This window comes from Talpa europaea, assembly GCF_964194135.1.
Source record: "Talpa europaea genome assembly, chromosome: 9".
In the NCBI taxonomy this organism is placed as follows: domain Eukaryota; kingdom Metazoa; phylum Chordata; class Mammalia; order Eulipotyphla; family Talpidae; genus Talpa; species Talpa europaea.
Genome location: NC_140076.1, coordinates 68,698,038 through 68,768,011, shown reverse-complemented (window position 1 = coordinate 68,768,011; position 69,974 = coordinate 68,698,038). Strand labels below are relative to the sequence as shown.

Below are 69,974 nucleotides of genomic sequence, written 5' to 3'. Positions count from 1 at the left end.
TGAGAGGCACAGAACAGTCAAAGCATAGGATAATCAAGACAAAGACACAAAATAGTTGAGGTACTTAATAATAGAAGTTCCCACACCACACCTCTGGCCACACCCCAGTTCTTGTATGCATAAATAAATAAAAAATAAATCTTAAATTACAAAAAAATTTATAGCCATTCCAGTGGGTAAAAGTGACATCTTTTTGTGGTGTGTGTTTCAATTTTCATTTTCCTATGAGCATCTTTTCATATGATTGCTAATAACTGGTATATCTTCTTTAGAGAAATATGCATTCAGGGCCTTCGCTCATTTAAAAAATTGGATTGCTTGCCTTGGTTTTGAGTTATAGAGTTTAATTTATTTTTCAATGCCAGACTCTTACCAGATTTGGAAATATTTGCTCCTATTCTTTAGTCTGTCTTTTTACTTTCTTGGCAGTATCCACTGATACACAAATGTTTTTATTTAATCTATTTTTGTTAATTAATTAAATTAATTAATCTATTTTAAATTTAATTTAATTAATCTATTTTTTGTTTGTTGCTTGTATTTTGGTGTCACCTTTAAGAATCTATTGCCAAATCCAAGATCATAAATACTTATATAAGTATAGTTTAAGAGTTTTCTAGGTTGGGGTGTTACATTAAATTTTTGAACCATTTTGAGTAATTTTTGTATATGGTATGAAGCAAGTGTCCAACTTTATTTATTTATTTATTTATTTTTAAAGATTTGTTTGTTTATTTATTTATTTATACAAGCACTGGGTACAGTCAGAAGCGCGGGAGGGTGAGAGAATTCACCAGAGCCAGAGTGGGGAGCAGAGCAGGCAGAAGGACCGAAGTACACTGCTGAGGGGAGCAGCGGGCAGCAGGAGAGGTCTGCGCGCCATGTGGGACCCTCCTCCGGTGGCCGGGGAGCAGCCGGGGATGGAACCGGCGCTGCAGAGGCTGCGGGCAGCTTTGCAACCCAGCGCTCAACCGCTGCGCCACAGGGGAGGCCCCCAACTTTATTTTTGTACAGATTCATATCTGTTGTCTAAGCACCATTTGTTGAAGAGGCTTTCCTCTTTGAATGGTTTTGGCCCATAAGTATACAGGTTCATTCCTGGACTCTTGGTTGATTCTCCATTGATCTCAGTCCATCTTTATGCCAATATTACACTCTCTTGATTACTATAACTTTGTATAAGTTTGAAATTGGGGGTATGAGTCCTTCAACTTTGTTGTCCTTATTCAAGGTTATTTTGGTTATTTGGGATTTATGGAGAGTCCATATGAATTTTAGGATCAACTTTTCCATTTTTGAATAAAGAATCATAGGTATTGGGCCTTCCCTGGTGGCACAGGTGGTTGAGCACCTCGCTGTGAAGCTGTCCGCAGCCTCTGCAGTACTGGTTCAATCCCAGCCGGCTTGCAAGGGTCCCACATGGTGCTGCAGACCTCTCCTGACTCACCCGCTGCTCCCCTCAGCAGTGTATTTCAGTCAGTCTGCCTGTTCTGTTCCCCACTCTGTCTCTGGTGAATCCTCTCACCCTCCACACATCTGGCCTGTACACTGGTTCTTGTATAAATAAATAAATAAATCTTTAAAAATAAAAAGAATCATAGGGATTATGATAGAGGTTGCATTTGAATCTATAGATTGCTTTGGGTTGTACTGGCATCTTAGCAATATTATATCTTTCACATCAAAAATACTGGATGTCTTTTCATTTATGCAGATCTCCTTTAATTTCCTTCAGCAGTATTTTGTAGTTTTAAGTGTACAAATCTTACACTTCTTTTGTTAAACTTATTCCCAAGTATTTTTCTCTTTTTGATGATATTATAAATAACACTGATTTATTAATTTTGTTTTATACTGATTTTTGTGTGTTGATCTTATATTGTGCAACTTTGCTAAATTTGTTTATTAATTCCAATAGTTAGTGTGTGTTCCTGAGGATTTTCTATACATATAACATTTTTAGGGCCTCCCCGGTGGCACATGGGGTTAACTCTCAGTGCTATGAAGCTATCTACAGCCGCTGCAGCACAAGTTCTAGCCACCCCCAGGAGCTGACCCACATGGGTGCAGGCCAGGTAGCTAACCCACATGGGGCAGCAGACCTCGGCTGTCTGGCCTTCTGCTCCCCTCAGCAGTATATTTCCATAGATCTGCCTGTTCTGCTCCCCACTTTGTCTCTGGTGAATCCCCTCACCACCATCACCCTGCCCCGCATCTCTGGCTTACACCCCAGTTCTTGTATGTATAAATAAATAAAATAAATCTTTTTAAAAAAGATTATTTAATCATTGAGTAGAGATAATTTTTCTCTTTTCTTTTTCAATTTGGATGCCCGTTTTACATGCCTAATTGCTCTGATTAGCACTTTCAAAAGAATGACGTTGACCCAACTCTTTATACCAAAATTAATTCAAAATGAATCCATAGGGCCTCCCCGGTGGCGCAGTGGTTGAGCGCTGGGTTGCGAAGCTGCCCGCAGCCTCTGCAGCACTGGTTCCATCCCCGGCTGCTCCCCAGCCACCGGAGGAGGGTCCCACATGGCGCGCAGACCTCTCCTGCCGCCCGCTGCTCCCCTCAGCAGTGTACTTCGGTCCTTCTGCCTGCTCTGCTCCCTGCTCTGGCTCTGGTGAATTCTCTCACCCTCCCGCGCTTCTGACTGTACCCAGTGCTTGTATCAATAAATAAAATAAATAAATAAAAACAATTAAAAAAATGTAAAAAAAAAAAAATGAATCCATAACCTAAATATAAGGCCTAAACCAACAAAACCTCAGGGGAAGATATAGACTAAAATTTCTACAATATTGGATTTGGCAATGATTTCTTGGCTATGTTACCCCAGGCACAGGTAACAAAATAAAGGACAAATTGAACTTTATAAAATATCTGTAAACTTTATATACCAAAAAACAAAAAAACAAAAAACAGTATCCACAGAGTAAAATGGCAATTCACTGGATGAAAGAAAATATTTCTTTTTAAAAAAGATGTATTTATTTATGCATACAAGAACTGGGGTACAGGCCAGAGGTGCAGGTAGGTGGGTGAGAGGATTCACCAGAGACAGAGTGGGGAGCAGAACAGGCAGATCTACCGAAATACACTGCTGAGTGGAGCAGCGGGCGAGACAGGGGAGGTCTGCTGCTCCATGTGAGTAGCTCCCTGGCCGGCCAGGGATTGAACTCTTGCTGAGGAGGTTGCTGATAGTGTGGATGAAAGAAAATATTGCTATATCATATATGATAAGGAATTAATGTCCAGAATATATAAAGAATTCCTAAAATTCAAGAATAAGAACAAATAGGCCAATTCAAAAATGGGCAAAGGGATCTTCTTTTTTCCAAATAAGATATATAAATCATTAATAAGCACATGGATATATGCTCAACATCACTAACCATTACGGAAATGCAAAGTCAAAGCCATAATGAGATACCACTTCACACCCATCAAAGTGGCTACTATTAAAATAAAACAAAAAATCCTTTCACCCCCACATCTTTGGCCTGTAACCCAGCTCTTGTATGCATAAATAAATAAATCTTTAAAAAAAAAACAAGTATTGTCAAAGATGTGGAGATATTGGAATATTATGTACTATTACTGGGAACGTTAAATGTATAGTTGCTATGGAAACAGTATGGTAGTTCCTTAAAAAATTAGAAGTTGAATTCTATATGATACAACAATTCCATTTCTGGGTATGTACTCAAAAGAATTGAAAGTATCTTGAAGAAATATTTGCACACTCATGTTCATAGCAGCATTATTTACAATAGTTAAAACTTAGAAGTAACCCAGTGTCCATCAACATATGAGTAGATAAGAAAAAAACATGATATACATGCAAAAGACTATGACCCAGCTTTAAAGTGGAATGAAATTCTGACATACACTGCACCATAAATGAAACGAGCTCATTATACTAAGAAAAATAAGCCAGTCATAAAAAGGTAAGTACTTTATGACTCCACTTATATGAAGTACTTAAAGTAGTCACAATCATAGAGAAAGACAGTAGGATGATGGTTGCTAAGACTTGAGGCGAGAACAGAAAATGGAGAGCTATTGTTTAACAGAGTCTCAGTGCTGCAAGGTAAAAAAGGTTCCGGAGGTGGATAGTGGTGCTCCTTGCAGAACAATATGAATGTACTTAATGCCCTGAATTTTGCACTTAAAAATGGTGATGATAGTAAATTTTGCTGTGTAGTTGATATAATAAAAGAGTAAAGATAATCAGCTGTTCAGTGCAAAAATGCCAGTAATATATTCTATAGTTAAATTAGATGTAGAAATAGCAATTGCACAAAACAATGAGCAGGGAAGAAATGGAAATATATTATTGAAAAGTCTTTAAACATGAAGTGGTATTACATTATTACTCTGATAAGTTGAAGATATATGTCATAAAGCCTAGAACAACTATAAACTGAGCAAACAACAAACGCAAACAAATAGAGGAATAGCTAATAAGCCAATAGTGGAGGTAAAATTGATTCTGAAGAATATTCAGGCAATAAAAAAAGAAAAACAGAACAAAGAGCAGATGGGAGGAGAGAAAATCAATAGCAAGTGAGTACATTCAAACCTAGTCAATGTGATAATTACATTAAATATAAACATCATTATGCTCCAATAAAAGGCAGAAAATAGCAAACAGAAGAAAAAAAGACTCACTTATAATGCCTTTTAGGGGACACTCTTTTGAAATGTAAAGAAAGAGATAGATTAACAGGAAAGAATGGGAAAGATATCACGCAAATATTAACCATAAGAAAATTGGAATGCCGGGCTTCCCTCGTGGCGCAGTGGTTGACCGCTGGGCTGCAAAGCTGCCCGCAGCCTCTGCAGCGCCGGTTTGATCCCTGGAGGGCGGGCGAGGGTTCCACATGGCGCGCAGACCTCTCCTGCCATGCCTGCTGCTCCCCTCAGCAGTGTGTTTCCTCAGTCTGCCTGTTCTGCTCCCCGCTCTGGCTCTGGTGAAATCGCTCACCCTCCCGTGCTTCTGACTATACCCAGTGCTTGTATAAATAAATAAATAAATCTTTTTTAAAAAAACAAAACTGGACTGCCTCCATTAATATCAGATAATACAGATTTCAGAATAGGTGTTATCACCAAGGATAAAAAGGACTACCTCATTATAATAAAGGCTTAAATTCATCAGGAGATCTTACAATCCCAGATGTGTATGAGTTTTCAAATACTGAGAAGCAAAAATTAGTAGAACTGTAAAGAGGCAAAAAAACAAATCCACAACATAGTTGAAGACTTGAATACTCCCCAAGAAAAAAGATACAAATTACCAATGTTAGGAATTAAAGAGAAGACTTAAATCAGAAACTATAAATATGAAAGGCATAATGAGAGAGTAACATGAACAACATTATTCCAATAAATTTAACAACCTGGTTGAAATGACCAATTCTTTAAAAGGCCCAAATTTCTATATTGACTCATGCATAAATTTAAAAAATGCAGTATCTCTCAATCAATTTTTACAAATTTAATTCATAAATAAAAAATCTTCCCTTAAAGAAAACTCCAGCTCCAGATAATTTTGCTGGTGATTTCTTTCAATCATCTAAAAGGAAAAATATCAATCTTACACAAACTCTTTTAGAAAACAGTAGACGAGGAAACGTTTCAATTTTATGAGGCTACCATTTACTTGATACTAAAACCAGAAGAACAGTTTACAAGCAGACAAAACAATAGACCAAAATGCATCATGAACATACATGCAAAAATCCCTAACGCTATATTAGAAAATTGAATCCAGCAATATATAATAATAATACTGCATCATGACCAAGTGAGATTTATTCTAGGAATTCAAGCTTGAGTTAACATTGAAAAAAAAAATTTTAAAAAATTCTTTAAAGGACAGGTTTATTAGGAAAAGGGGAAAAGAAAAAAGGCAAGGCACCTGAGTAGACACAGGTAGGCAGTCTAGGGAGGAGAGCTGCTGTTGCAGCTTTGCAAAGGGAAAATTTTTGTGAAAAGAAATGCCTACAGGGCCTCCCACTGGTGGCACAGCAGTTGAGCGCTGGGCTGAGAGGCTGCGAGGGTCCCACAAAAAAAAAAAAAAAAAAGAAGAAAAGAAAAGAAATGCCTACATAGTGAGTCACAGGCAGGCAGGAGAGCTGTCAAAAAAAAAAAAAAAAAAATCAACCTTTGGGGCCTTCCTGGTGGCTCAAGGGGTTAAGTTGCAGCACTGTAAAGCTATCCGCAGCCTCTGCAGCATGAGTTCCATCCCCAGTCAGGGAGCTGACCCACGTGGCGCAGCAGACCTCACCTGACTCCCTGCTCTCCTCAGCAGTGTATTTCAGTAGATCTACCTATTCTGCATCTCACTCTGTCTCTGGTGAATCCTCTCACCCCCTGCACCTCTGGCCTGCTCCCCAGCTCTTGTATGCATAAACAAATAAATCTTTTTTAAAAAAATCAATATTTTAAGCTAACTTCTCAATAGTGGCAGAAGGGACATTTACCAAATTCAGCATCCTTTCATGATAAAATCTCCATATAGCAACAATTGAAGGGAACTTCATCTTGATGAAGGCCATATATGAAAAACTGACAGCTAACATCATACTGATGGTGAAAGACTCAAGACTTTTCCCCTAAAATTGGATCCAAGAGAAGGATGCCTACTCCAACCACTTCTGTTTAGCTTTGTACTGGAAATCTTGGCCTGTATAATGATGCCAAAAATAACACTCCCAAAACGCTTCTAGGATAAGAAAGTTTAGTAAAATCTTAAGGAACGAGGTCAATATAAAAATTAATTATTGACATAAGGAAAAAAAGTTTGTAACTATGTGAGGTGATACATATTAATTAAATTTATTGTGGTGGACCTCCCTGGTGGTGCAAGGGGTTGGGACACAACCTATGAAGCCACTGCAGCACAAGTTCCATCCCCAGCCAGGGAGCAACCCACATGGCATGGCAGACTCTCCTGACTTGCCAGCTGCTCCCCTCAGCAGTGTATTTTGGCCAGTCCTCCTGTTCTGTTCCCCATTCTGTCCTTGGTGAATCCTCTCACCCCCTGTATTTTTGGTCTGTACCCCAATTCTTGTATGTATAAAATAAATAAGTCTTAAAAAATAAATTCATTATAGTAATAATTTTGTAGTATATATTTATCAAAATAATTACTTTTTATACTGTAAACATATAGTATTTTATGTCCATTATATCTCAGCACAACTTGGAAAAATCTACTGAATTTCTATATACCAGCAATGAATGATCAAAAAGCAGAATTTTTAAAGGTATCATTACAGTGGCACCAAGAAACTTTGTAAGATACAAAATACTGTTTACAGAAATTGAAGACCTATATAAAAGAAGAGATATACCATGTTTACTTATCTGAAGACTCAATATTGTCATGGTGACGATCCTCTAGAAGTTGGTCTACCCGTTCAGTTCCTTCCCAATCAAAATCACAACAGATGGGAGTTAAGGGTAGAAATGGATACATTTATTCTAAAATTTATATGGAAATAAAGAGTCAAGAAGAGCCAAAGCAATTCTGAAAAAGAAAAATATAGATGGAAGACATACATTACCTGACTACAAAGCTTATTTATAAGCTAACCCACATGGCACAGCAGATCTCTCCTGTCTCCCTGCTGCTCCCTCAGCTGTGTATTTCAGGCAATCCACCTGTTCTGCTCCCCATTCTGTCTCTGGTGAATCTTCTCACACACACTCCCCTCTGCACCTCTGGCCTACACCTGAATTCTTGTATGTATGTATGTATGTATGTATAAATAAATAAATAAATTTTTAAAGAAAAATATATATAGATAAATAAATAAATAAATCTTTAAAGAAAAAAAAAGATATAGATAAAGATCATAGAGCCAAGCATAAAAGTGAAAATTTTATTACTTCTAGAAGAAAAACTTTGTAACCTTGATTGTAGGCAAATAATTTTCTAGATAGTGCCACAAAAAGCATAAATATAAAAGATAAAGTTGATAAATTGGACTTCATAAAAATTTTAAAATTCTGGTCTCTAAAAGAGAGTTACTAACATGAAAAAACAAAGGATGGGGAAAAAAAGATATCTAACACACTTAGCTGTTGAAGGACTTGAAAGTGCAATATACAAGTAACTCTTATAACTCGAAAATACGAAAACCACCCAACAATAAAATGGATAAAAAATTGAATAGATGCTTTATAAGAGAAGATATATGTCACTAATAAGTCCATAAAAAATGATCAACATGAGTATCAGGCACACACAAAATAAAACCATGATGAGATGCCACCACACACCTAGAAAGGATGAAATTGAAAGACAAAGTGTTGGCGGAGATATTGACAGCAGGAATTCTCACATCTTACTGGTGGGAATGTAAAATTTTCCATCCACTTTGGATAATAGCTTGACTATTCCTTATAAAGTTAAATTTTTCTGTACAACCCAGCAATTCCTAGATGTTTACCCAAGAAAAATGAAAATACATCCACGAAGAATGTACATGAACTTTCATAATAGTTCTATGCCTCATAACGATAATTTGGAAACAATTTTAATGTCCATCAACTGGTGAAAATATACACAATTTATGTTATATTCATACTACATAATTTTACAAAATGGTAAGATGCTTATACCTGTGACAACATGAGTGAATTAATAAAGAGTCATCTCTGGTAACAGAAAACAGTTGTTATCTGGGACTTGAGGGTTGCATGAGGTAGTGGGAGTTGACAGAGAAGAGGCACAGAGAACTTTTTAGGGAAATGGATATGTTTCTTTTCTTGAATGTGCTGGTAGTTACACAGGAATACACATTTGTCAAAACTCAAATTTTTACCCTTAAAATGCGTGCACTTTATTGATTATAAATTTTGCCTCACAAAGTTAATTTTCCAGAAAAACTTACACATAAATAAATACAACATGGAGGCATTGTTAAGATTCTAAGAAGTCAATTGCAAAAAAAAAAAAAAAAAACCCAAAAAACAGCAACCCACCACATTTATATATGTGGCTGGTTCCAACATGGCAGTTGGGGTGGTCTGGTCAGGGGTTGAGGGGTAGCGGCTTTGAGGAATAGGAGTTCAAGGGTGCACCATATATGGAACTGCAGGAGCCCATACTTAGCAACATCATGGAGCAGCACAACCTTAAATGGATCTTCATCAGGGGTAAGGGTGGTGCTGATAAGACCACCTGCAGCAGCAGCCTAGAGGTCCAGCTATCCAAGAGGCAGGTGTTAGATGCTTTTCCCCAGAACTTCTCTGAGGTGCTGTCCAAGGTTAAAGGCTATGACAACCTCTTCATCATGGAGATTGATCCCAGCCTCAGCATGGCTGAGCTGCCCAATGAGTTCTTTGAGTAGGACGACATGCTGAGCACAGATAAGAAGGTGATATAGGAACTGATGAGCACCTTTACATCTTCCCTGCCTTGACTAGGCCATAAGCTATACAGAGATCATGACACTGATGAAGGCATGACTTCTCAGTCATGGTGTTTGACATGGCACCTGTGGACCACACCCTGTGACTACTCAATATCCCCACCATCACTGAGCTGGGCCTCCACTGTCTGATGCAGATCAAGAATCAGATCAGGGCCTCCCTGGTGGCACAAGGGGCTAAGACACAGCACTGTGAAGTTATCTGCAGCCACCATCTGCAGCACGAGTTTTATTCCCAGCCAGGGAAATGATCCACCCGGCGCAGCAGACCTCTCCTGACTAGCCTGTTGCTCCCCTCAGCAGTGTAGTTCAGTCAATCCTCCTGTTCTGTTCCCCACTCTGTCTCTGGGTCCTCTCTCCCCCCACACCTCTGGCCTGTACCCCAGCTCTTGTATGCATAAATAAATACATCTTTAAAAAAAAAAGAATCAGATCAACACCTTCATCTCACAGATGTGCTACACACTAGGCCTAGGGGATGTGAGAACAGATCAGTTGGCCTTTAAGGCGGAGGAGTCGCTTCCCTGTCACCTGCTTGCTTGTCAGCAAGCAGTTCAAGGACCCTGAGCAGGTGACCTTTAGCTGCATGTTCACTGCTGAGTCCCTATCCCTTTATGAGACAGAATGATTAATCTGGGAGCTGGCCAAGTACAAGATCAACATATACAATATCATTGTCAACCAGTTTTTCTTCCTTGACTAGGTGAAACCCTGCCAGGTCTGCCACAAGTACTAATTCAGTTTCCAAAGGGTCTTTGTCTGGCTCTCATCAATTAATCCACTACACATTTTGAAAAAAAAAAAAAAGTTTCAAGGCAGGAACATTTATTGTGGATCACACAATAGGAAAAGGGTGGCAACAATAATGAGCTTGTTACCATGGTGGGGTAGTGGGGAGCAGCATCACAGTGTGTTTTAGCCTGGGCTACACTGGGACACTCATCCACAGGTTACATGCTTCTTCACATGTTGCATGTCTCATTGACATCTGAAGTCTCCACTAGGGATGTGCATATTAACATGCTAATGAGTCTGAGGTCATTTCTAGGTCAGGTTCTTGTCCCATCTCCTATACCATCATATTTGAACTGGTTATAGAAGACAGGAAACTTCTGCAGGGTGGAGGGTCTGTTTCTCACTGGTGATTGGCTGAATTTCTATTAGCCTGGGGACTCAGCAGGAAGGTTAGGAAAACAAGGTCTACATCTGAGAGGTTCTGTAGCAGTACCAGGCCAAGCTCCTGGACCAGAGGGAGGACCTGTATGAAGACTTCTATAGTGTGAGGTTGTGGCTGCTGTCCTACAGGGTGCAAGAGGTGGAAAGGTCAATACCTTCTCTGTCCTTTCTTGGAGTTCGACAAGACGCTAATGGCCAGCCACAGCCTCCACTCCATCCCAGCACAGACTGCACAAACTCCCCCCACAGCCATTTGAGGGGTAGGAAGAGAAGAGGGGTCTTTTTCCCCTAGTGGGGCTGGGGGTGGGAAACTATAGCTGCCTTCACCCTCTCCCTGCCTCTTGCTTGTCAATAAAATGGACTTAAAGTGCACAAAAACTTTTCAAGACAATCATGAAAATTTGAATACTGACTGAATACTTACTGATATTGTTAAAAATGTTTTATGTGTGATAATTATATTGTGGGTATAATAAAAGGGGAAGAGAAGTTCTTGGACTTGATGATCTAGATATGATGAAATAAGATAGCTATGGGGTAGATATGATATAGATATGATTGATATTGATATTTTATCAATTCACATGGATGAGTTGATACAACATGTGGAACTTGTTGTAAAAGATTTAGAGCATGTGGCAGTGTGGTGGTATAGATGAAACAAGTATGGTCAAATGTTGGGCCTCCCTGGTGGCCTTGGGGTTAATTCTCAGTGCTAGCACTGTGGGGGCCTGAGTTCAATCCCCAGCCAGGGAGCTACCCACATGGTGCAGCAGACCTCTCTTGTCTCGACTGCTGCTCCCCTCAGCAGTGTATTTCAGTAGATCTGCCTGTTCTGCTCCCCACTCTGTCTCAGGTGAATCCTCTCACCCCCCACCCCACACCTCTTGCCTGTACCCCAGGTCTTCTATGCAAAAAATAAATAAATATAATCTTTAATAAAAGAAAGCATAACCTGGGCCTCCCCGGTGGTGCAGTGGTTGAGCGCTGGGTTGCGAAGCTGCCCGCAGCCTCTGCAGTGCCGGTTCCATCCCCGGCAGCTCCCCGGCCACGGGAGGAGGGTCCCACATGGCACGCAGACCTCTCCTGCCGCCCGCTGCTCCCCTCAGCAGTGTACCTCGGTCCTTCTGCCTGCTCTGCTCCCCACTCTGGCTCTGGTGAATTCTCTCACCCTCCCGCACTTCTGACTGTACCCAGTGCTTGTATAAATAAATAAATTAATAAACTTAAATAAATAAATAAACTTAAATAAATAAACTTAAATAAATAAAAGAAAGCATAACCCAATACTGGTAACTGTAGAAGTTGTTGATATGTACATATGTGTATGTGCAAACTATTATTTTATTGTTTTTATTATATTAATATTGTTCTTAAAATTAATTTTATTATATCAATTTTGTGTTGTTTGAAATTGCCCATAATAATAAAAGAAACTAGCCATCCTATCAAAGCTGACCTAAGAAAGCAAACCCACCATAAGAAGATATATATGGAACAATTAGGGGAATTTTTTTGGGGGGGTTCAGGTTTATTTGTACAAATAGCACAGGAAGACACCTGTGCCCTACAGACGGCAGCCTAAGGGTGACATTAGTCCCTCTGTTCTCACATGGGCAGATAGGGTCCTTTATTCTTGAGCCTTTGTGGGGGCCTGGGTACTTTGGCAGCCTGTGTACCTTTAGGAACCTGTGCTGCAGCCTCATCCTTAGCCTGGGTTTGAGCCTTGGTCTTTGGCCAGGACAGCCTGAGACTCTTGGTGATATAGGCAAGGGCATGTTTCCCAAGCTTGGGGTGAGAGTTGTAGGCAAGTTGAATGAGCTTGCGGCCCCAGCCCTTTGGAATGTTGGCCTTGACATCCTTGGGCTTCACAAAGGCCTTGACAGCCTTAGCTCGTGCATGCATGGACTTGGCATTGTTGGCCTACATCTTCTTCAGGCCTTTCTTGTTCTGACCGACCCACCCTCTTAAGAGATTCATATCTTTGTGATCGGAGTTTCTTGATGCCATTTCTATGCTATTTTCAGGATTGGTTGTGCATGGTGTGATTCATAGACTTGGCCATGGCTGTGCCAAAGTCTATGGTTCTCCAGGCACCTTGAGCCGGCAGAGCCAACTGGGGAAATCTGAATACTAATTATAAGATGGGTGACATTGAAGAATTAGGAGGAAAACTTTTTTGATATTTAATAGTTCTGTGGTTATGCGTGGGTTCCCATGAGTTGGCTACTAGCTGGCCATGCATAGGCAACTGTGACCTATTTGTTATATATAAACCACAGCAGACAATTCCTTGACTATCTACAGAGTATAGCTCCTATCACGAGGCAGGCATGGGGTCGCCTAGGCTGCTGTTGACCTGATTATGTGACTGTCTCCACGGTGGTCTAAGGATAACTTTGCCTGTGATAACATCATACTTTGCCAATGCAAATGTCTCTTGACGTATGAACACAATGTCCCCTTCCCTGTCCTTGTAAAACTTTGTCCCCCATTCCAATCCCACCCTCCAGACTTTATTCCTCTTGCCATTGTTGCATGATCAGCTTTTGCTAGCCTGTATGCTTTCAATAAATGACACGAGAAATTCTGGCTCAAGTAGCAGAGTATTGCCTTGCAAATCTGCTCCACAACTGTTGTGTCCTTCATCATGTTCTCACCACCCAAAGCAACAAAGTTCCTGCCGCGGCCTCCCTGGTGGCGCAAGGGGTTAAGACACAACCTATGGGGCCTCCCCTGGTGGCCCAGCGGTTGAGCACTGGGTTGCGAAGCTGCCTGCAGCCTCTGCAAAGCCAGTTCGATCACCGGCCACCTGCGAGGGTCCCACATGGCGCGCAGACCTATCCTGCTGCCCGCTGCTCCCCTCAGCAGTGTGTTTCGTCAGTCTGCCTGTTCTGTTCCCCACTCTGGCTCTGGTGAATCCTCTCACCCTCCCGAACATCTGGTCTGTACCCCGGTTCTTGTATAAATAAATAAATAAATCTTAAAAAAAAAAAAAAGACACAACCTATGAAGCTACATGTAGCCACTGCAGCACAAGTTCAATCCCTGGCCAGGAAGCTACCCACATGGCATGGCAGACCTCTCCTGACTTGCCCGCTGCACAACTCAGAAGTATGTTTCTGTCAATCTGCCTGTTCTGTTCCCTTGTCTCTGGTGAATCCTCTCACCCCCCACACTTGTGGCCTGTACCCCAGTTCTTGTATGCATAAATAAATCTTTAAAAAAAAAGTTCCTGCTGCACAGTGATGCAAAAAAAAAAAAAAGATGAAGATAAAGAGGATGTAGAAAGAGGAGGAAAAGGAAAAGATACTACAGCCATAGTAATGTTTACACCAGGGATATAGACCTGAGTTTCTCCATTTTCCAGGCAAAAGCACCAGGGGCCCTCATAAAATGGTTTCTTCTTAAGTTTTCTTGTGGCACAAAGAAAGCCTTCAAAGATGGAGCAGCTGTTTAAAAAACATAGGAGCCAGCCTGAATGGCTTCCCATTGACAAGGGGAAACCACCTTTGATATCTACAAAGATATTTAGGGAGATGTGAAGAAACTGAGGCTCTTCAGCACTTAGAGGTGTTACGTGGTCCAAAATGTAACTTTAATGATAATTTAATATTACTGTAGAAGAGTAAGAGTAATACACAAAAGCAAGCTGAACAATCTAGACTAGTGACTTGTATTAATTAACTGTGGAGCTCAATTTTGCCGATGGTTAAATTAGGAAGGAGGGAAGTAATTGATGCGACAAGCAGGTATATTTGTGTGCACACTCCCCTGGATACACAATAGGTATGCAGCATAGTCATTAGTTCTTCTGTCTCTACAAAACCTGGAGTTGACATTTATGACTGATTTGTTAAATTAGCAAACTTTCTAGGTCTTTTCAAGGTCTGAGCTGAGGTTGGAGGAAGGAAGAAGAGATGTGAGATGATGGGGTGAGAGCGTGGTTAGAGCAGATTATGCAGGGTTTTACATTTCTTCCATTTTTTACACTACTAATAAATGGCTATATTCTCATCTGAAGATTGGAGCCTAATTGAAGTGCTACTGAGGAAAGACCCCTTCACCTCAAGTCTAATCTCACTCCCAACTCCCTAAGTGAACCACTGCCCACAGCATCCTCATATCTTTCCTTTCTCCCTTTCACTGCATAGTTGACCTTTGTGAACATACTCTAAAATGTTTTGGGAAATGATCTCTCCCTGCTCTGGTAGTTGGGGGAGCAAGGTCATCTACAAATAAAACGGGGCAAAGGTGGGACTTGGTTGATGGGTCCTCATGATTATGCTTCAACATGCAGGACACAATCCAAAAGCAGACACATGGAAAGAAACAGTGTTTTTGGGGGGCCTCCCTGGTGGTGCAGGAGTTAAAAAGACAGTGCTATCAAGCTACTGCCAGCCACTACAGCACAAGTTCCATCCCTGGCCCACAAGAGAGCAACCCACGTGGCGCAGCAGACCTCTCCTGTCTTGCCCGCTGCTTCCCCCAGCAGTGTACTTTGGTCAATCTGCCTGTTCTGCTCCCCACTCTTTCTGGTGAATCCTCTTACCCTCTCCACACCTCTGGATTTCATCCCAGTTCTTGTAAGCATAAATAAATAAATCTTTTTAAAAAAAGAAACAGTGTTTATTTATAAGGGAGTAAAGAAAAGGGACAATGAGGACAGAGCACAGGATAGAAAGTGTATTGGCTGGCATGTGGCTAGGTGCCATTTATCCTACCCAGGGAACATCCACTCATCTAAGTCCAGAGTTCAGGCAGGAGCCACAGGCTGGGTCCCAGCTGAGAAAGTCCATTAAGTGGCAAGTGAGAGGCAGCTGAAATTCAAAGCCTTCAAAGAGGCAGGTGGGACATCAGGTGAGAGTCCCAGCCACAGGCAGACCTGCTAGGTGAAAAAGCCCCAAGTTGAGAGCTGAGAGCTAAGAGCTGCAGGCAGGGCGACAGCCTTGAAAGCCCCAATTCTGCTCCCCTGTCTGTCTTTTAAAGCCCACCAGCTGGCCTTGCTCCTGACTCACTCAGGAAGTCAGGGGGTGGAGCTTTGAGACTCACTGCTCTCTTACACTAGACTTGAATTCTGGGAAAGTCAGTCTTTTCACTGAAGACCAAGGAGCTGGATAAAGAACATTTAAGAGCTGGTAAGCCAGCCTTTGCATCTCTATAGTGCATTCTTTGGAAAAGATGAAATCCTGCGTAAGTTTCCTCTGTGCTTACCCAGCATCAATGTATCTTTAGGATGGGATATTTAGAGCTAGAAGTTTTTCCCCCACTCTCCAAAATAATTACATTTTTAATATCAAGGACTCCCTGTTCCTATCTATACAAACTAAATTCAAACTTGTGTTTGTTCGAACAATTTTCACAAATTAAAATCTGTAGGACCTCTTTCTGGATTTGAATCCTTGCTTTGATTGTCTAATAAACTCTGTCTATCATTGAGACTTAATTTCCAGTTAACACCTTCAAGTCTTAAATGAGAAACAGAAAACCCCAAAACCCAAATCTGATGGGGTTTTCTGGGTATTAAACCTCAGCACACAGTGCTGTGACTGGCCCTCTTGTTGGTCCCAGAGACTGTGATCTCCCCACGGCCCAAACTGGATTTTACTAAATGTGGCTGCCCTGGTGCTTGCAAAACAGTGGTAGGGAAAGTCATTCAGAGACTGTTGACAATGGGTAGCTGGGTGGAGTAGTGGCAGGCTGCCTGGATAAATTAGGCTGAGTCACACTTAAGGGACATTTGAGGGGCACAACTATAAGTAGAAGCCAGCCAGATTGCACAAACTTTGGCAGTCTGAGCTTGTTATTGATTCCAATCCTCAAAGTTTGGGTTCAGGGTCCCTCTAGGAGAAATAACTCACCTGAGAGTATTGAGAACCAGGTAAGATTTATTAAAGTCTGGTGTACAAGGGAGCCCGCAATGGAAGTCGAAAATTTCAGCCTGGCTTCCTGAGGGAGATGCCAAAAGGGTTTCAAGGGATTAGCATACCAGGGTGGGGTAGAGAGGGGCAATGTCATAACATGTTGTGGGCCAGGCCAAACCAGGACATGTTGAAGAGAGTGACATGCTTCTTCATATGGCTCATGTCTCTTGACACCCAGCGGGGGGCATGCTAGCATGCCCATGAGACTCTGGTTATGCTTGGTCTGGATTTTTACGAACTGTGCATGCAGGACCCTCGACTTCCTTCCTCCAGGAAATTGCGAAACATCATTGGTTGGGATATGGCACCTTATGTCCAGGCATGGAGCCTTCCTGAGTCTGGTGGGCACAGTTGTTTAAACAAGTTGTTTAAACAAGATGTTAGATAGGACCAGCCAGTCAGCCACTGGGCATTGGGCAACTCATTTTACCAGTCCCAATTTCGATCACCTAGGCTATCTCCAACTGAAGCCTCTCCAAATGAAGAGAAATGCATAAGAAATGCACTAACTCAAGAGCCCTCCAGGAGAGGGCCTGGATTTCCGGGAAAGAGGCAATTGAAATTGTGGGATTTAGTGTCATCTCTCCCGAGTTTCATTTACTTCTCTTACAGAGGTAGCGGCTCCTCACAGCGAGATTCATACTATCCGCCCAGCTTAGATGACAAAACTTTTGCAGAGTGAATCAGGAGCCAGGTCCGTGCAGCGAGCCCCTGGCCCTGCCCGGAGCCCCGGGCTGCCCGTCCGGGAGGTCCCGCGCACACTCCGGCCGCTTTGTCGCGTCCTCTTTGCTTCCAGACGCGGCCGGAGTGTGCCTGGCCGGGTGTCCGGAGTGAGCGCGGCTGGTGGGCGCGGGGCCCCCGGCCGGCCTCGGACCCCCGGGCTGCGCGGCCGTCCTGTGCCGCCCTCCTGCGGCCGCCGCGAGGCGACCTCCGGCCGTCCTGCGGCCCCCCCCGGCCGGTGACATCACCGCATTCCCGCCCGGCTCCTCCCGCCTGCAGCCGCAGTGACAGGCGAGCCGGGCCGGGTGGCGGAGAGGAAGTGCCGGGCCGCCGCGCCGCGCCTGTCCCCGCCGAGGCCGGCTCCCCCCGGCGGCTCGGGTGACAGCGTCGCGGCCGCCGGGCGCAACGCCGGGCACGCGCGGGCCGGAGCCGAGCGCCAGGCGGACGCTTCAGCAGAGACGCGGGGAAAATGGCTGATGACTTTGGCTTCTTCTCGTCGTCGGAGAGCGGGGCCCCCGAGGCGGCCGAGGAGGACCCGGCGGCTGCCTTCCTGGCCCAGCAGGAGAGTGAGATCGCCGGCATAGAGAATGACGAGGGCTTCGGGGCACCTGCCGGCAGCCAGGCGGCCCTGGCGCAGCCGGGACCCGGGAGTGGGGGTGAGTCAGCGCTGCGGACTGGGAACTGGGGGGCTGGGGGCCCGCGCCCGGGTTCCCGGGCTGGCATGGTAGAGTGGAGAGGGCCCGCTGTGGCCAGCCGGGGACAGCTCTGGGGCTGTGTGTGCATGTGAGGGGCACCTGGGGGAATGTCTGAGGCCTTGCCTGGGTCTGCTGGTTCGCGAGACAGGAATCCGCCCTGACATTTCGTCCCCAGGCCAGTTCCACCACTGCTTGGCTCCGCCAGTCCCGCCTCAACCTCCCAGCTGTCCCAGGCTCCTGGCTAAGTCCTGTAGGTGTGGGCAGAACCCCAGATCTCAGAACCCCTCAGGGTTAGCTCTCTCTTACAGCTGGAAAATCAGGGGGCTCTGGGTGCTCCAAGAACTCACAAACCTACTCAGGGGACCACCGGCCATCCTGCAGTGCCGGGGCTAGACCCATTATTTATGTTTAATCATTTCAAATACGTTATTAAACCATTACAGAGATGGCAAATCCAAGGCTCAAAAGGTACACCACTGACAAAACTAGTAAGTAGCAGAGTGAGGCTTTATTTAAGCCGGTTTCCGTCAGAATCTATGCCTGGCTCTGAGTGAGACATGGAGTGGGGACAGGGGCACAAAGGACTCCAGTCAGATGTGGTCCTGCCCTCCCCTGCTCCAGGTCTTCTTAATGGTTTTCCAGAGGTGGTCCAGGCCTATTGTGGTTAGTTTCAGACTTGGGGTTCAGAGCCTGATCCCTGCTACAGCATACTTATACTACGTTATTGTTCTGGTTCTGGCTTACAAGAACAAATTTCCTAAAATATTTAGTAAAAAAGTAGCTATCACCTTCATGGATAGATCCAAAATAGCCCTTGTTTCCTGTTAATGTTTTCACTTTGATGGAGGTTTATGAGCCCATTGGAATAAATGGTAGCTTCATTTAAAAAAAAGATATTTAGGGCCTCCCAGGTGGCACAGTGGTTGAGCGCTGGGTTGCGAAGCTGCCCGCGGCCTCTGCGGCGCCGGTTCGATCCCCGGCTGCTCCCCGGCAACCGGAGGAGGGTCCCACATGGCGCGCAGACCTCTCCTGCCGCCCGCTGCTCCCCTCAGCAGTGTACTTCGGTCCTTCTGCCTGTTGTGCTCCCTGCTCTGGCTCTGGTGAATTCTCTCACCCTCCCGGCTTCTGGCTGTACCCAGTGCATGTATGAACCAAACAAACAAACAAACAAATAGATAAATAAATAAGACATGCCTCTAGAAAATTAAAAAAATAAATAAATTAAAAAAAAGATATTTATAAATAAGGCACTCAGAGTCTTGTTTATATTCATTCGATATTTACTGAGCCCCTACTGTCTGCCAGGCCCACTGGGACAGAAATGACTAAGACTGTTCCCGTGGTTTGAGGAATATAGGAAGCATCTCTATTGTGATATGAAATATATGAGGAATATAGGAAGCATCTCTCTTGTGATATGAAATGTATCACAAGGCTTTTGTAACATGTAAGACCAGGAGTCCAGAGAGACTGAATATCTTCCCCCAAAGCACACAACTGTGTATGACAGACCTGGGACTTTATCTCAAGCCTCCAGATTCTGAGCTGTATGCACTTTCAAATGCTGTGGCAGTCACCCTGGGAGGGCATGGTATGTAGGGATGAGGAGGGGAGACTTTTGCTATTCAACCTAAGCCAGCAGTGGAGATCCCTTGAAGTAGCAGCTCTTAATGCCTCAACACTGACCCTTACACATCCCGAGGAATTCCTAAGACATCCCTGCCCACCATCATACACCAGTTCTCATTTGTCCACATTTCTTCCTTGAAACCAGCAGCTTTCCAATCAGGATTGGCTTGGGGGTGGCCCTGCTAAGAGCCCATGTTAGAAACCCCCTGAGAGAGGACAGGTAGAACTCATGCTGAGGACAGCTGGAGTTGTCTGGGAGTTGAGCAGGTGTGTTGGCTCCCAGGACAGTGAGTGCCAGGGACTTACAGCTTGGATGGGATGGTGCCTCTCTGGCAGGGGTGGGGCACAGATCTGCCCCAGACCTGAAGTGTCTGGGAAAGGAGGAGGGACACGGGTCTCTCCTATTGAAGTTGCAAATGCTCAGCTGTCCTCCTAAATGGGGCACTGAGAGCAGGAAGGTATTGGGGTAGCACTCCATAGTGGCCAGATAGGATGAAACTGATCTGACCCTCCTAGACATACCTGGAGCTGAGCAAGTAATCCTTCCCTGATCAGGTAATGAGTCCAGAAGCCTGGATGGGGTGGAGAAAATGTGCCTTGGCTTGCTGGAAACTGGGGGGGAAGCTGAGTGTCCTGCAGCAGATACCAGGCAATACCACTGAGTCTTGTTTCTTAGTTGCTGGGCCTGCTGAATGCCCTTTGTTGGGCTCCCAGTTACCCCCTGGGAAAGAGGCGTCTGGTGCAGGCCTGAGCCTGAGCCATTTTCAGTCTCTCCTCTGGGGCTGGAGCTGAAACTGCTTGGGCAATAGATACTTTGTTTCCATTCTTCAGACTGGGGTAGGGCAGGGAGGTTTACATTTTCACACCCAGATTTCTGAGCGCCAGGTCTAGCTCTGCCCATGACTTGTCCAGTCATTTCCTGACAAGCCCATTTCCCCTTCTGGGCCTCATTAAGCTCCCAGGAATGTTCTGGACCCTGTCTGCCCCTGTTGCAGCGGGGGTCAGGGATCTGAGGGAAGCAACACCCTCAGGGTTACCCCGGGACTCATATCTACTCTGCTCCTGTTCTACAGGCCTCTGTGGACACATGATGATAAACATGCTGTAGGCTAATCAGAAAGCATTGTGGGAACAGACATTTGTAATTCTGTGTGGGGGTGTGTGTGGATTTCCAAAAAGACTGAAACTTTATCTCCAGAGGAATGCTTATGGGACTGGGAGACCAGGGCAGACAGGCTTTCTGAAGGCCAAGGTGGGTACTGCAGTTGAGGTCTGAGACTGCCATGGTGGGTGCTGCTACTCCCACTCCAGGGGTCAAGCATACAGACTGGCATCATTGTGAATGAGCCCTGGTAACATAACCTAGTAGAGGAGATAGTCCCAAAAAGGAAGCCCCTTTGCAGAAGGTACTGCCACTGTTACCCCATCAACCCTGCCCTAATTTAAAGACCAGGCCACCCAGGCAGGAGAAACCCCACCTGGAATGAGTAGGGATGACAGAGGACAAGCTGACATAGTTGGTCAGAATCAATCACTAACTGAAAACAAAGCTGATTATACTTAGAGCAACTGGGAAATATTTCCATGGGATTAAGTACCCAGGCTGGAAGTCTGGCTGCTGTTGGCAACTCCATTGGCCCGATAAAAGGGTGCTTATTGCTATGTGGTAATCTTGCGTGGCCTGTGACTCTTAGACAGGCCTTGCAGACAACAGTGGGCCCCAGAAGAGCAGTTCAACTTCCATTCAAGCACCACTTACTGCTCTCCCTTTCTTTGCAGAAGTTCTTAGGCTATGGAACTTGATAAGGGAGGGTATGACTTCTGGAAGTCACAAGGAATTGCCTAAGAGGGTGGGGATTGCTGTGCAATATTCTGGGGTCTCCAGAGATGAGATGAGCACCTGGGGAAGTAAGGGATGAAGGGAGGGCTCCCCCGGGGAGGTGACATGTGAACTGGGCCTTCAAGAATGACTGGATCCTAAAGATTGTTATTCAAAGAGGAAAGCAGGAAGAAAGGAATGGGGTGTGGAGTGTGGTGTTTGGGGAAGGAGGAAATAAAAATTTAGGGTTTGTGGGAGAGCCTGGTGGGAAGTGAGGCAGGAAACATTCATAGGACCAGACTGTGAAGCTCCCACAGGTGCTATGTTCTGAAATTTGATGTACTCATTTGACAAATATTTATAGAGCCCCTATCATGCACCGGGCATTGTTCTAGGTACTAGAGACCAGCAGTGGGCAAAACAAGCCTGAACACTCACAGAAGCGCCATTGAAGTGGGGAAGACAGATCATAAACATCCCCTCACTCCCCCTTTCCCTACACACTCACAAGCACACAGGCCTCTTGGTTGTGGCCAGTGCCATTGAGAAGATAATGCCAGAGCAGGAGGGAAGTGGAGAAAGTGGTGTCCAAGGGCTGAATGTCAGGGGTGGTCAGGAAGGGCCTCTACTCGGCTCAGGTTCACCTTCTAGCGGAGGCCAAGGGGAGCGAAGGAACAGCTGTGTGGAAATGTATAGAAGAGCCTTCCAGGCAGTGGGAACAGCACCTACCATGTCTCCAAGGCATGAGTAGGCCCTCCAGTCCATGGATTCCTTTTTGTTTCCATCATATATTTTGAAATCAGAGAAGTGACATAGGTAAGTGTATGCTTTACAAAATAGCATTGGCAGTTGGTTTGAGAGTAACTGAAGTCAGGGAGAAACTGGAATGAACAAAAGTCATCCACCCATTCATTTAAAAAAATATATGTATATATACATTTATCCATCTGTTTATGCAACAGTCACTCTCTGAGCTCTTACTGGTTGCAGGCACCAGCATGGCTCTGGGGAAGATGGTGGCAAAGAGAAAGGACACCGGTCTGCCTCCAGGTGCTTGCCACTAGTAGTGCAGATAGACCAAGGTAGCTATATGTGCCTGGGGTGAGGAGAGGGCAGAGAGTGGAGGGTGATTTTGAAGGTCACTGTTGCAGCCGAAGCCACATAAATTTGGGACTTATCAGATGTCAGGGAAAGGAACCTGGAGGAGTCATCATGGACGGCAAAATAAAATTCCTTTGGGAGGGGCAGAGGGAAGAGATGTAGGCCAGGCGTTGCCTCCCAGGGGCTGTGGTTCCTGCTCTCCCAGGTGGAGCAGTCAAGGCCCTGCAGGGACTAGCAGAGTGGGCAGTTCCCTCTTCCTATCCCTGGAAGACCCGCCCTGACTCTGCAGCATCTGTCTGCCTGCTCACCAGGCACAGGCTTCACAAACAACTGTGGAGACAACCATTCCCAGTCATGGTCAAGGGCACATTAATTTCAGGTAGGTGAGCTACTGCTGGCGGGTGACCTGGGGCAATTAGTTAACCTCTTTGAGTCTCAGTTTGAAATTGTGTAAAATGGATCAATAACTTAATCACAAAATTGTTGCAAATCAAATGTGATAGTGGCTATGAGAAGAACAGTCAAGGGTTGAACCCAAGCTATTTATGTCTACCTGTGCGTGAGTCGGAACACACATGGGCATATATAGGCATGTGTTACTTCACGCTATTTTTCCGGCAGTGACAGACCATGTATACAACGGTGGTTGCAACAGGCTGTACCATACAGCCTAGGTGAGTCAGAAGGCTAGCTTAGGTGTATGCAATTATACTCTGTGACATTTGCACACCAATGAAATCACTTAGTGATGCATGTCTCAGAATATTTCCCCATTGTCAAGCAAGGCAGAACTATATAGGGGTTGGCTGGGTGTGCTAATATAAGACCATGTGTGTTTACTCTCAAATAATGCTATCTCCTTGTTCTTTCTAGCTAGTTCTGAGGACCTGGGAACCACAGTCAATGGAGATGTGTTTCAGGTAAGCGTGACTCTCTTAGCAGTGGAAGGAGCCAACAACTCGGATCTTGTAATTTGCCCCTATCGGTGGTAAGGGCTCTAAGTTCTTTTGCTCTTTATGTCCAATGCATTAGGATGGGAACATAGAGAAAAGTGTTGACTTTTTAATTAATTTATTTTTGCCATGTAGGAGAAGGGGGTAAAGAATACAAGTCACTAGAGATGGGGGCTGGTGGGGTATGGCCTCATGTTGCCCATGTCCAGTTTCCAGATGGAGAGATAAAGTAACCTGTCCATTTAGGTGGATAAAGTCCACCTAAATGGCCTGGGCTGAAGGACACACAGGGCCCTGCATGAGTGTGTGCCATTGGGGGAGCCTGACCAGAGTGACAATATCTGGCACATAAGAGCTTTGAACTGGGCAGACTCCAGAGATTCCAGAGATTCCACTTAGAATTTTCCCCAAGGGGATCACTGAACAAAGAAACCAGATTATTTACAGGATTATTTATAATGCAAACACACTGGAAACAGCCTACGTGTCCAGCATCAGGGGCCTGAGTAGGTAAATTGCAAAAGTGTCATTGTTAAAAAGAACAATCAGAGCTTCTGTAATGACATAAAAAGATGCCCACAATATATTACGTGGGAAAAGCAGCTTGCAGAATAATATACACAATATGGTACTGTTTTTTATTTTAGAAAGATGCTCGCACAAAATTCTGAAAGGATGTGACCAACTGTTAACAGGGTTAGCCCTGGGGTAGAGGGTGGGGGAGGATCAGTAAGGGGCTTTCACTTTCACTGGATTGTTTTGAAATTCTTAATAGTGCTCCTGTACCGTTCCACCCCCCCCACCCCCCCACCCCCAAGCCACACCACACACAGGTTCAAATGCCCATGACCACACATACATACACGTGAACCAAAATAACACCCAATAAGGCTATTTTGAGTTAAAGACTGCTTCTCTTTACATCCACCTAACCCTCTCCCCTCTTATTCAAACAAATTGGTGTAAGATTCCTTATACCGAAAGAACTCAGGCCGTGAATAGCATGGCCAGGATCTCACAGATGCAGCAGTTCTCAGCCCCACCCCCAGATGCTTAGAGGAAGCCCTCATGGATGAGCCTTAATTCCCACCCGGACTTGACCTCTGGGGCTGCAGTTGTAGGATCTTAGCTGGGCCCCACCCTGTCTAGGAGCTGGCTCCTGAATCCTTGGGGTGGAATAAACAATACTTTCTTATGTAAGAGGGATGGGCTGGTACCTTACATGGGGAAGCTGGCCAAATGTCCTTTCTGGAAAATTACTCAACTATCAGCAAATTAGTTATGTCAGCAGTCTCTAGGATTGTAACTTTGTGTCTCCTTAGGCCTGAGAGCACCAAATAAGCAGCCTTTACTCTTGTATTGTTTGGTAGGCCTTTGAGACTCAAACTGTTACCAGGACTTACTTTGATCTGTAGGAGGGACAAACTTTTTTCCCCTCTCTTTCTAGTTTCTTGACTGAGGTACCCATTATAATGAAAGACAGATTAACAGGAGAAAAAAAACAAACAATAAGTCTCAGAGCCCCCTAAACACATGAGGCTGCCTGACAGTTGAGGGGAGGCAGTTGGGGTTTATATACCATCCTGAGCTAGGGAGAAGGGGGTAGGGATCTGGGACTGCAAAGGGGAAGAAGAAAATTTACTGGAAGATGAGAAAGCAAATGTTTGGTAAACAAATGTTTGCCTTTCCCCACAGAAAGGACTTTGAACAAAAAGCCTGGCTATCTTCTCTTTCTCCCTGCCCCCCTCCACCTAGCCTAGTCTACCACACCTTGCTTAATATTCTTTGTAGAAAATCTTTGATGATAACTGTTTTCTGGGAACAGCCTTCAATCTAAATTATTTTAGCCAGTTAAGGGAGAGGTAAAGAAAAACTTTCTATGTCTGTTGTTTCTCCATTGTTTCTTAAAAATAATCAGCCTAAAATAATCTTTATGCCATTTGGGGGAGAGAAGGTTTGTTCCCCTCCCACCCAAACTGGACCTGGTACTGGAGATATAGATGTGTTAAAACAAAAACAAAACAAAAATAAAAAACAAACAGCTAACGATCTCTTTGGTTTTAATGCCAGATTCTTGGAAGCAGGCAGCAGCCCATGTAGCACACAGCACTACGAGGGGTGTATATATGGAAGGAAATTGCAGTCAGAACACAGTGGAACAAAGTTATTTGTAAAAGATAATTATATCAGGCAAAGCCACCTTCTCTTAGGGGAAGGCAAGGTGCGGGGAGAGGCTGAAATTGCAATTAGGCTAGGTATTAAATCTGGGTGGGACTTGGGGCCTGTTGTTTTTATAATACTTAAAACACTGACGTATGGGCAGGACCATGTTCCTTTCTACAGGTTAGGATCTGGGGTCCTCTTCCTTTCTACCTGTTAGCTCAACTTTGTATTTGGATCTGAAGAACCCTGGGCTTCTTCCCCAGTCTCATGGAACTTTTATACTCACTGCTACTGATAACTCATAACTCTGGATATGTTTATTTATAAATTATGTCATATCCCTACCCATCCTAGGATCCCGATGGCCGTGGGGAGGGTCTCAGATGAGACCCTCCTACATCACCTACATCACCTACATCACCTATGCATGGCCTGGTGCCTTTTGTTGCCGGAACTGGCCAGGCGTGAGCATGTAGTGTGGTGTGGTTGGTGCATGCCCAACACTTATAAGGGTCCTGGGCACAACTTTCTTGCTACTCTTTTTTTCTCTTTCTGGCAGCTTGGGGACCACCAAGGGCTCCCAGTACAATCCCCAAGAAGGCTTAAGAGTAAGCCTGCTCAATTCCAGTTCCATCTGACACTGCCATGTGTAAGGAGAGAAGGTTCTGGTAGATTCCCTCCCCTGCACAAAAGCTCTACCTTCCTGCACATGCTGCCATCAGCCTCTTTGAGCTACTTAGAGAAACCAACAGCTCAGCTTAGCTTTAGCTAAAATCCCAAAGATGGATATGCCTCCTCTCCTGGCTATCCCTGGAGTCACAACATATGCCCCTGCAGCGGGCCCCACAGGAGATGGCCTGAGATAAGCCTGGCCCTGACTGCACCCCCCTGCCTTTTCCTGACCCCTCCCCTTTCTAGAGCTTGGAGGCGCTCAGAGCATTGCTGCTGCAGCCACCACTGAGCCTCCCTGGCAGCTGCTGACTCGATTTCTCCACTGGGACCCTTGAGTGGTCAAAGGTCTTGGTCCTGGAGCACACACACTATAACCCGCTGCTCACTCCCTGGGGCAGAGGCTGGAAAATAAATCCAGTGGCTGGAGGAGCTGAGCCAGCCTGCCGGCAAGACCACTGTGCTCTTGGGTGGAAGGCACCAGGCCTGCCAAGAGCAACACAGCCACACCAGCCTGGCTGCCCCTCACGTGTGTGCATGTGCTACAGGCTTCAGGGGACCCTGTGTGGGCACCCGCAGTGGAAAGTTGAATGTTATTCCCATTTAACAGGTGATGGAGCCCCAGGAGCCCAGGAAAAGGACTTCTGCAGTGTCACACTTCCAGCTAGTGGCAGGAGGGGACTATAAGTACAGTCCCTCTGACGCCATGTCCCAGGCTGTTCCTGCACCCTCCGCGTTGCTTGGCCCGTGGCCACTCCTTCCCCTATTAGCTCGACATTCTCGGAGGGCCATGTGCTGTGCTTGGGGCAGTGGATGTAGAAGCAAATCTAGTGCATGTTTGTGCTTGAAGAGCTCACTTCTCACAGAGGATAGACCTGGAAAGAAGTGAGGGTGTACACGGTGGTACTAGGATATGGGATCTGGAGGCAGTAGAAGAGTTAAGAGTTTGAGTTCTTACCATGTGTCAGGTACCCCCAAGAGTCTTACACACATTAGCTCATTTCATCCTCCCAATACCCTGCAACATGGATTCTCTCTCCATCCCTGCTCTACAGACCAGAGGGAGGGTGCACAGAGAGGTTTCAAAGCTCTCTCTGGTCACACAGTTGGGAAGAGCTGGGACTGAACTCAGAACACCACAAGGAAGGGATGCTGGAAGTGGGGTTCTAGGCTGTCCACGGGGATGTGGGTAGTCTTGGCAAGGGAAAGACACTGAGATTGGGGTTCATTGGGGGCTGGAGCCCTCTGCAGAGTGGAGCTGTCCAGTGTGGCCAGCTGTGCACCCTGGGCCCGAGGTGCAGACATCTCTGGACATGATGAGGTGTTTGTAACACAAAACTGGTTCCTCTGGATGTGCTGTGTGTGTGCTCCAGGGCCCAAGACCAGTGGGTCTGAGCCTTCCCTCCAGGCTGCTCTCACACCCAACTGGGGTGCTGTGGCAGGCTGCAATGGATATGTTTGGAATCAGAAGACCTGGGCTTCATTTCTGGCTTTTCCCAGCTAGATGACCTTGGATTACTATTTACTTAAGTGCTCTGAGCTGGAGTCCCTATTTGTAAAATGGGGATTGGAGGCTCTACCCTGCTGCCCTGCAGGGTTGTTGAGAAAAGCACTCTGCAGTCTGGGGAACGTGTTATAAATTTCTGACCTAGGGCCTCCCCGGTGGCGCAGCGGCTGAGCACTGGGCTGCGAAGCTGCCTGCAGCCTCTGCAGCGCTGGTTCTATCCCCGGCCGCTGGCGAGTGTCCCACATGGCACGCAGACCTCTCCTGCCATGCCCACTGCTCCCCTCAGCAGTGTATTTCCAGTCTGCTGTTCTGTTCCCTGCTTTAGCTCTGGTGAATTCTCTCACAGTCACCGCGTCTGACTGTACCCAGTGCTTGTATAAATAAATAAATAAATAAATAAATAAATAAATAAATAAATAAATAAATAAATCTTTAAAAAAAAATAAATTTCTGACCTAGCTAGGAAGTGAGCATAGAAGGGGCACGTGTGCGGGTGTGAGAGAGAGATGAAGGGTGAGATGAGGGGAGGAGGACACACTCTTTAATCTTGGGGAGGAAGATTTATCAGGGAGACAAAAAGATGCACAGATCATGCTATTCAGAAGTGACTTTGGTTGCTATTGGCTACTATGTGGCCTGTATGTTCACACCCAGGGATTAAGTTTGAAGCCCAGCTCTGCCATTTCCTGGGTGACCTTACAACTTTGGAGCTAGACTTTCCCTACCTGTAAAACAAAGATAATAAAACCTGTTCCAGTGTAGGTTTGTAAAGATCAAAGAGAACCGTTTAATTGCAAGTTTTCTGCAAGTTTTAAAACACTATAAAATATGAGAGCCTTAATTTGGGAACAGGCTTTATGGGGGTGGATGCTGAGGGACACTGCTGGGAGGAGACTCCTGCCCAGAGGGCCCTTCTCCAGCCCACCTCTCCTACCCCATCTCCTCCCAGACCTGCTGACATCTCTGCACTGAGTTTCCCAGAGGCCCTGGCCCCACGTGGTCCTTATGCTGCCATCTCTTGTTCTGAAATGTCCTTTCAAATATCTTCCCACCCAACTCCCACACTAGAACTCATGCTCTCCCATGTCTCCCCTCTTTCCATGACCTGTATTAAACTGTGCACCCCAGTAATAATCCTTCTTTGTGGAGGGATTCCCCCACCCAAGCTGCAGGATGATGGGCTGTCTTGTTCATCCCTGTCCCCAAGTCTGAGCATGTATTAACTTACATGCATGTTCTAGAAATCCTCTGGTGGCCAGGCCCTCCCTGTTCTAGATACTCTAGAGACAGACAATCTTTTCTCAGGGAGCTTACTTAATTAGGGTAAGGGAGATAGATAGTATATATGTAAACAAATAAGACATTTCAGATAGCAGTAGGTGCTATGAAAAAAATATATAGCACCGGAACACACTCATGTACACAAAGTAACTGTGCAGTGGCTGAAGATGGAACCTTCTTAATCATAACAGGGTTTTCCCCAAAAGGGCTGGGGTGGAGCTTACCCAAGATCCATGATTAACTTGTGTTCTCCAGTTTAGGGCCCTGGAGAGACTCTTCATTGATGTGTAATTCTGTGCAGGAAAGAGGAATTAAGGGCAGCGCCCCAGTTGCCCCACCCAAGGGTGGGCCTGATCTGAGGTGCAAGGCTGTACTACCCTGGGCCTGCCCTTTTTTCTTTCCCCAGACAGCTGGAGACCAGCCCTGATGTTCTTCTGCCTGCTCCTTCTCCCTGGCTGCTCACATTTCCTGGGCATCTCCTCTGGACTGGCACATGCTGGCTCCAGGGATGTCCATTATGCTGCTACCAAGCTCTGGCTATATGCCAAGGACAATAGGGTGCCGTTGGACAGTAGACATGCCACACACTGTCCCATGGGGAGAAAATACTAAGCACTGGTATTCATGATAGTTCTGATGAGTGCTTGAAAGAGGAGTCCAAGGAACCATGCAAGGACAGGATAGGGCAGGGACCCAGAGATCACAGATTAGATCTGCTCTGTCCCCAGGAGCTCGTGGTCCAGCAGGGAGACTTACACGATTGAAGGTGAAGATTGTGCCAGACAGCACAGAGAGGAAGGGGCACAGATCTGTCTGGGGGCTGGGAAATAGCCCAGAGTGGGTGACTTAGTTGACTTGTGGGATGGAATAAAATTTCATCAGCTGGAGAAGGGAGGGGAGTGGAGGGTGGGGCAGCCAGGGTGTGTGGGATGGGGATGTGTGCAGACAGGAATGTGTAGGGGGTGGAGAGCCAGAGTGGGAGTGGCACCGGCTGGGGCTGGATTGGGTTTTTCAATCCCAGAGAGAGTCACATCCTTTTTGGGCTAAGCTCTCCACCAAAATGCTCTAAGTTTCAACCCTGGTAGAGAGCATGGAGAAGTAGGCAGAGCTCCTTCCCCCTTCCTCGCACCCCCCCCCCCCCCCCCGCCCTGCTCCAGACTCCACCCCACACCTCCCAGTGTCAGTGGCCTGGACTCTGGACTTTGGCCCTGGTTTGATCACTGTGTTATCGCATCTCTCTGACCTCAGTCTCCTATGCTGTAAAAAAGGAATAACAAGTAATAATATTAATGATGATGAGAATTCCACCTGCTACTCATTGAGCCACAACTCCGTGCCAGGCACATATTACTGCATCACATCCTTACAACATCTCTTAGAGGTATTTTTGTTATTCCCATTTTCAGATGAGGAGGCTAAAGCCTGGCAAAAGTTAAGCAGTGTGCCCCCAGCCACACTTTTACATGGCAGCGGTGGGATTTGAACAGAGGCTGTCGAGGCCAAGTTCTCCATCTCTGCACAGTCTTAGCCGTGGCCATCCTGTCTATTTCAGGATGTTTGCTCAGCAGATAGTTACTGAGTATCTGCCAGGTGCAGTTGCTGAGCTGGGCCCAAGGGGACACATCAGTGAACAAGACAGACAAGGTCTTGGCTGTCACAAATATGACATTCTAATGGAGGCAACAATGGATAAGGAAACACATTATAGAGTGAGGTCATTGCAGACTAAATAAGTGAGACTCGGCAAATAAAACCATAGTAGAGAGGGGCTTCATCTCTTTTTTCTTAGAGAATGACTTTAATACCAGTAATGTATTAAAGCCTGTGCTTGGAGACATTCAAAGTTGTTTACATTTTAGGGCCTCCCCGGCGGCACAGCAGTTGAGCACTGGGCTACAAAGCTGCCCACAGCCTCTGCAGCACCGGTTCTATTCCCAGCCACTGGCGAGGGTCCCACATGGCCCGCAGACCTCTCCTGCCATGCCCACTGTCCCCCTCAGCAGTGTACTTCAGTCCTTCTGCCTGTTCTGCTCCCTGCTCTGGCTCTGGTGAATTCTCTTACCCTCCCGCGCTTCTTACTGTAACCAGTGCTTGTATAAAAAAAAAAACAAAACAGGGCCTCCCCGGTGGCGCAGCGGTTGAGCGCTGGGTTGCGAAGCTGCCCGCAGCCTCTGCAGCGCCGGTTCAATCCCCGCCCACCGAGCGAGGGTCCCACATGGTGCGCAAACCTCTCCTGCTGCCCGCTGCTCCCCTCAGTAGTGTACTTCGTCGGTCTGCCTGTTCTGTTCTCCGCTCTGGCTCTGGTGAATTCTCTCACCCTCCCACATTTCTGACTATACCCAGTGCTTGTATAAATAAATAAATAAATCTAAAAAAAAAAAAAAAACAAAAACAAAAAAACAGATACCATTTAAAAAAAAAATAAAGTTGTTTACATTTTAAAACTCAGTTCATCTTTATATCGACTCCATGGGGTGGGTACAATTTTTAGTACAGAGAGGCTGAGTAACTTGTCCAGGGTGACATGGGGGACAGCTGCTGGCAGAAGGCCCAGCAAGTACAAAGGCAGGGTACAGACACAGAGAGTGTGGGTGTGTGGTGTTGAGGCATGCAGATAGGAGGGGGTGTCCTGGCGCTCAGGCAGCAGAGACAGTGGGGCACGGGCAGGGTCCATTGTGCTGTTTGTGTGCTAGGAGGCGAACGGTCCTACCAACGGCTACGCTGCGATTGCCCGGGCTGACAGGCTGACGCAGGAACCTGAGAGCATCCGCAAGTGGAGAGAGGAGCAGAGGAAACGGCTGCAGGAGCTGGGTGAGGGCATGGCTGAAGTTGGGAGCTGGACTGGGGGTTTCCCCAAACCCTTGGCTCCCAGCAGAAGGCTCTTTGGGACACTGTGGGACATGGGGACCTTAGGGATATTGGGCCCTGAAATGCCCTAATGAGGGATTTGGGCCAGGTGGGCCCAGGGGCCGCCTGCTGGGGCTGAGAAGAGAAGCAGGCGGGGCAACTGTGTCCTCATGTCCCTATTCGAAATTGCCATTTATCCTCCTGTTGGCATTGCAGATGCTGCCTCCAAGGTGATGGAACAGGAGTGGCGAGAAAAGGCCAAGAAGGACCTGGAGGAATGGAACCAGCACCAGAGTGAACAAGTTGAGAAGAACAAGATCAACAACCGGTGAGAGGAGCTAGGGGGCCTGGGGGCTGTGAGGACATGAGGGGCTGGAGGACATGAGATGCTGTGGGGATACGAGAGGCTAGGATATGGGAGCCTGCCTGGAAGATGCGCGATTTGGTGGCAAGAGCACCAAATTGCCCTGAAGTTCAGTGCCGTGCAGCTGTGTATTCAGTGATGTGGCCCTGTGTTGCCACATCAATGTCAGCATAAGCCTGGTTGGGAGTCAAGATCCAGCCTGGACACTGAATTTGATTGCTTGTAGAAGTGGTGCCGCTTCAAACCAGCGTGGCCAAGAATAAAGGAAGTCAGAGTTCTGTGTAACAGCTGAAGAGGCCAGGGGGGTATGATTGCAGGGTCAGTGGGCTCAGGGCTCAAACAGAATCAGTGGGCACTCATTTTTACTGCCCATCAGCACTGCTCTCCTCCAAGCTGTCCCTGGCATGGGGGCAAGGTGGCACCAGCAGCTCCAGTCTTCTGCTCTCTTCTCTTGGCAACCTCAGTAAAAATAGCATCTTGCTCCCAATAGCTCTAGCCGAAGTCCTTGCCAACCCTCACTGGCATGTGCCCATCCCAGACCCAGTGACTATACACCAGGGGGAGAGGCTGTCTAGTGGGCCCAGCCTGGTGATAGTTCTATCCCTTGAGTTGTACAGTGGGTCAGTCTCACCCAAAACACAAGACTAAAGTGGAAGCAGCCTGATCCTACCAATAATAATCAGGGAGCCCTTCCTGGAAGGAGGGGGATGACTGCTGGGCAGGCGAAGACAGTGGATACTCACCAGAGAACACCTTCTTGGAAATGGTCTCAGACTAGATACTACCCAGCAGCCCCTGCCTTGGAGGCTGTGCCCCTTCAGGGTACAATTCTACCAGGAAGGGCAGAGCTGGTTCTGGGATGCTGCCATACTTCTCTTCAAGAAGTTGCTGCATGCCAGACTCAGGGATGGACCCTGGGGAGACATAGATGAGTAGGCCTGAGTCTGCATCTTCAAAGAACTCAGAGGAGAGAATCACATGCACAGTTGAAACACAAGTATAGCAGTAGGGTTCTCTGCAGGAAGGCCATGGGAGCAAGGGATGTAGGTGATGGAAGGACCTAGGCATCTGGGGACCTGGGCTTTGGCGGATGAGTAGGAGTTCATCAGGAAATAAAAGGCAGGAGGTGGGGAGGGTATTCGGGACCAGGTATGAAAAAAAGGACATTGCGTTTTGGGCCTCAAGGAGTCAGGGAGTGGCAGGAAAGTGTATATACAGTGGGGTCACAGTACAGGTTCTGAATCCCAGGGTGGTGGGAGTCGTGGAAGGTTTGTGACCAGGAGTAAGAGGATCAGGTCTGGGTTTCAGAAATGGCATTTAGGTGGGTGCAAGATCCCTTCTTCTCTTCGGGCTGTTGCTGAGCCTTCCAGAACTGCACTTCTTAACCCTTCTCCAATAGGAGGTACTAATGCTGTGTCTTTTTCTCTTTAACCCTCTGCCTGCCTGCCTATCGTGCTATCTGTCTCCCTGCCCACCCAACCCCTTCCCCTAACCTTTCCCTCAAGGATCGCTGACAAAGCATTCTACCAGCAGCCAGATGCTGACATCATCGGCTACGTGTATGTGTCTCCTTTGCTCCTCTGTTGGGGGAGCTGGAGAGGACGTGGGCCCCATGTGTGGCTGGCACAGTTTCTTGAGTCCCCTCCTTGTGGGGTACAAGTGAGTGTGGCTGGGCTTGGGGCTATGGCCAGAGCAGGAGTGAAACCCCACAGCGGGTGTAGGCACCAACCTAAGCCTCTGTTCCTTCAGCAGCTGTCTATTGAACATCTACTTTGCCTGGAAGCAGCTTTGCTAAATGGAGGCAGAGAGAAGCAAGAAGTGCATTGGTCAGCCCCAGATGGGAGAGGCACATGGCAAAGCAGCCCCGACTCCCTTCCTTGGAGATGCTTCTTGTGGGTGGGAGGGGGTAAAGGCGTCCTTTATTGAACAAAACAAACATTGAGTGCGGGATGTTGGAAGCATAAAGAAGACTAGGAGAGGCTCCTACATGCACACCCATCCCCTCCTCCCGCCCCCCAAGTGCATGGCTTCTCCTTAAAGCTTTGTTCAGGGTTTGGCCACCAGTCCCTGCCCAGACCTCCACTGGTCCCTCTCGTGTTTCTGGTTTGGGATCTTGTTGCTACTGCAACTCCCAGATCTGAGATAGCCAAGAGGTTTTCCTCTTGTGTTAACCCCAAATGGCTGGTGGCATCAGTGTGAGGATGTGTTTGGGATTGTGACGCTGAAGGAGAACATGGAGAGGAAGAAACCCTGTTGGTCACGTGCTCACCCTCGGCACACCCTGGGCAGGCACCCCGCTGCTGTCTGGGCTAACCCTTCACTCACAGAACACAGGCTATGCCAGAGTAACAGCCTTCCCTTCTGGCCACTGTCCCACCTGACTGGCACTTACTGGTACTTATCTAGCCAGTCTCTGGTCATATAGGCCTAGGTACACACAGCCTGTCCCCCCAAGTTGCTCATGGGCAGGAGCTTATTTGCAACAAGAACCTCATGGAAGGACACACTGAGGCTCTGCTGAGCTCTGCTGCTGGGTGGGGTTGGGGCTCAGGCAGTCTTCAGAGATTCAGGATGTCCACATGGACTTAAAAGCGTCAGAAGGAAGGTCCTGGGTGGGGAGGGTGACGGGTGTGGAAGAAACAGCTGGGGCAAAGACAACAAGACAGACAATATCTACCTGCCCGCAGCACTGGTAGTGGGGATGGGTGGGAGCCAGGCCAGGTCGGGGCCAGTTGCAGAATGCCTGTTGGGTCAGGTGAGGGAACTGAACTTGATCCTGAAGACAGCCGGGCACCACACAAAGTTCCAAGCAGGAGAGTGGGAATGGTAGGGGAGCTTCTGTGCTCGGGAATACACTGGGGGTCAGTGGTCCTGTTGAGCCTGAGGAAATGACCTAAGGAGCAGTCAAGAGTCCCGCAGAGAGGGAGAGCCTAGAGCAGTGCTCCTCAGACTTCCCTGGGCCCAAGATTCACCAGGGGATCTGGTTAAAATGGAAATTCAGATTCAGTAGGATTGAGTGAGGCCACATGTTTCTAACAAGCTCTCCTGTGGCGCCACCACCTCCACCAGACCAGGCACCACTCTGTGATCAGCAAGACTGGAGCCTCTTGCCCCAGAAGAGCACCCCTCATCTTCACCAGCCAGCTGACTCCACACAGCACATTCTCCCAAGCCTGCACACTCCTGCTGCCTCCTTAGATTCCTGAGCCAGTGAGGCAGAGCTATGAAGGGGAGGCGTGGCTCCTCACTTTTCAGGAAATGAGCACACAGCAGGTAAGCCAGTTCATCCTGGCGCAGCCTGTGGGGATCCCCTAGAGAGCTCCCTCCCTTTGACCAGTGCCTGGCAGCTGCAGAACTGGTCCTGCTTGAGATGCTTCCAAGGAGAAAGGGGCTTTCCAGAGGCCCTTGCTGACCAAACAGGCCCCAGTCCAGTCTTCACACCTAAGTCATTCAATGAGTCCCATGCTAGATTGTGTCCACTTAACTGTATTTACTATACTTTGTTTCTTCCTGGTTCCTTAATTGTGGCTTCTGTAACTGTCAAGCAGAATTAGGAAGAAATCACCAGTTCTCATTCTAACTCGATTCCCACCAAAGCCCCTCCCACCCCCATCCCCGGCCCCTCATGGGACCATTCCTCAGGCTGTAGCTCCATAGAGATCATAGTCATCCTGGGCTATGTCATCAGATATGCTTGGGCTGCAGTAGAGTCTGTACCGCTTGCCTCCTCCACTGTGGTGGGTCCCCACGCACATTAGCACTCCGAGGACTTTGAAAGTCTTGCTTAGAAGATCCTCTTTGATTGGTTTTCCATCCATATTTGACCACAGCCCTTTTTCTGGAGAATACTGATAGTGTCCATAGAACACTGAGGCAAGACTGGGTTGGTTAGTCAATGTCAAATTTTTGAAAGTGTTGAAAGTAGCTGAAGAATTACATAGTTCTCTTAAAGGCCTTTAGGTGTCAGGAGCCCCAGGTTGAGAGCTCCTGATGGAGAGGTAATGAACGCAGTGCCTGGACTGCTGCAAGGGCAGGGTTGGGGGAGGTGGAGGCTACTTTGGCTTATCGTGGTAAAGAGGTGAAGCTGCACTCAGACCTGAATGACAAAAAGCATCTATCCATAAGTAGGTCTGTGAAAGAGCATTCCAGGAAGGGGTTACACCAAGCATGAAGGGCCTGAGGCAGGACCAAGGTAGGCTTCCTATGATGCCAAGGCTTTTCTGGGGGCCTGAAGTCAGAGGGCACAGGTCTGGGGAAGAAACCTTTAGGAATAGACCCCAGAGCAGGATGGGCAAAGCAGCCTTGCTCTGTGGAATTGGCGCATCACTGATTCAGGGGAAAGGCAGACAGCTGTGAAACCACTGTCCTATCTCCACCTGCAGGGCCTCTGAGGAGGCTTTCGTGAAGGAATCCAAGGAGGAGACTCCAGGCACGGAGTGGGAGAAGGTTGCCCAGCTGTGTGACTTCAACCCCAAGAGCAGCAAGCAGTGCAAAGACGTGTCCCGCCTGCGCTCGGTGCTCATGTCCCTGAAGCAGACGCCACTGTCCCGCTAGGTGCCTGCCACAAGCATGGCCATAAAGCATGGGCTGTCCTCGGCACGGAGCAGCAGCTGCTTCAGCCAGGGTGGAAACGGCCTCTGGCAGCTGCTACACAGCCTATTCAGATCCTCCCCATCTCCTGGGGCTGGGAAAGGGAACCCTCACCCACTCACCCTTCGTTCCCTCCTGGCCCTTGGCCCAGCCACTCACGCCTCCTCTCAGTCTACAAAATTGTGACTGTCCCTCCTGATGTATTTTTTTTTCTTGGCTTAAAGGATGTGTTGTTAACTCTTTTTACACTTATTTATTACCATTCTCATTTCTCTGGAAGCCACAACTGGTGTCAGGGCTCAGTTTGTGCTTAGAACTTTCCCAGGTTGGTGGCCTTGAGGGATGGTGACTCCTGCCCAGAAACTCAGGGCCTCCAGTCGCAAGTGGGTATCCACCACTGTCTCTGTTTACTGCCTCCACTCCCAGGTGGAAAGAACACCTCTCACAGAGGCTTCTGTACCTTTGATCAGTTTGGATCATTGAACAAGCCTTGAGATAGGGCTCTGTTGTTTTCATCATATAGACAAGGAACCAAGTCTCCCAAAGGGTAAGTAGCTTGAAGCAAGAAAGAAGCAGCAAGACAGAGTCCTGGTGGTGGCTCCCTTTCAACCGTAGCGAGAGACTGGAGATGGTAGCCTTTGCCAGACTCCTTTCCTTATGGTGTGGAAAAGAGATCAACTTTTCCCTCCTTCTCATGTCCACAGTTGATTTCATCAACCCACCTGTGGACATGAGATTAACAACAGTGACCACACCTTCTTTCCTTTCAGCAGACTGCGTTCTGCAGACGGGCTACATTCGAACTGTTGTTACCTGCACAGTGTTTAAAAAAAAATGAATTGCCAACTGACGGTTTTCCTAGAATTGCTATAACAAAGTACCAGAGTGGCTGGCTTAGAACAACAAAATTTTATCATTTCACTCTTCTGGAGGTCAGAGGTCTGAAATCAAGGTGTAGGCAGGGCCATGTTCCCTTTGAGGATTCTAGCGAGGGACATGTTGCAGGGCTTTCTTATTTCTGGCAGCCTGCCCTTGGCTCGTAGATGCATCACTATAATCTGGAGTTCATCTTTATGTCAACCACCCTCTGTATCTTTGTGTCCAAATTTCCTTTTTATAAGGACACTGGTCAGACTGGATTAGGATCCAGCATAATGCTCTCATTTTAACTTATGTCTGTAAAGACCCTATTTCCAAATAGTAAGGCCACATTGTGAAGTACTAGGTGTTAGAACTTTAGTATATTCTTGTTAGGGGACACAGTAACACCAACAGTAGTAAAAAGTAGTAATTCTCTTTTGAAGTGTCACAATCCTCACCACTGCATGTCTGCTCCTTGAATCTTTAGGCCATGGGTTACAAAGTGTTGTTCTATAAGCCATCTCTGCCTTATAAATGAGAGACCATGGTGGGTGCCGGGAACTTCCTTGGCTGTAGTCATCCACTCCTTCACTAGATTGTGTCAGGGACCTCACAAAGTATTGTGTTTTCTTCACTCCCTCTTCCCTTCTGCTACCTTACAGCGGGTTTGTGTTGAAAATGATGGCATTACCCAGGGAAGAGGCCTGGATCCAAACAACATTTAGAGGAGAGCCAACCATAAACCGGGAATGTTGTTTGAAATTTTACACGTGTTGAAACTCTCACAGGTTGTCCTTCTTCTAGAGTCTGCTCAGGTCCCAGGTTCCCGGCTTTCTCTTTTCTTCCCTGACCCTAAAACACTAGGCACATAAAGCATTGGCAAACTTTGGGACTGTGCTCTTCCCACATCAGGACGTTCTGTGAGCCTGTTTCCTGTTCTGTAAGATTCCTCAAGCACCAAGCTGGGATGGTCTAGGTACACTGGTGCCTTAGGTGTTCTCAGGAGATGGAAGTATGGTAAGGAGCAGATGCACAGTTGAGGGCAGAGTTCTCTGCCTCTGACAGGACCATGGTAAGCCTTATCTGAAGGAGAGTTCAACTTTTTCAAAGTTGCTGGAAAGGTAATTTTCCCCCTAAAAAGCACCACTCTAGACCCAACGAACTAGAATCTCAAGGACAGAGACCTGGGAATCTCTACATCTAACAAAGTGATTGTCACCAGGAAAGTTTGGGAATGATGACTGCATGATTTCTATGGACCAGTCCTTAGCATGTTTCTCTCTAAAACCAGAACATCAAAACTATGGGGCTGAGACAGAGAATGAGTTCACCAAACTACAACTGGTTCAGGATTTATTAGTAGCAAATGGAGGAGGTTCGGAACAAACAGAAACATGCACCATCCGAACTGAACCGAACCTGAGATTCCTGGGGAAAAAAATCAGTCTCTCCCCCATTGACCCGTGACAGTGGCAGAACTAGCGGTTGCTCCTGGGGCTGGGAATGATCTCCTTGGAGCTTTCAAGACCAGGCCACCGGCTCAGGATCGCGATTTCAGAGCTGATGTAGCCAGACCCAGCAAGATGGCTGCGACCGTCAAGCCCTGGGCGGCAATCCGGGTGCGCATCATGAGCTGGGAGCGATGGCTCTGACCACGGTGGAAACAGTAAAGGCCGTAGGCGAGGGCGGCCGCGGTACCCAGACAGCCTGAGGAAGGGACAAAGCAGGTGGGGAGTAGCAGGTCCAGCCTCAGGGGTTCCTCTTCTTCATTGTCAAGTTCTACCGGATGGCGGCTGAGGGGAAGGTGGATGTGGGTGGGGGAGGAGCGATCGGGCAGGTAGGGACGTATAAGGTCAGAGCGGTTGGTCGAGGCCGGGTCCCCCGAGTTTAAAGTCTCCCCCACTCGAGCCCCGCAACCCCGCCCAGTTCCTGCTCCAATCAGGTTCGCCCCTCACCGCCCGGCTCCTCCGCCTCCTCCCAGGTCACTAGCAATTCAGGTCCCCACTGGCTTCCCAGTCCTTCCCTATTTCTTCCCCCCGACATCACTGTCCTCTCTACCCACAGTTCCTCTAGCACCCGCTTACCTATGGGGACCACTGGGTTCTCGCGGGTCTTGCGAATTAATTTTTCCTTGAAACTTTCTGTAGTGCTGTACACACTAGGACTAAATCCCTCAATAACTGGGGGCTTCGATGGGTCAAAGGGTGCCTCCGGAGTCACACGGCCAGGAGTCGCCATGGTCGGAGTAACAGCAGCAAGAGGAAAGAGGGCCGCAAGTCTCCGCCTCCTGATGAAGTCATGAATGGGGCGGAGAAAGGGAGTTTGTTGAGCGTCGTACGCACGCGCAATCGCTCATTGCATTCTGGGAGTCGTAGTACCCAGCTTGGTACCGCTACTGGGAGAACTACACTTCCCAGAAATCCTCCCAAGCCTTCCCAGGCGCACGGCCGGAAGGAATCTGCCACACGAGGTGCTGTGAGCAAGAGGCATCGAGTCTGAGTTGCCGGTGCCGTGGTCCACGCGATGCCCAAGGCCAAGGGGAAGACCCGGAGGCAGAAGTTCGGTTACAATGTTAACCGGAAGCGTCTGAACCGGAACGCTCGACGAAAGGCCGCACCGCGGATCGAGTGGTGAGAGGTCCAGGGTTTTGGAGGCTGGTGTGTTCCTCCGCCGGGCGGCCAGCGGGGTGGCGGTTCCTCAGGCTCCTTGTCTTTGCCCGTAGTTCCCACATCCGACATGCCTGGGACCACTCCAAATCCGTGCGTCAGAACTTGGCCGAGATGGGCTTGGCCATGGACCCCAACAGGGCGGTGCCCCTTCGTAAGAGAAAGGTATTGACCTGTCAGGGCCCAAATCCTTGCTTTCTTCCCCCCGCCATTCTTAGCTAGGTTTCAGAACTTGAGCCACTGTTTCCTACGTCACGCTGCCCTACACACCGTGGACCTGGGTTAGAGTCCACTCCCCATTCATCTTTTCCCTCTGAAATCAACCTGTATAGGGCTCTTTACTAAGGACTCCCTAGAGTTTGGGATCTCAATTTTCCTTACACTTTGCCACACCCCCACTCGCACCCCCCACTCCCGTCACCCAGTCATCCTTGGTCTGAAGCCTCCTGGGATCCAGTTTCTCCTGAATAAGCCTTTTTCTAGACCGCTTTTCAAAAACAGTATCCTTGACTCAGAAACCTCCTCTTTGAGTTATTTTAATGTGTAGCACTTGTAAATACCTGGTGTTTTACATACTTACCTGTTACATGTTGTCTGCGTTTCTTTTCCCCAACATAATCTCCTTTGGGCCAAGGACTTGGTGTTTTGTCCACTACTAAATTACCAGTGATGGCTTAGGATATTGTAAATGTTCATAAATAGCCTGTAATCGGTTTGTTGGTTGAATTTTTCACAGGACTTTAAGCCAGGCTTATTTTTACTTCTTCTTGCCTGAGGAGAATGACACTATTATCTCCTGAACAAATGCGAAGCTGATCTCCAAACTGACATCTCCTTCTTGTAAATTGCTTTTATGTGTGTTATTTCACTTAGCACATGAAGTGAAACAGAAAAGTGGTATTATGCCCATTTTGTAGGGCACAGAAGGATTGCTCACCTGTCTCTTTTTGGGAACGATTAATGCCTCACTTATTCCTGCCTGACCTTGGGCAGGCATTCTTATGACTAATGCAGTGTGTTGGGATGGAAAGGAGCCTTTAGCTTTTTCCTTCATCCAGGATCCTTCGTCTACTGGTCTCACAGGTTCTGTTCTCTGCAGGTGAAGGCCATGGAAGTGGACATAAAGGAGGGACCTAAAGTGCTTGTGCGGAAGCCTTATGTGCTAAATGGTGGGTATGGGCCACACTTCTCTGTGTCACTGCCCTGCAGGGTCTGTGCTGGAAAGGCCCTCAGATATCCTTGTTCAACAGAGAAACCAAGGTTTGGAGGGAAGAAGTGAGTTGGTTCAGGGCTCACAGAGTTAGGACCATGTCCCCAACTGGGACATTTTCAGTCTACTGATTAGACTGATTAGGTGTTTGGAGTGAGGTTAGTGATAATCAGTAAGGATCTAGCCAGGTGCCTAAAAAGATAGAACACAGTACACATAACACAGTACAGCATGCATTCACTTTCTCATGAATTTAAAGATGAATGGATTTTTTAGAGGTTATGTCAGTTAATCTTCCCACTGACAAATCAATTTAATGTATATTCTGACTCTTAACAGAAGAGAGTAAACTCTCCACCCATTCTTTCTCTGAGATTTTTTGTTTCAAAAAAGATTTATTTACTTACACATACAAGAATGGGAGTGTAGGCCATAGGTGCGGGGTGGTGAGAGGATTCACCAGAGACAGAGTGGGGAGCAGAACAGGTGGATCTACTGAAATACACTGCTGAGGGGAGCAGCAGGTGAGACAGGAGAGGTCCACTGTGCTATGTGGGTAGCTCCCTGGCTGGGGATCGAAAGGGATTAAAGGGGATCGAACTTATGCCACAGTGTCTGGTGATAGCTTGATAGTGCTAAGACAACCCCTGCGCCACCGGGGAGGCCCTTCCTCTTGGATTTGTTTTGTAATTTTTTTTTTAAGATCGATTTATTTATGCATATAAGAGTTGGGATACAGGCCAGAGATGCAGGGCGGGGCGGGGGGAAGGGGGGTGCAAGATTCACCAGAGACAGAGTGGGGAACAGAGCAGGCAGGCTGATGAAACACACTGCCGAGGGGAGCAGCGGGCGAGTCAGGAGAGGTCTGCTTCGCCATGTGGTTTCTCCCTGGCTGGCTGGGGATTGAACTCTTGCTGCAGAGGCTGCGGGTTGCTTCATAGTGCGGTGCTTAACCCCTTGCACCACCAGGGAGGCCCGTCATTTCTAATGTATACATTTTAAATAGCTCAGTAATATTAGTATAATCACATTATCATGCGACAGATGCCTAGAACTTTTCATCTTACAAATCTAAAACTCTGTACCCATTAAACAACTCCAGACTTCTCTCCCCAAGCCCTGGCAACCAAGTCAAAGGTAGTTTTGATTGTAAAGCAGTTTTTTAGCACTTATTGCCTGGATAAAATTGGACTGTCTTTTCTGTGAGGTAGCTATTTTTCTCCCTTCATAGATGAGAAATGGGGAAGAGTGAAGCTATTTTTTTGGTTCCATAGCTTGGCTGCTTCTCTCACATGGAACAGTGAGATGCCTAGGCCCTGGTTCTGAAGCTCTAGTTCTCATTTATCAGACCTTTCCATCTCAAGTGTTATTGTTACAACACTTCCAGAAAAGAGCTCCAGGAGTTTCAGAGCTGGAAGGGATCCCTACCCTCTGTGCAGTGTATCTTCATCTCCCTGTCTCCAGCACTTGGTTCTAGGTAGAGATAAGTTTGGTGTCTGCCTTTTACCCAGCTGAGGCCCAAAGAGAGATGACTTGCCTTTCAGGTAGATGCTGATTGTGCAATAGGCAGAGCTTGGGGCTTGAGAGGCTGACGAGGAAGGTTCTAGCACTGAATTTGGGGATGAAAAGGCAAAACTCATCAGGTGGCTGAGGTGGCAACTCTCGTGGCTTGGGACTGGGTGAAGGTGTGACAGGGCAGCTCAAGTAGTGCAGGAAGCCAAGCCTCACCTCCTGTCTCCTGGTTTTTCTCATCTCAGACCTGGAGGCAGAAGCCAGCCTCCCAGAAAAGAAAGACAATACACTGTCTCGGGACCTCATTGACTATGTCCGATACATGGTAGAGAACCATGGAGAGGATTATAAGGTGAGTGGCTCAGGTCCAATAGGAAGAACCACTTGGGCTCTTTGGGAAGGTGGCCTGGATCACTGGGGTCTGATCCGCTTGCCTAGAGTGTTTCCTGAGACTGAGTGGAAACAAAGGGAGAAAGAGACTTGGAAATGGATCCCATGGTCAGAATGCTCACAGCTAGGATGGGCTGGGTAGCCTGTGGGTCATATCCCAGAGATAATGGTGTTTTGCTTGCATGGTGTTTTTAAAGAACTTGTACTAGTTGCCATTGTAGTTATGGGAGATTTCAAATAGAAGTACGTATTTCTGACTTCTCTTTAAAAAGAGAGAGATCTGGCTATACTGGACCCCCATAGAGGACTATGGGAGGAGCATGAGCTGCACAGTTGGCCCCACCTCCTCCCTCGTCTGTGAGACATTTGCTTCTATTTCCCCAAATACACTATTTTTTTTAAGATTTATTTATTTATTTATACAAGCACTGGGTACAGTCAGAAGTGCGGGAGGGTGAAAGAATTCACCAGAAATTCTCTCACCCTCCCGCGCTTCTGACTGTACCCAGTGCTTGTATGTATAAATAAATAAATTAATCTTTTTAAAAAAAATATTAAAAAAAAAAATTCACCAGAGCCAGAGTGGGGAGCAGAGCAGGCAGAAGGACCGAGGTACACTGCTGAGGGGAGCAGCGGGCGGCAGGCGAGGTCTGCGCGCCATGTGGGACCCTCCTCCGGTGGCCGGGGAGCAGCCGGGGATTGAACCGGTGCTGCAGAGGCTGCGGGCAGCTTCGCAACCCAGTGCTCAACCGCTGCACCACCGGGGAGGCCCTCCATATACACTATTGTTTTTGAGGTGAGGGACTTGCCCAGCTCAGGCAAAGGTGGAATTTGAACCTTTGTCTACTCAGCCCTCCTCAAATGGCCCTTTCTTCCTTTCCTTCTTAGGCTATGGCACGAGATGAGAAGAATTACTATCAAGATACCCCCAAACAGATTCGGAATAAGATCAACGTCTATAAACGTTTTTACCCGGCAGAGTGGCAAACCTTTGTGGATTCCTTGCAGAAGAATAAGATGGAGGTGGAGTGACTGGTTTATGCCTTCCCAGACCGAGGCCTCCTCTTGGACCCATGAAGCTGGAGACAGGGTTTAAGGCAAGGAAGAGTGTGTGGTTACAGATGAGGCTGGCCAAACCCTATGAAACCAAAAGATAGACACATTTTCCCCTCTCTGGGAAATGAGCTGACTCTCACAGGCTCCAATTTATAACCTGGGGGCTCTGGGAAAAGCTGCTGTTTCAGGGTGGGTGGTTTGTTTTGACTACAGTCTGTACATAATAAAACAAGGCTCTTTTACTTCTCAGGTGGTTTTGTATTTGTTCCTTCAGCCAAGCCTTGGGGCTGCCCCATAAAAGCCCTTGACTGGGCTTTTATGACCCCACCGGGGTGCAGTGGGTTGAGCACAGCACTATGAAGCTCGCAGCCTCTGCAGCGCGAGTTCAATTCCCGGCTGGCCAGGGAGATACCCACATGGTGCAACAGACCTCTCTTGCCTTCCCCTCTACTCCCCTCAGCAGTGTCTTTAGTCTACCTGCCTGTTCTGCTACCTGCTCTGTCTGGTGAATTCTCTAACCCTCCCACACCTCTGGCCTGTACCCCAATTCTTACATAAATAAAAAAATCTTTAAAAAAAAAGCCACTTGACCAGGGCAGGGAGTGCAGCCAGCCCTTGACTGTACTGCATTCACATGCCTTCCTAGGCACAGCCTTCCTCTCCCTCGTTCTGCTTCCATTGCTCTGCCTTGGTTTCCTGCAGTGTCAACCCTTCCATGGAAGCCTACCAGGAACCGTGGGCTGCCTGGAAGGGCCTGCCCTGCCAAGTGCTACTTTACCTGAGGCCAGCTGGGCTTTCATTGCCAGAGGGTGAGGAGCTGTATGGCCCCTCCCTCCCAGTCTGCCTTCATCCCTTTGCTGCTCATTTTCATGTGGCTGTTGTTGGCTTTGTCTTGAAGGGAGCTTGAGGCCCCAGACCTGCTTCCTGAGACCATATAGTAGACCACTGAATACCCTATACTGGAGGCCATGCTCTGTGGCAGGCCTACCAGCTTGGGTGTTAAATGTGAAGAGGATCAAAGGGAGGGTGGATCCTGGGCATTTTGTAAGTATTGATGCTGTGTCCTCGGAATATAAAGCCTTGTTTTCATCATTTATTCTAGAAGCACCTAAAATCTGTTTTTCCTTATTGCCCTTCAAAGGATTTAGTGTTTTTATATAGGTCACTTTATGGAAAATCCTATGCTGTGTGTGATTTTAATCTCACCAAAGGTAAGGAAATTGAGAGCAATCAATGTGGGTTTTGAAGTCATGTCTCAACAGCTAATCCTAGGCTTTAGCTTGTCATCCTCTCCTTTGGCCTCTGAAGGCAGCCTATCAACTGACACCATCAAGGCAGCTGGAAACAGGAAGGGCTGTGAGGGCCCCAGAAACCAGTGTAAGCACTACAGCACAGGCTTGGGATCTAGCTGCAAGGCTCCAAGGGCCTGTCTTAGGTGGCCTTGATGCTTTTGTCCTTTGCTACCTTCCAAATTGAGGCCTTTGACTAGGCTGTCCTCTTCAAGTACCACCTTTAAGCCTTCCATACCTCTCCCCTAGCCCTTGGCTGTGTGTCCAGTAGACCCCATGCCCCAGAATTCCTGTGGCAGTTTCTCTCTCAGTCATAACTGCCTCTTCATCAGCTTGGCACCCCCTGTAAGACTGGGTTTTGGTGCAGGGCCTTGTCTGGAACTAGAGCTGGGCCTAACCAAGTGCTGGGGGAGTGCTTATGAACAGCGGACACATGGTTCTGCGCCCTCATTCTGATAGCTGGTTAGGAGGTGCATGGGAGAATAGTTTGGCTATCTCCCCCCTAAGCTACTGGTTAGGCCAAAACCATTGCTTCTTACCACCCCACACTGTGGACCCAAGGGCCATGGGACTGGGACCTGCTGTCTGGCATTGTGTGTCAGATGATCTGGGATCACCCTCCACAGCTCCCCTTTACTGAGACTGTAAGCACCCAACACATTTCAAAATCAGTTGAAGCCACATCAGAGTTTTTGGCATTTATTGTTTACCTCAAATAGCCACTGACATTGTTTTACAAAGCTGGTTCCAAGGTAACCCTGAGGCCTAGCTTCACAGGGCATAGGCTGAGAAGCAGGTCCCTTTACTTCCAGATCTTTGATGGAATCCTCTCCTTGGGCCTCAACGGGCCCATCTAATGGAGGCAGCAGATGAGGAAGAGTTGAAGATCCCCTTTTCCACAGTGACTAGAAAGGGCTTTGAGGATGTGAACAGCCAGCCAATCAGGGGCCGACCACTCAAGACTCTCTGAGGTCTGAGGCAGCTATATGACACCACAGAAGTTAGCAGCTGGTTCAAAATGCTGGCAGTTGCTCCTAAACTAGCACAAGAATACGATGTTTTTCAAAGGCAAGTGGAAACATTTTTTGGAGAATCTGGTGTTTCATCCAGGCAGATGGTCAGGGTAAAGATTTTCATCAGCACCTCTCTGAAAGGACCAGGAGGCTGAGATGGACCAACTTTACCTCCTCCCTGGTCCTTAGAGCTGGATACCAGTGTGTCAGCACAAGCCCAACACCTGCAGTTCTGGGCAGGTGGGCAGTCAGTTCAGGGCCAGCAATCTTAAACTTAAAAGCTCTCTTGCCCAGACTATCTACATGTCCAAACTCTGGGCCCAGCTAGCCTCTCCTCAAAAGGAATGACAATAGGTCAGAGATGGGAAAACCGGAAGCTTGGGTTTCACTTAACTCTCGAGAATATTTCCAGTGCAGGTACAAATTCAAGTAGGGGTGAAGGCTTCCCTTTGGCATGGACACTGTATGGTCAGTGCTACCTCTGCTCTCACATTCACTCCCTGTGACCAAACTTGACTAGGAAGCTGGGGAGTCGAGCGTAGTGGGGATAACAGAGGTTTACCCAGGCCAGCTGAGGGACCGCAATCTGTGATGTACAGGTCCAGGACATGGGACTGGTTCCCAAGGCAGGTGATCTGGGCTAGGAGCAACTGGGTAAGAGTAGCACAAGGCAAGTGGTGAGCTGTTCTTACCAGCCCCCCAACCCCACAACCTCCTCCCCTAACCCCCCTCCCACCCCCACCTCACCCCCACCCCCGCACAGGCTTGGCCAGTCTAGTCCTGGCAGAAACCAGAGCAGATGGGCACTGTTTGGCACTCTGTGTGGAGAATGGGCCAGCAGTCCCCACAGAGGACTGCAGCTGTCAGCCACAAACCTGGTGAGGCACTCCACAGGCCAACAGAAGGCCTATGCTCTTGCACAAGTTAAGTGTTGGAGGGATGGTGCGCGATCTTCCACACCTTCAGTGGCAGGTGTTTCCCATGAGCCACTGGGACCTGTCAACTCTGAGAGTGGTTTTTAAAAGTTCCTCTAGTAGGTATACTTAAACTCTATTCAAGTTCACCTTCCCATCACTGGGGTCTTTAAAATTGTACTACATCATAATACTTAATAGGTCAAAGGCAGATCTTAATTAGAATGAAGGGCCTCCCTCGACAGTGCTGTTTCAAGCACTGGAGAATAGGATGGAGTTTGTAGGACAAAGAAGTCACGTTTCTTGACCTTCCAATGGCAAAATGAAAAGTTGGCAGCAGTTTCAAAGGTTATTCTAAACTCCATGTCATTCCTTAAATATTTTAAATAAAAGCAGAAAAATCACTTCTTAATGCATAAGTTTCATCAGCATTCAAAGAACTGGATTCCATTCCTATCTCTGCAGCCCAAGAGCTCAGCAGGCTTTTCTTCCCACGTCTGTGCTCACTTCTCAAGTCCAGAAGCTTCCCAGCCCAATCCCCACCCCGAACCTCTGCTAGCGCAGTCACAGCCTAGAACTGAAGTACAGTCAATGTCAAATGAAATGAAGGCACAGAATCTCTATTCTCAATTAAAAGGCAAAATGAGTTGAAGATCTCTTCTGTATAAAGTCCATTTGTGCCTGCTCATTATTCAGTGGCTCCTGATAGACAAAAGGCCCCTTCTTTTGCCTGTACTAAAGAGAAGAGTCAACACAGACAGTCTTCACACTGGCTGATGACTGGAAACAAGAGAATCGTGGAAGGCAGTCTGGAGAGAATACCAGACTCTCCATCCAACTTTGCTTTAGCTGGGGAACCTACGGGTCCAGAAAGGCTGAGTGATGGACCCAAGGACATCCTGTTGGCTGGACTGTAAATCCCATTTCTTTGTAGCTGGATTCACGGTTGAAATGTCCCCTCCCAGAGTTGTTTGTTACCTCTACACAAGAGACTTGTGTCCCTTCGACATCAGTGAGAAGTATCACGGTACCAGTTATAGGTGGGTGAGGGAAGTCAGAGCTCCATCTCCATTGATACCTGTAGGTTACACTGTCATTCGTGATTCCAGTTATTTTTCTCAAAGATCCAAATTTCCCATAACAATCACCTAGGGTTTTGGTTACAGCACCTAGAAACAGAGCCTAAAACTCTGGTCTGTTCCCTTGATAAATAATCAGAAAGCAGGTCTGAGGCCGACACCCTGCTCTGGTGGACGATGTTCTTCCCAGGGACATGGCTCTTTCCTTCCCCAGACTAATGTAAACACGGGCACTGGCACAGTTAGAGCAATAGCAGCAGTTTCTGTCTACAGATTAGAGAGGAAAAAGTCCAGTTTTTTTTTTTTTCTGATTAGGGGTTGAATACCACTTATTCTGTAGGTAAGAGAGGCTGGCCAGCCAGGATGGGGTTTAGGGGAAGCAGGGAGATCTTCAGAAAGCTCCTTGCTCCTTCACCAATGTCCTAGGGCTGGAAAATACATTTCCCCAAGGTAGAAAAGACCTGGATATCACCTCCCTTTAAAAGTGCTGGCCCTGCAGCCAGCAAGGCAGAGACTGCACAAGGCCACGAGCTAGTTGGGCAGAGGTGGGGCAGTAGGATGATGCAGACAGGGAGTCCAGAACCTGCCTGTGTAAGGAGTCATGATGAGGGGACAGTCTAGCGTGGGAAAACTTCTGATAGCTACACTGGTCCTCAACCACCAGCACCTGCAGGGAGGGGAGAATGGAACACACTGAAAGCTCATGGTTCAGGTCAGAGGATGCCTTCAGGGACAAAAGCTGGACCCAGTTCTAGTTGGAATGACCTAGACAACCACCTTCTCCCACTATCGGCCTCACCCACTACTGCTTCAACCTGAGGGCCACTCTCCTAAGTAGGAGGGCTTTGGTGCAATTCTCTGCCTGGCCCAGGCACTGTCTTAAGGGGGGAAAGGAGGGGAGAAGGGAATGCTGCCTGGGGCGCCTGCCCCAGGCCCAGGCCATAAAGAAGCAGGAGCAGCTGAACTGGGGTTCCCAGGGCTGGGGTGAGCAGGTAGGCGCTGCCTAGGAGAGAAGCTCCAGGAGTAGTCTCCAGATGTGCACGGTGCCGGGGTTTTCAAAGCCAGGTCCTGCAGGGGCGACACTAGCCGCCAGAAGGAAAACCTCTCGCTGGCTATCGATGGCCTGCAGGCCTAGCTCCTGCTGCAGCTCCACCATACTCATGGCCTCGCTCAGGTCCTGGGGCGGAACAGAAGCCATTTGGAATCGAGTTGACAGTGTTTCCCAAACACCCACCCAAGTCATCCACAAAACCACTCTTCTGCTCCCCCAGGGCAAAAACTGGCCTATGTCCCTAGAACTGGCTTCTGGGCCCTCTGGTATTATCTCTGCCTCTCTTTTATTCACTTTGTCACCGGCCAATGTGGTGAGAAACAGCACTTCTGCTAAGGCAAGTATTGTGACAGGTGCCTAGTATTTTAATTCTCACAATCGGCATTTAACTGAGGAAACTGGTTTAGGGAGGGAAGTGATTCACCCAAGGACTCAGTGCTAAGTGGAACATCTAGGTTTCAGATTCAGGTTGGTCTGATGACCAAGGTCATGATGATTTTAGGAATCCTAGATCAGTTTCATAGGTGGAAGTTTCAACAGCGGAAAGATCTTACAGCAGGGTCACATCCAGACAAAGGCCTTACTCCCCCAGATTCCTAGACACTGGCTAGGGAGAAAAAGAGGCCACCACAGTGCATAGCTGTGATGGTACATTTTTACTTCAACCCTAACCTGAAGTTAAAATGATTCTTCTTGAAGCAATGCACTGAATGCTGGGGCTTTAGATATTGTCTCCCGTAGGTTCACAATCATTATAAATGATAGTTATTCACTGTCCAAACTGGGTACTTCTGAAATCAAGGTGGACACTACTATTAGTTACATAGGGACAACAGGCATAAACAGAGACAGATGTTCACCTACTTATACAAGGTCAGGTATTTCCTGATAGACTGCAGGATCTGAGGCAGCAAGGAAACATGCAGCTCTCAGCGACACAGGCAGAGGCTGGAGGATACACGGCAGCTTGTGGACTGTGGCAGTTTCCCCTGGTATTGAGGATACCACACTAGGTCTGCAAGGATGAAGGTTGCTCCCTGGCACCCGGAAGCGGTATAGCAGAATGGTAAAGAGTGGGCACTTGGAAGATCTGAATTCAAGTCCTAGCTTTGTCACATGAGCCCAAATCTGGGCAAAAGTTTAGGGGTAACAGCAAAGCTGATGGTGGGTTTTCAGTAGGATGAAAGCAAGGCCATGACTGTCAGGTGCTCAGCATTGTGCCTGCACACTGTAAGCACAAAATAAATTTTAGTTCTTATTTAGTCTGTTCAACTTCATCACTTCCTAGTCACTTAAGCCAGAAGTCATGAGGCCAGAGCAGAGTAGAAAAGACATAGGTTTGGAGTTCGATATCCCAATTCCACTACATTCAAGGATTCAAGGTGTACAATTGGGGGAGATTACAAAAGCTTTCTGAGTTTGCAACTTCCCACCTGTAAAATGGAAGTAGTATCCCGTACCTTGCAGGGTCAATGGAAGCATAACAGAGAATGTCATTCAAACCACACCTTGTATATACTGTGTACTTAGTGATTTTTCTCATTCCACCAGGATGAAAGATGGCAGGGAGGCAAAGTGGAAAGCAGAGAGAGGAGAGGGATGAGAAAGAGCATAGGTAAAAGAGGTTGGGGGTAGTATATAAGCCAAAGGTTCCAACATGGACCTGGGCCTGAATCCCTTTCCAGTGCCCCTCACCTGCTTGTTGGCCACCACAACGACAGGCAGGTCAGGGTCCTTGTCCAGCAGCTTGTGAAGCTCTTGCCGGGCCCAGGGCAGCCGCAGTCGGTCAGCCGAATCCACCATGAACACCAGCACGTCCACTTCATTCACAAACTCCTTCCAGTAGAAGCGCAGGTTCTGGCTGCCACCGACTGAGGAGAGGCCAGGGGCCGGTTCAGAGCCTCCCTGGTCCTGGTTCTCTACATGGAGCCCCAACCTCACCCACTTCCGGCTTCCCAAGGCTCTGCCAGCCCCGACAAGGGAAGGACCACAGATTCCAGAGCCAATCAAATCTGGTTTAGCTCTAGCCCTGACCTGCATGTCCCAGGGCATGTTGCTCCCTTCCAACATCAGCTCCACTGCTTATCTACTAGGCTGCAGCAAAACCCAAAGGTCCCATATGCAATGAACCTTTCATAGGACTGGCATATGGCAGGTGGTCAATAAGCAGTACTCTCTGGTTCTTCCTCCTGGGCCTTGCCTCCTGCCTATTCCTAACCAACTCTGGATCAGTGGTGGCTGTGGTCAGGAAGCCCTGTCAGCCTGTGCACCGCCATTCTCCATTTAGTTTTTCTCATGTAACTGGGTCACCCCACTTTCTTTCCATGGAAGCACCATACTCACTCTTACACCACATGCCTGCTTTTACAGTGCCCCCAACCTGTTCCTCTCTGTCCCTGTGTACAGTCCCCATTGGTCACCCTGCATCCCGGTGTTTCTGGCTATACTTCTGATATTTGCAGGCTCTAAGCTCTTTGAGAGCTAGAGCCATCTACCTCTGGATCCCCCCAAAGCCCTCAGCACAATGCCTGGCACATAGCAGGCACTCAACAGGTATTTACTGAGTGCTTACTAGGTGCCAAGCGCTGATCTGGGTGCTGGGGATACAGAGGTAAGCAAGGCAGGCAGGAGCCCTGCCCTCAAGGAGCTCCCTCCGTCACCAGAACATACACAGCAATAATACATCAACACATTTCAGAAAGGATGGAAATAAAACAGAAAGTATGAGAAAGCAATGGGGGGGAGGGGCATGGAATGGAGCTGAGTCTGGGGTGACAAGGCTCTACCATGGACAGGGCAGAGCAAAACATCACCAGCAGATGGAAGAGTCTGAGAAACAGAAAGTGGCCAGGGTGGCTGAGGTAGCCCAGATGGAGAGAGAGGGAAGCTTGATGGGCAAGGCTGGCCAATGGCTATACCACACAGGGCCTTTAAGGCCACAATGAGGCTTTGGGGAGCCCCTTAGGAGTTGGAAGCGAGAGTGACCTGATCTGATACAGGGTTTCTGAGCAACACCTCTGGCTGACACTGGGTACAAAAGTGGATGTGGGAAAAGCAGTGAGGAGTGTGTTGCAGTATTGAGGTAACAGTGGCTTAGACCATGTAGGTGGCGAAGTGGGGAGACATGGACAGATGTGAAATCAATTGGAGGCTGAAGGTGACAGAACTAGCTAATAAAATGGATACTGGAGGTGGTGGGAAGGGAAGGGTCATTAACAACCTATAAGGCCCTCGGCTGGGTTCAGCTAGGTATTGTGGAAGACCACAGCAAAGTAAGAGTTGTGGGAGGAAAGCCCCAGGACTCGGCTGGGAGATCTGGGTTTGATTTTAGGCGGAGTGATCCTATTGGGCCTGGATTGTTATTGGTCAGACACCAGTAACTCTTTTCTCAGGGTTGGGGGAGGGAGGGTATAGTCAGTCTCCGTCAGACAGAGAGGGCTCAAGTGCCCCTGGCACAAGAAAGGGAGCCTGGGAAAGCTTGCTGAAAGGACTGAATCAATGTTTGCTACAATCAGGAAGGACAGATGTAGCCAGACAGGTCAGCAAGCAAGTGCCTGAGACCAGAAGATCTGAGCCACTCAGGCAACAGCTAGATCCTTGGTCTGATTCCACCCTTGGCTCTAAAGCAAACCCATGGTCCAAGTCCTTTGGCCAGTAGGAAGCCCACCTTCCTACAGAGTCTGCGACTGGGCACAGGTGGTTAAGTACTGCTGCCCTCTCAATACCCTCTCCACTAGCGTCTTCCCAGTTCCTGAGCTCAGGGCTGAGCGCAGCGGGCTGCTCTTAGATACCAGCTCTGGCTGGGCTCCAGTCAGGGACATAGGCTTTATGTACCAAATAATGCAGAGAAACCAGTAACATAGCCTGGGGAGATGCGGTGATAGTGGGGGGCAGTGGCAGAAAATCTCACAGGGATATCACATTTGACATAAATCTTGAAGGATAAGTGTCAGTTTGTAAGGGAAGGGCTCTCAAGATGGAGTGAACAGTGTGTGCAAAGGGCAGATGAAAACGGCAAATACCCTTCATAAAAAAGTAATATAGTATGCTGCTTACTAACGGCCATCTTTACTAGCAGACTGATATGCTAGATGAACTTGGATATATTATTTAACTTGCTACACCTTTGTGCCTCTGTTTTCTCATGTATACAGTGAGGATGACTGTTTCTGGTTTTAAGAACTTTTGGGAAAATTTTATTAAGCAATGCCTGGCAAGTGCTTGTCATGCTGTTAGCATGTGGGTTGGTAAGCACATTGGCTACTGCAGGGATGTGGGGCAGGTGACCAAACTGAAGATGCCTCATCATGATGGGCCCTATATGTCAGGAGAGAGACTGGACTGTACTCTGTGCCTGGAAAAGCATGGGAAGCATTTCATACACAAGCAAGTCCGGTTCAGGTGAGCATTTTGGAGCCACCCCCAGGGAATCAATTGGGGTTTGGGTGCAACTGAGATGACAGGGAGAATGGAGTGAGAGTGAGTGTGTGTGTGTGTGTGTGTGTATGTGTGTTATGGGGCGGGGGGCGATCTGCTCACTCTCTAGCAGGTCCACCTCGAAGTCCTTGGTGGGCAGCCGCACCGAGTTGAAGCCCCAGGTGGGAATGTGGCCTTCCAGCGGCGGCTTCCCGGACAGCACTCTCAGGAACGTGCTCTTCCCTGAACCATCCAGCCCCAGCACCAGCACCTCGCGCTGCTCCAGCTCCTCCAGCGCCGGCTCCTCGTCCTCCTCGTCCTGGGGCTGCGGGGCACGGGTCAGGCTGTGGCCCACATCCTCCAGGCCCCAAGGTACCGACCCCGCCCTCCACCCGTCCCAGGTAGGCAGGCACGCTTGGGGCAGTAGGATGAGCGCTGCCTTTGGAGTTCTCAATCCTAAACACCGCTGTTCAGGTTTTCTCGGAATGAGCGCTGGCAAATTATTTCCCTCGCGGGGCCTCGGACTCCTGAAACTGTCAATCCCCCCCAGTTCCAGGACGCCAGAGACCACCCCGCCACGCGCCGCGGGGCTGCGGGAAGCCAAAGGGGCGGAGTTCGCGACCTTTCCCGGCATCCCCCGGGCCGCCCGCCGCGCGCACTGCGCAGGCGCTGGACGGGCGCGGGCTGGATCCGGCGCGGGCTCGGCAGCGGCGCGGGGTCGCGCCTCCTGACTCCCACCCCCGGGAGGGAGCCCGAGGACCGCGGCGACGCGGGGCGGCGCCACCCACCGACCCAAGCGCCCACCTGGCCCTCGGTTCCCCAGCTCATCACTGCCCCGCCGCACGCCCACCGCGAGGCTAAGTCCCCCGATCTAGGCGCCCGCGGTCAAGCCCTCCGGGCGCTCGCGCGGAGGCGCAGGCCCAGGCTCGGCACTTACCTCCCACTCATCCCACTCCGGGAGGCGCGCAGGCTCCACGCCCCACCAGGCCTCGCCCCGCTCCCAGCGCCGCTCCCGTCCGCGGCCGAAGTAGGTCTTCCAGAGAATGAAGAGCGCCGAGCCGAGCACGGCCGCGGCGCCGCCCAGCGCCAGCACCAAGGGGACCAGCGGCCGCGGCGCCATCGGGCCGGGCGAGGAACGTGGACGCCGGCTGCACTGGCCGAGCCGGCCGGCCCGCCCGCCGAAGATGGCCCCGCTGCGACTGCCGCGGCCGCGCCCACCCGCCCCCAGCCCCACACTACAAGCCCCACAATGCACCGCCGCTGTCGCGACAGGCCGTCTGCTCCCCTGCGGCGGGAGTGGGGGCGTCGGCCGGAGCTTGGGGATCGCCCGCTCCCTTTGCGAGTTATGGCGCGGAGCGAAAGACTGAGCCTGCACTTTACCCCTCAAAACAGTGCCGCATAGAGAGGAAGACCAAGGCCCAGGGATTAAGTAACCTGCCCAAGGTCGCACCGTAATGCACTGGTGCAGTCTGCCTTCAAACCCAAGCCATCTGTCTTCTGGGCCTCCCTCAAAATCTTGGGGGGGAAATTGAGGCCAGATCGCACGGCCTTGGGGTAGCAAATTTTGGAATGCAGCGGCCCGACTGGAACTCGATTCCCTGATAGAACCCTCTGCCCTCCCTTGGCAACTTCCCTGATTCTGCTCTTCTGGCGTCTTGCACACGCTGATGAAGCAGAGGTCAGAGTGTTTAGAACTGACCATCTTGTATGGTGTCACCCTTAGTGACACCAAGTGTAGTAGCACCAGGAGGAGCAGGCCCAACAACCTGAGGTACTTAAGAGGGGGACTCCATGAGAGGCTGTTGGGTGTTTTCATTGTAAGCAACCCAGGCCATCTTGTAGGCTAACAGAGAGAGAGAAAATTGCACTTCCTAACCTATTCTTAGCGGGCTATTTACTGGCAACCCACACATGCTCACATCGCTTGGAATACAGGTCTCCCTCCTCTCCTTTTTACGTCAGCCCCATTTCTGGAAAATGTACAATTCCCATTTCTCTGTGCCCACCTGGAGAATCTGTTCCTCCTGCATCTCTAACAACCCTCTTGATGGTATATCAGATGGTAACATTTGATATACTTCACTTTCTGGCATCTTCTAACATTGTTAAATGCTGGGGTGTAGCAGGTGTCACACTTGGTATACTGCCTTAACAAAGTACTGTAGACTGGGTGAAAAACAAGAGAAACTTATTTCACACAACTCTGAAGGCTAAGAAATCCAAGATTGAGGTGCTAGCTGATTCAGTGTCCCCATAAGTGCCTTCTTCCTTGCAGACAGCCACCTTGTGGCCTCACATGGCAGACAGTGAGAGACCTCTGGTTTCTTTTACTTCCATAAGGACACTAATCCAATGATGGGGTCCCACCCTCATTCCCTTGTCTAAATCTAATAACCTCCTCAAAGAACCCTGTTTCCAAATGCCATCACATCAGGGGGTAGGGCTTCAATATATGACTGTTGGTGCCCATGCTTGTAGTCCATAACAGCAGGTTAAAGAGTAACACTTTCCCTTCCAAAGTTTGAAATTGAGAAGACTAAGGAGACTGCTAAATGAAGAGAAAAATATCACCTTTGGGCCTCCCTGGTGGCGCAAAGGGTTATGCACCGCTCTATGAAGCGATCCATAGCCTCTGCTATTCCATCCCGGGCTGGCCAGGGAGAAACCACATGACAAAACATGTCTTACCCACTGCTCCCCACAGCAGTGTATTTTGGTCAGTCTGCCTGTTCTGCTCCCCACTCTGTCTCTGGTGAATCCTCTCACCCCTCACATCTCTGGCCTGTACTCCAGCTCTTGTATGCATAAATAATCTTAAAAAAAAAAAAAGAAAGAAAAATATCACCTTTGTTGTCAGTAAATGCTGAATTGATTGTTTATGTTAATGTTGTCCTTCAATCTACAGCAGACTATTAATTAGTAATCAAGTTCTGGGGAACCAAAAGACTGAGCAGGGGGTTGGCGCCCCTAACCTCCAAATATATTTTCCCCTCAAACATAAGACTACCCACCAGGTCTGTGACACAACAAATCAAGCAAAGGCAAGAGTGGTATTAAGAATATTAATGCTGCCGGGCGTGGTGGCGCGCGCCTGTAGTCCCAGCTACTCGGGAGGCAGAGGCAGGAGGATCGCTTGAGTCCAGGAGTTCTGGGCTGCAGTGCGCTATGCCGATCGGGTGTCCGCACTAAGTTCGACATCAATATGGTGACCTCCCGGGAGCGGGGGACCACCAGGTTGCCTAAGGAGGGGTGAACCGGCCCAGGTCGGAAACGGAGCAGGTCAAAACTCCCGTGCTGATCAGTAGTGGGATCGCGCCTGTGAATAGCCACTGCACTCCAGCCTGGGCAACATAGCGAGACCCTGACTCGAAAAAGAAAAAAAAAAAAAAATATATATATAAAAAAAAAAAAAAGAATATTAATGCTGAGTATGCCACTGCCACCAATCAGAGGGGATAGGTACTGAAACCAGAACAGAAACTGCCCAGTGGGAACCTGCTAACCTTACAGGGCCAGCCCCTTCCTGGTAGGCAGGGAGCATCCCGACCCATCCTTTCTACAGGTGGCTAGGGCTGGGAAAGTGTCCAGAAGCACCTGGGTTGAGCTGTATACTGCCTTCCCCCAAACTCCACATTCAGAGAAATTACTCCTCTGGGAACAAGTGAGAAATGCTTGGGGATAGAGCCTAACAGTATGTCTCTAGCCTCATGTTTCAAGGATATTAGTGATCAATTTAATGGGTAACAACTATTATTTTATTATAAAATAAAATTAAGTGAAAAAAGCACTTCATGTGTTGGGAGAGACCCTGCGCAGTGAGCAGAAGGGCCTTGACCTGAGTCTCTAAGGCATGTGAAAACATATGCATTTTGGAGGAAAACCTCTGAGTGAGCAGACCTGGTGTTGAGTGCCCAGAAAGTGACCTGCATAGAGTCATGCCTCAGTATCTCCACAGCCAAAAACCAATTAGGAGCAAAACTCCTCTGTTCTAGCTAATGAGCCATCAGATTACATATAGGAGCTGACCACCTGACACTTAAAAGTTGGGAGTAGGCAGATATCAGTAGCAAAGTAAAATAGTTAATCATTTAAGTTGTCACTATATGGTACGCTTTGGTGTTATGCCTAATGCACTCTGAGAAAGTATAAAATGAGCACTAAGACAGTAAAGATTCACTGCATGCTGGACATGACAATCACCTGTGTCTGATTTCCCTCACAGTCGTGTTCCAGGTCCAGGACTCACTAGAAGTCCACAAGTGGCGCCCAAACAGGGACCTGAAGGGGACCTCCCACTAAAAGTGACACGATGACAATGGCGGAGGGTGGAAGTTTACAAAAGGTGGTGAGTAAACAAGGGGAAAATCACAGCATGGGGCATTCTTCTCGTCTTTCTACTTTTGCTTATATGTTGAAACATTTATTAGCTGAAAACGGGGCAAAAGTCTCACTCACTCAAATTCTTGACTGTTTGTATGTTGTTACTGAATATAATCCTTGGTTTCCTGATACTGGTGCTTTTGATATAGAAACATGGGACCGGGTCCGAGAGACGATGGTTCGGAAACATAAGCAGGGAGAGCGGATAAAGTTTTGGTCTATGTGAGCTATGCTTAGAGTAGCTATGTTGGCTGTTGATGGAAAAATCTGTCCAGACATGGTTACTTTGGTTCAAACATCACAGGAATCTTTGCATGAGTATGAACTTGATGATGACACTCTGGCTAAGGCAGCTCAAGCTGTCCAGCAATCTTTGAAAGATTGTGATGCAGCTCAAGCTGTTCAGCAATCTTTAAAAGATGGTGATGATGATGTTCCTTTGCAAAAATCTAATAAGAGTGAACAAGGGGTTCAGCCTTTTGCTATGGCTCCCATTAATAATCCTGCCAAACCTTTCTCAAACATGTCACCAGAGGAGCGATATTCAATGTTACAGTCTCCCTTTAAGCAGGGTCATAAACAGCACTCAGGACTTAAAACCAGCTGTAGAGAATTTAAGAGAGTTTACTTTAGGGGCTTCAGATTCCTGTGGGCTTCAAATCAGGCCCTCCGCCCCTCTTCAGGAGGAGGAGGAAATGAAAACAGCAGGGTCCCATAAAATACGCCCTGAGGATGTGCCTTTACCTGACACTGAGCAGGAGGAATCTGAATTATCAGAAAGTTCTGTTGTCCTCATGGAAGATAATATTGCATTAGATCTTAAGGGTGAAGGATGGGGTTCAAAAAAGGAACAAAAGGAAAATGAAGCAACAATAACAATTACAAAGAAAGTGGTCAGTCCTGTTACAGATAGCAATCTGACCGACCGACACCCAAATTGTATATACACCCAAATTGTATATAAAAGAGATGACCCGTGGAAACAAAATCGCTCTCCCATGGAAAAGGCCATAAAAGGCCAGTCATGAATATTACGTGTCTTTTCCAGTAGTAATGATGGGTGACAATAATGCATCTGTATATGAAGGATTACCAATATCAATTATGAGAGACTTTAAAAAGAGTGTTTACTTGTATGGGCCGACATCTCCGTACTGTGTGGAAATGCTTTCTAGCTGGTCTGACTAAGAATAATGGATTGCCCATGATTGGCATTTGGTTTGTAAAACTACTCTTTCCCTGGCCCAATATATGCATTGGAAAATGTGGTTTGCTGAGGAGGCTCATGCCACTGCCTGAGAAAATGCTAGAGATCCGCAAACGGCTCATATTAACATTGATATTATAGCTGGAACTGGGCCCGCTTTGTTCATTGATTATCAAATTAATACTGCTTCACAATTGTCTCTCAAACAAACTCGGGATGCTGCTCTTGCAGCCTGGACTTGAATTAACTCTGGCCCGGCTGCACCTAGTTATACTAAAATATTACAAAAAAGAGATGAGTCATCTGCTGATTTTCTCTCACGTCTAGAAGATGCCCTTCAAAAGCAAGTTGGTGATCCTGATATACAAAACAGACTGTTAATACAGTTAGCATATGATAATGCTAACAAAGATTGTCAGGATGCCATACATCCCATTTGGGACACCACTAACACCTTGGAATACTTGTGTGTGTGCCGAGATGTGGGCAGTGTAAAATATCAGGCATTTGTGGCCTCGATGGCTGCAGCGTCTATTCAACAGACAACTATAAAAAAATGTTTTAATTGTGGTAAGGCTGGTCATTTTATTTTTTTAATTTTTTTTGATTACTCTCATGATTTATTAATATTCAGATTGAAAAAGGAGGCTCAGAGCCCCAAGTTACGCTAATTGGCACATTTGCTTTATTTATTTATGTATTTATTTATTTTTAAAACAAACTGGATTTTTTGAATTTTTTTCCTTTTTGTTCATTCCATCACATGGAAAAGGAGGAAAAGAAAAATGGTTTTGAATTCACTTGATATTTTGGGCTCCTCAGATGAACAGAACATTGCACATACACTTGGAACAGAGAGAGATAGAGAGGAAAGTGGACTCCACAGGGCCACATGCACCAGATCAAAAAACTTGGATACAGTGCAAGAATTTCCCCAAATGATTGGATCATCATTACCAAAAACTTGCCATAACAACACCAAGAAACAAAAATGTTTAAGCCACACTGTTTGACATGGGATCTTTCCTGCATTTTTTTTTTTTTAAATGTTTGTCACACAGAGAGAAAGAGGGCTAGTGGGTGGGAGGGGACAGACTCACAGACGTGAGCAGGACAGGAAGGGAAACTTCAGAGTGGAGTTGAGAAGAGGGTGGGGAGACAGGGATCAGGAGAGGGGAGGGGAGGGATGTGGAAAGCCATTTCTTAAAATTCAGGCATGTTCTTGGTCCGCCGCACGATCTTCTCCTTCACCCTCATCCTGTTATAGGACAGGGAGAGGGGCAGCCCAAACCCCGCAAACCTGCCTATTCTAAATGGGTTCTGCCATCCGCCGCATCAACACAAAACATATGAGACTTTAATGGGAAGGAACTTTAATAAAACTAGGAAACAATACAGGAAAGGCAAAGAGTCTAGTTTCTAAATGAAGCACCCAAAGTTACCCTTCCTCTCGTGGGTAAAAGTCCATCCATATGGGAATGGCCCAGAGCAAGGCCCCAAAGCCTGCCACAAGTCTAAAGCACCTTCCAATGGGGACCCACAGAAAAGGGTCAGAAACAACCAGACAAACCCAGAAGGAAAAGAGCAAAATCAACATCAAGATAAAAGCTGCCATTGTCACCTCCCCACGGGTCTCACCCACATCTGTGTTACCCAGGCCACGACCAAAAGACAAGCGCAGTTTCTTTATGTGTCTCTAGGCTCCATGTGCCTCCTCCAGGTCTCCTGGCTCCATCCTGCTTCCTTCCTCAGTCTCTTCTGCAGCTTCTCCTCTCCCTGCTCAGCTCCACCCTCTCTTGGGTGGGGCAGGGAACCTCCCCCTTTCCTGGGGACCACCCTGTTACAATCCTGCCAGGCACTTTCCTTAGGTTTGGTTTCACCTACAGCATCTATCTTCTCCTCCGCTCCTGCGGCAGCAGCAGCAGCAGTGACAGCAGCAGGCACATCGGCTTGTTTAGGTTCTTCCTTGGTGGGGGCATCTTCGGCCTTGGAGGACGGCGAGTTGTCAGTGGAAGCTTTAGTGGCACTGTCTGTCTCAGCAGAGCCGGCCTTCTCCTCTGAAGGGGCAGCAGCCTGGGGGGCCGCCTTCTCTGCGGCAGCATCAGGAGCTCCCTCCACTTTCTTCTCCTTGGAGGGCGTTTCGCCTGCTTTGCCCTTCTCCTCGGACTTGGGGCCCGCCACTGGGGCCGCTTCAATGGTTGCTGGGCCATCCTCTTTCTTCTCCACCCGGTCAGCAAGGGGGGCTTCATCCTTCTTCTCATTGGCTTCAGCCTCAGCGGTTTGGGCATCACTCTTCTCTCCTTTGAGCTTTTTCCTTGTTATATGTCCACGGAAGCGCGCCTGAATTTTATTTTTTTATTATTATTATTTTTTTATTTTTTAAAAAGATTTATTTAATTTATTTATTTATGCAAGCACTGGGTACAGTCAGAAGCGCGGGAGGGTGAGAGAATTCACCAGAGCCAGAGCGGGGAGCAGAGCAGGCAGAAGGACCAAGGTACACTGCTGAGGGGAGCAGCGGGCGGCAGAGGTCTGCGCACCATGCGGGACCCTCCTCCAGTGGCCAGGGAGCAGCCGGGGATTGAACCAGCGCTGCAGAGGCTGCAGGCAGCTTCGCAACCCAGTGCTCAACCGCTGCGCCACCGGGGAGGCCCTCGCCTGAATTTTAGTGGCGCCCTTATGAGCTTTATCTTCTGGTTTGATGCCATCTTGTTCGATCCTTTGGTCCTCATCATTTTTTTCAACTGTTGATGAAAAGTTCCAGTTCAGTGTTCTCGCATTCATGTTGACTCTCTCATACTCAGTAACTCGTGAAAAGTTTTTTTTTCTGTTTGGTTCTTTTCTGTTTGGTTCTGTTTGGTTCTCATACAGCACAGCATGGTTGTAACGTCCCTTGCCTTCTTCCTCATGTTACAGGGCAGGGAGAGGGGCAGCCCAAACCCCGCAAACCTGCCTATTCTATATAGGGTTCTGCCATCCGCCGCATCAACACAAAACATATGAGACTTTAATGGGAAGGAACTTTAATACAATTAGGAAACAATACAGGAGACAAAGAGTCTAGTTTCTAAATGAAGCACCCAAAGTCATCTGTCCCCTTGTGGGTAAAACTCCATCCAAATGGGATTGGCCCAGAGCAAGGCCCCAAAGCCTGCCACAAGTCTAAAGCATCTTCCAGTGGGGACCCACAGAAAAGGGTCAGAAACAACCAGACAGGTCAGAAAGGAAAAGAGCAAAATCAAAATCAAGATAAAAGCTGCCATTGTCTCCTCCCCACGGGTCTCACCCACATCTGTGTCACCCAGTCCACGACCAAAAGACAAGCGCAGTTTCTTCACGTGTCTCTAGGCTCCATGTGCCTCCTCTAGGTCTCCTTCTGGCTCCATCCTGCTTCCCTCCTTCTCAGTCTCCTCTGCAGCTTCTTCTCTCCCTGCTCAGCTCCACCCTCCATTTGGGTGGGGCAGGGAACCTGGAACCTCCCGCTTTCCTGGGGACCACCCTTTTACACTCAGGCTGGTCATTTTAAAAGGGCTCTTCTGCCCATCCGCATTCTATTTGTTCCCGATGCCAAAAAGGATTTCATTATTTGAAAGACTGTAAATCTAAATATCACAAAGATGGCATGCTATTGGGAAACGGGTTGAGGGGCCGGTCTCAGGTCTGGAAAATGTGGGACAGCAATTCTTACAGCCGGTCCAACAACAGCTCCACCAGCAGTACAGGCACCAATACCCAATAATGCAGCAAACAGCCAATTGTTGTGCCCAACGTCGACCAATGCAGCCCCCAAGGACACAGACAGCCGATGCAAGAACATAAAGGAGTTTATTACGGGCTCGAGTCCAGGCTCACGACACGCACCGATGCAACAGCAGAGGTCGAGAGCCCTGAACGGAGGAAGCAGGGGTCTATTATAGGGTCCCGAGCAGCACGAATTTTGAAAGAAGCTGGCAATTACTCATTGGCTACTACAAAGGCATTTTGGCGTGCGGTTATAGTTTCAAACTGATTGGACGGTTAGAGATGCTGTCCCATTTATGGATAGGACTGCCCTCATTGGCGGCTGGGGTGGTCTGTTTTTTCGTCACCAAGTGGAGTGAGGGTTATGACTATTGAAACTATCTCCGGAATGCGGCTGTACGAGGACTAACATATCAAGGTGGAGGATATACAAAATGGCGAAACCTTGGCTAAGCTTGGTTCCACACCAATCATCTGTCTTATCACTCAGTCCCGCCACCGCCGGCAGTGCGGCAATAGATTTAATTTCCACTGTTGACGTACTTTGCTCCCTAACTATGGACCTTACAAAATTCTCACTGGGTGTTATGGTCCTTTACCACCAAAGACTGTGGGGCTTATTTTAGGTAAATCTAGTTTAAATATGAAAGGTTTAAATGTACTGCCCGGCATTATAGATTCTGACTGCCAGGGAGAGTTGCAAGTGGTGGCTGACACCAAAATTCCATGGGAAATTAAAAAAGGAGATTTAATTGCACAATTTCTCGTGCTTCCTCATGTGCCTATTGGTCATTCTCCAGTTAAAAGAAAAGGCAGTTTTAGCAGCACGGAGACTGCTGGAATTTACTGGTCAGAACTATTACAAAAGGCTGAAAGTCCTATTGCTATAGGGCAGGAAGAGGGGCAGCCCAAACCCCGCAAACCTGCCTATGCTAAATGGGTTTTGCCATCCGCCGCATCAACACAAAACATATGAGACTTTAATGGGAAGGAACTTTAATACAATTAGGAAACAATACAGGAAAGGCAAAGAATATAGTTTCTAAATCAAGCACCCAAAGTCACCCGTCCCCTCGTGGGTAAAATTCCACCCAAGCAGGATTGGCCCAGAGCAAGGCCCCAAAGCCTGCCACAAGTCTAAGGCACCTTCCAGTGGGGACCCACAAAAAAGGGTCAGAAACAACCAGACAAGCCCGGAAGGAAAAGAGCAAAATCAACATCAAGATAAAAGCTGTCATTGTCACCTCCCCACGGGTCTCACCCACATGTGTGTCACCCAGTCCACAACCAAAAGACAAGCGCAGTTTCTTCACATGTCTCTAGGCTCCATGTGCCTCCTCCAGGTCTCCTTCTGGCTCCATCCTGCTTCCTTCCTTCCTCAGTCTCCTCTGCATCCTCTTCTCTTCCTGCTCAGCTCCACCCTCCCTTGGGTGGGGCAGGGAACCTGGAACCTCCCCCTTTCCTGGGGACCATCCTGTTACACTATGATGCCTTTAATGATAGAGGGACAAACTTTTACAGGATTAGTTGATTCAGATGCTGATGTCTCAGTAATTAGCAATGGTGAATGGCCTAACAAGTGGCCGGTAAAGACTACTACTACTGATATGACTGGAATTGGTTCTGTGTCAGCTCATGCAGTTCATCAAAGTGCTAGGGTGTTACAATGTGAGGGGCCTGAGGGTCAGCTAGCTGCTCTTCAGCCTTACATTCTTTCAGTTCCTGTAAATTTATGGGGGAGGGATTTGCTGCAGCAATGGGGTGCTCAGTTACAGATTCCTGCAAACAATCCTGTGGTTCAAAACTTGTTTAAAATGGGATATATACCTGGCAAATGTTTAGGCAAGCAGTTTACAAGGCAATGCTCAGCCCATTGCACAGGACATGCAATTGTCTTTTCAATTACAATATTGTAATTGTTTCTCAATTACAATATGTTCCTAAAATAGAATGGATAACACAAGCACCTATTTGGGTCTACCAATGGCCCCTGTCTCAGGAAAAGACCCAGGCTCTCCATACTTTAATTGCTGAGCAGCTTCAAAAGGGCCATATAGAACCTTCTTTCTCCCCTTGGAATTTGCCTGTATTTGTAATTAAAAAGAAAGGCAAATGGCGTCTTTTAACAAACTTAAGACAAATAAGCGCTGCTATGCAGCCTATGGGGGCACTTCAGTCTGGCATTCCTGACATTGCAGCAATTCCTCAAAACTGGCCTATAACTATTATAGATCTCCAAGATTGTTTCTTTACAATTCCTGTCCTTCCTGAGCATGCTGCTCGATTTACCTTTACGGGGCCCTCTCTAAATAATGAACAGCCTGCCCAACTATATCAATGGAAAGTGCTGCCTCAGGGAGTGATAGGTGCTGTGCATCTGGCCTGTGGGCACTCCACAGCACCCACCTAGTGGGTAGTCTCAGTGGATCCTGAGACAAAGGTTCCCCTATCTTTGAATTTCCATACACAGGACACTGAGCTAGGGGAGATTTTGACAAGAAATGCGCATCCTAGTAGGACCCAAGGTTATGACACACATACTGTTTGTCTTCGGGGGCACGTTTTGTTAGGGGGAAAAGGATGTCCCAAAGCTAATTCCATATAGGCTTTGTGGACTCCACCCCCCACCCTAGGTCAAAGGCAAAGACACTGGGAACTCCAAATCCCATCACCACCAAAGGGAAGGTGGCTGGGACCTGAGGGTGGGGTTAAGCAGCCAGGTGGATATAAAAGGCAGACATGTGGGCTTTGGAGGGTCCCCCATTTTTGGCTCTCCGCCAGCTCGCAGCGGTCCAGCCAGCTCTGAGAGTGACTTTGGGTTTCCAGGTCGTCGGATCGGGTAGGACGCATTAAAGACTTTATTTCCCTATTTTCTCCCTGAGTTGTACATTTTCCTTATTTCCTTTTCTCTTGTAAATAAACCTTTTATTAACCTTTTGTGTGTGTCTGTAGTGGAGTATTCATAAGTCCCTTTAAAGCACGCGGGTGAGGACCCACAGCCAGGAACCCGTTTAATATCGGGGCTGCTCTGTAACAGCTTGGCGCCCAACGTGATTTGCAAGTTTCACCTGTGGTTGACCAGCCCAAAGTAATTTTTCTTGCATTGGTCACCATAAAAGCGCATTAGGTCTGCAGGACTCGCAGTGAAACTCTTTGTTTCACGTCTTTATCAGGGCTGCTCTGTAACAGTTTGACCCGTGATAGATGGTGCCAGGAAGGGTGTCCCAGAAGTTTTACTGCTGTAGGCGTGGTGAGAATGACCATGTGTGGACTGGTCCATGGAGGCTGTAGTGGTTTTGGCTGAAGTGATTTGAGCAGGATTTGGTCTCCCGGGTGCAGTGGTGGGGAAGGTCGATTGGAGGTCGAGATCCAAAGCAGGACTGGGTAAGTACCGGTCTGCGTGTTCCCGGAGTGGTTGTCTGAGTAGGGAGAAGTCAATCCTGTCCTGGTAAGTGTCCACGCAGTTGGTGAGCTGCAAAAGAAGAAGGTGGGCGAACTCCCCCTTGGGGTGACATGTGAGCACAGGTTTGACGATGGGAAAATATTTGTCAGACTTTTGCACTCAAGGAGGGGTGGAAGAAGAGTGGACTCAGGAATTGGCATTTATTAGCCAGGGCTCTAAGGCAAGGTTGCCAGCCCCTGACGGTGGGATCCATCTGTTTGGAGAGATAAGCAATAGGATGCAGGGCTGGCCTGAGAGGCTGGGAAAGGACGCCTGCTGCAATACCCCGACGTTCGTCTGTGAACAGGAGGAAAGGCTTTTCTGGATCAGGAAGGGCAAGGGCAGGTGCCTTAAGAAGGGTATTCCTGAGTAAATGGAAGGCCCTGCGGACCTCCCCGGGGGATTGGAGAGGGCCTTCCCGGCTTTTGCTGCGTCATATAGTGCCATGGCTAGGAAAGCAAAATTAGGGATCCAGTGTCGGAAGAATCCAACCAAACCTAGGAAGGAAAGGATTTGTTCTGCCGATTCAGGGGAGGGAAGGTCCCGGATAGCCTGCCTGCAGTCCACCGTCAGCTGTTTGGGGGAAGGAGTTAGTCGAAGACCCAGATAGACGACTGGGAACTGAGAGTTGCGCTTTGGATAGGGAGACATGGTATCCTTTTGAGCATAGGAAGTTGAGGAGTTGTGCAGTGTGTTGCTGAGATTGTAGTAGGGAAGGACTGAAGAGGAGGAGGCTATCAACATACTGGAGGAGAGTGCTGGGTTGAACATTACATGACGAGAGATCATTAGCTAATGCCTGGCCAAACAGATGAGGGCTGTCCCGGAAACCCTGAGGCAGGACTGTCCAGGCCAGTTGCTGGGAAGTGTGTGTGTCCGCATCTTCCCAAGTAAAAGCAAATAGAAAATAACATTGAGGATCCAGAGGGATGGTAAAAAAAGGCATCTTTAAGGTCAAGCACAGAGAAGTGTGTGGTAGAAGATGGTATATGAGATAGAAGGGTGTAGGGGTTTGGCACTACAGGATGGATAGGCATCACCACCTCATTGATGAGGCGAAGGTCTTGAACTAGGCGATAAGAACCGTCAGGCTTTTTAACGGGGAGAATGGGAGTATTATAGGGTGGGTTGATAGGAGTAAGGAGTCCCTTTCCCAGGAGTCGTTGGATGATGGGTTTGAGACCCTGACGGTGAGTGAGGGAAATTGGAAACTGGGGGCGAGAGGGAAAGGAAGAGGGATCCTTATGGCGAATGAGGACTGGGGTATGATGGGTGGCAACAATTGGGGTAGAGATATCCCATACTTGCAGGTTAACTAGGTCTGGCGGTAGAGGGGTGCCCTGGGTTTGGGGATTGCAAGCAGGTAGCAGGGGGAGGATGAAAGCTTCTGCCGGGTCAGGAGACCATGAGATCGCAGCTCCCAATTAGGCCAGCAGATCCCATCCTAATAAGGGGGTGGGGCACATGGGCATGACTAGGAAAGAGTGGACCAGTGGTTTGTTATTAAACTGACATTGAAGAGGTCCAGTGGTCCTGGGCTGAGAAGGAAGGCCGTCAACACCCGTAACCGAGACCTGAGAAGGGTAAGTTTGACCGGAGTAGGTGGGAAGGACAGAGAAGGCAGCCCCCGTGTCAACCAGGAAGGAGGTCGATTTACCTGCTACCTTGAGCGTCACCCTGGGCTCCTCGAAGGTTATTGGAGTCAATGAGTCCCGGCCTCTTTAGACCTCAGCCGCCAAACCCAAGACCACCGGTGGAAGTGTAGCAGGGGCTGGAAGGACTGGCCCACCACGACTAGGCGCAGCGGGACAGTCACTTTTCCAGTGACCCTGGACGCTGCAGATGGGGCATGGTCCTGGCGGAGGGTGGGGGTTGGGGCAATGTTTGGACCAGTGGCCCTCCAGGCCACACTTGAAGCAAGTTCCTGGCAGTGTTCGGTTGGGGCCCATGGGGCCCACTGTCATCCTCTGTCGGGCGGCAGGTGCTGCTGCTGCGGTCATTGGAGGAGCAGGGCATGACGGCCTCAGGGCAGCTACTAGGGCCTGAGCTTGAAGCTCAGCCTTTTGGCGACTACGGAGTTCCCTCTCTGCCCTGTCCCATTCCTCCCGGTTGTTAAATACTGTAAAGGCCATGTTCAGCAGATCCCGGATAGGGATTTGAGGACCATCCTCAGCCTTTTTAAGCTTTTTTCTAATGTCAGGGGCTGACTGAGATATAAAATGGGTAGCCAGAACTGTGGCTCCTCCAGGCGAGTCAGGGTCAAGCCTGGTATAGCGCTGGAGCACCCCCGTCAGGCGGCTGAGGAAGGCAGCAGGGTTTTCTGAGGCAGACTGGGTAATCTCCCTGAGCTTTTCAAAGTTTACACTTTTATGTGCAGCTGCTTGGAGACCAGCTAGGAAACAGGTAATAAAACGATCTCGCTGAGCCCTACCCTGGTGCCCCGTGTCAGAGTCAGTCTGGTAATTCCACCCTGGCTCTTGGCGGGGAACTGCTTCAGAGCCTGGGGGCATGGTTGTGTCAGTCAAATGGACCTGATCTGCGTGGTCTTGGGCAGACCAGTAAACACGTTCCCTCTCATCCGAGGTTAGGGTGGAGGAGAGGATAACGTAGATATCATGCCAAGTAAGGTCATAAGCCTGAGTTAGGTATCGGAATTCTTTGGTAAAGGTTGTGGGGTCATTTGTGAAAGATCCAAGGTGTTTTTCAATTTGAGAGAGGTCAGAGAGAGAAAAAGGAACATGGACACGGACTACGCCCTCTGCCCCTGCAACCTCTCTCAAAGGACACAGAAGAGGCCGATCCCTAGACCGAGTGTGGTGGCTTGGGGGCGAGAGGGAAGTTAAAGAGGTGGGATTTG

The 69,974-nt window shown here is 48.1% G+C and overlaps 5 protein-coding genes across 6 annotated transcripts; 2 read left to right on the top strand and 3 right to left on the bottom strand.

Annotated features, from left to right (window-relative positions):
- The first annotated feature begins 17,477 nt into the window (after positions 1-17,477).
- Positions 17,478-37,131, top strand: CLTB (clathrin light chain B). Of its 2 annotated transcripts, XM_084242081.1 has the most exons (6): positions 17,478-17,928; positions 23,390-23,436; positions 31,783-31,900; positions 32,153-32,264; positions 33,806-33,859; positions 36,683-37,131. In XM_084242081.1, the coding sequence occupies exons 1-6, from the start codon at positions 17,742-17,744 to the stop codon at positions 36,852-36,854; spliced, it is 690 nt and encodes a 229-aa protein (XP_084098207.1). In that variant the 5' UTR covers positions 17,478-17,741; the 3' UTR covers positions 36,855-37,131. The 2 variants fall into 2 exon arrangements, with proteins under 2 accessions (XP_084098207.1, XP_084098208.1); XM_084242082.1 differs by lacking the exon at positions 33,806-33,859.
- A 1,965-nt stretch (positions 37,132-39,096) lies between these two features.
- Positions 39,097-40,004, bottom strand: HIGD2A (HIG1 hypoxia inducible domain family member 2A). Its single transcript, XM_084241914.1, has 2 exons — positions 39,836-40,004; positions 39,097-39,458 (listed from the first exon to the last, which is right to left on the bottom strand). The coding sequence occupies exons 1-2, from the start codon at positions 39,987-39,989 to the stop codon at positions 39,292-39,294; spliced, it is 321 nt and encodes a 106-aa protein (XP_084098040.1). The 5' UTR covers positions 39,990-40,004; the 3' UTR covers positions 39,097-39,291.
- A 270-nt stretch (positions 40,005-40,274) lies between these two features.
- On the top strand, positions 40,275-44,561 carry NOP16 (NOP16 nucleolar protein; the record flags this gene model as incomplete). Its single annotated transcript, XM_084244312.1, has 5 exons — positions 40,275-40,381; positions 40,474-40,582; positions 41,517-41,586; positions 43,385-43,491; positions 44,418-44,561. The coding sequence occupies 5 exons, from the start codon at positions 40,275-40,277 to the stop codon at positions 44,559-44,561; spliced, it is 537 nt and encodes a 178-aa protein (XP_084100438.1).
- A 5,286-nt stretch (positions 44,562-49,847) lies between these two features.
- Positions 49,848-55,467, bottom strand: ARL10 (ARF like GTPase 10; the record flags this gene model as incomplete). The annotated part of the gene is made up of 4 exons (XM_084243328.1): positions 49,848-50,057; positions 51,627-51,802; positions 54,471-54,672; positions 55,285-55,467. The coding sequence occupies 4 exons, from the start codon at positions 55,465-55,467 to the stop codon at positions 49,884-49,886; spliced, it is 735 nt and encodes a 244-aa protein (XP_084099454.1). The 3' UTR covers positions 49,848-49,883.
- Positions 55,468-61,018: 5,551 nt separating this feature from the next.
- On the bottom strand, positions 61,019-62,718 carry LOC311176721 (uncharacterized protein; the record flags this gene model as incomplete). Its single annotated transcript, XM_084242369.1, has 3 exons — positions 61,019-61,192; positions 61,783-62,274; positions 62,593-62,718. 3 exons carry the CDS (start codon positions 62,716-62,718, stop codon positions 61,145-61,147), a joined length of 666 nt encoding a protein of 221 aa, XP_084098495.1. The 3' UTR covers positions 61,019-61,144.
- Between the last annotated feature and the right edge of the window lie 7,256 nt (positions 62,719-69,974).

Bases quoted from the DNA above. Each gene is read 5' to 3' on its own strand.
- CLTB (XM_084242081.1), top strand. From the start codon at position 17,742: ATGGCTGATGACTTTGGCTTCTTCTCGTCGTCGGAGAGCGGGGCCCCC. The intron at 17,929-23,389 runs GTGAGTCAGCGC...TGTTCTTTCTAG, and splicing joins GCCGGGACCCGGGAGTGGGG to CTAGTTCTGAGGACCTGGGA. The intron at 23,437-31,782 runs GTAAGCGTGACT...TTTGTGTGCTAG, and splicing joins TCAATGGAGATGTGTTTCAG to GAGGCGAACGGTCCTACCAA.
- HIGD2A (XM_084241914.1), bottom strand. From the start codon at position 39,989: ATGGCGACTCCTGGCCGTGTGACTCCGGAGGCACCCTTTGACCCATCG. The intron at 39,459-39,835 runs GTAAGCGGGTGC...TCCCTTCCTCAG, and splicing joins GAACCCAGTGGTCCCCATAG to GCTGTCTGGGTACCGCGGCC.